Here is a 67155-nt window from a genome sequence, read left to right as displayed (position 1 = left end):
CTTTAAAAAGTTTTAAATTTAAAAGGTAAAGCAGTGTGAAATGTTTTTCCAATAAACACAAGCTCAGGGATCCCTGGGTGGCTCAGTGGTTTAGTGCCTGCCTTTGGCCCAGGGCATGATCTTGGAGTCCCAGGATCAAGTTCCACTTCAGGGTCCCTGCATGAGGGAGCTCTGCCTGTATCTCTGCTTCTGTCTCTCTCTGTGTCTCTCATGAATAAATAAATAAAAATCTTTAAAAAACAAAACACAAGCTCATTGCTTTGGTAGTACTACATTTTATTAACCTTTAAAAATTTAGCATCCAAATTGAGAAGAGCTATAAGTATAAAAACCAGATTTTGAAGACGTAGTATAAATAAAGTAGAATATTTCATTATTTTTTATTAATTACATGTTGAAATGATAATATTTTGCACATATTGGGTTAAGACATTAAAATTAGCTTTATCTGCTTTTTAGATTTTTTAATGTGGCTACTAGAAAAAATGTAATTATATATATGGTTCACATACTTATACAGGAAAGCTCAATCATTTCAAGATGGCTACGTTTAAACATGCAATGCTAAGTAAAATAAAGATTCGAGTATCTAAAGAAGCCAAAGATAACTTTGTAGATTTGTTTAGATTAAATGTACAAACTCAAGTCAGATTGCAAAAGGTTGAGGAGTCCATAAATTGTAAGGAAGTGGAGACAGCAATTCCATTCAGAAATCTGTCTATGAAGAAGAGTGGACCAAGAGAGAACAGGGGCATGTCATAGAAGGGCTTTTTGTTTAAGAGCAGAAAGACTTGGGGATCCCTGGGTGGCTCAGCAGTTTAGCGCCTGCCTTCAGGCCCAGGGCATGATCCTGGAGTCCCGGGATCGAGTCCCACATCGGGCTCCCTGCATGAAGCCTGCCTCTCTCTCTCTCTCTCAGTCTCTCTCTCTCTCTCTCTCTCTCATAAGTAAATAAATAAAATCTTTTTTTTTTAAAAAAGAGGAAAGACTTAAATCTATTTAATCATTGTTGTGAAGAGGCAAAAAGAGGGATAAGATATGCTTATCCTATTTAGCTATTTAAAGGGAACATTGATAGAAGGAGATCCCTGAGAATTTAAATCAGGATGGGCTTTGGAATGAAGATGAGCCTTGGATAGGTAGAGAGAGTACCTCCAGCCACAATGATAGTAAGAATGGAGAAAGGGATAGGTACAGATGTTAGGCTGCAGGAAGTAGAAGGCATTTCCATTTGAAAATGTCTACTTTCTCAGAAAGAGACCAGTTGTCAGCTGATGAGAGGGATGTAATGAGTAGGAAATATATAAAGAGAGCAGGAGAATTTTAAAAATTGTCATGGGACTTCTGGTGTCCTTTAAGGGATGCAGAAACCTGGACAAAGAGATGCTGCCAAACTTACCATGAGAAAACAAGCAAACAACAAATTCAAATTTTTCTTTAATCCATCCAAGTGTTGAAGTTGCAGGGTAACCAACAGAGAAACAAGGCATGGCACTGGCTTATCTAGACAAAGCTGAACAAGAAGAACAGAAGTTTAGATACATTGACTGATTAGAATAGGTGAAGCCTCTAGAGCTGCAAACACAGGGAGTCTCAACACAGTTAAGAGCTTTTCCTCCATGAACCACACTGGATGGTCATGCAAAAGATTTGGAGAATACTGGAAAAGTCTCCTTACTGTGCAAAACTTGAGAAAGGAAACAGCAGCCCTTGCTGGAGGACTTGTGGCAATAGCTTGCTAGGACTCTCTGCTCCTATCTTTGAGGGAACAAAAGCCTTAATTTGTGGCAGACAAAAACTGTCACTCTTAGGAAACTTGTGAAAACCCTAATGTAGCAGAGGGAAGAGAACAGGAGAAAAAAAATAAATCTATCCCAGGCATAGAGGCAGAACAATGTGCTGGGCTCAGAACTATGCTAATGGAGGCAGGAGCACTGAGAAAACCATACCCCCAAAACCCAGAGACATGGTCACTGCCTAAGTGTGAGTCTTAATTAGAATGGAGAACATCTCCACCCCAACTCCTAATCCCCACTGCCAGTTAACTTGCATTAAGCAGTAAGTAACTTGTAAGGCTTTCTCTGAAGTGCAACATAAATAGAAAATCTAAATGTGAGAATGGAGAAACATTAACAAGTTAACCTCTGGTAAACTATCTCTACCCAAAACACAAAGTATGGCTAGGGAAATTTTAAACCTGTGATACAATGACAATAATCTCAAACCCAGCCCCACTACTAACTGTACACTGAAGGTCTAGTAGAAAGACAGGTGTGCCTATTTCCAGACACACAAACTACTTATCTCAGTCTCTAGTCCTATAGAAGATACCTGGCTTTCAATTAAAAAATGACAAAGAATATAAAAAGTCCAGAAAGAAACAATACCTTCCTAAAACAATACCTTATTAAGAGACACAGAAATCATCAGAACTAGGATCAGATATGACATATATGTTGGAACTGATAGGGAATTAAAAATAAGTATGATTAATACATTAAATCCCCAATGTAAGAAATGGGCAACACATAAGATCAGATAGATAATTTCAACAGAGGGATGGAAACTATAGAAAAAAAAATTGAGGGGATCCTTGGGTGGCTCAGTGCTTTAACACCTCCCTTTGGCCCAGGGCATGATCCTTGAATCCCAGGATCGAGTCCTGCATCAGGCTCCCTGCATGGAGCCTGCTTCTCCCTCTGCCTGTGTATCTGCCTCTCTCTCTCTCTCTCTCTCTCTCTCTCCCTCTGTGTGTGTGTGTGTCTCATGAAAAAATAATAAAAGGAAATCTTTAAAAAAAATTGAATGAAAATACTAGAAAGGGGCACCTGAGTGGCACAGTTGGTTAAACATCTGACTCTTGATTTCAGCTCAGGTCATGATCTCAGGGTTGTGAGATTGAGGCAAGCATCGGCTTCGTGCTTAGCAGGGAGTCTGCTTGAGATTCTCCCTCCCTCTCCCTCTGCCCCCATGTGCACTCACGTACATGATTTCTCTCTCTAAAATAAATAAATAATCTTTAAAAAAGAAAATACTAAAAGTAAAAACTCAGATGAAGAATGCCTTCACCAGCTTATCAGATTTGATAAGCAAGGAAGAATTTCATGAACTTGAATATAGATTTGTTGAAAATATCCAAACTGAAACACAAAGAGAGAAAAATGTGAAAACAAACAAACAGAAAAGAGCTCCAGGCCCCTGGATCAAGCCCTGAGTTGTGCTCGCTGCTCGGCAGGGAGCCTGCTTCTCCCTCTCCCTCTGTCTGCAGTTCTCCTGCTTGTGCTCTCTTTCTCTCAAATAAATAAAATTTTTTTTAAAAAAGTAAAAAAAGAAAAGAGCTGTGAGACAATATCAGTGGCCTAACACACACGTAACTAGAATTAGAGAAAGGACAGAAAAAATTGGAAGACAATAATTACCAAGATTTTCCTAAAATTAACTACAGACATCAAATCACAGATCCAAGAAGCTCAGAAAACACTAAGCAGGATTAAAAAGCAAAATAAAAATGACTTAGGCAAATCATTTGCAAACTGTTGAAAACAAAAGACCAAGGGAAATTTTTAAAAGCAGCCAGAGGATAAAATAATGGTTGTGGTGAATGAGATAAAAGAGTTTATAAAATATATATATATGTTAGAAATTGTGGTTATAGGTTTTTCTCATGCAACACTCATTGGCCTTTTACCAAAAAAAAAAAAAAAAAAAAAAAAAAAGGCACATATATTGGACTTAGAATTCAGGTTGATAGGTGATAAGAAGATGATAGAAAAGGAATGGGAACAAGAGTACTGAGATACTGAATATGCCAAATAATCAGTTGAAGTAAAAAATGCCTGAGGACATCTAACTCTACAGGCTACAATGTAAAAAATATATCCCACTATATTTTCAAGAAACAGTGTTTTTAGTGACATTAATTATTTATTTCCTTCTAATGCTGAGCAAAAAAGGATGCAATCCATGGTAAGTTGTGAAGGAGGATAACATTCTGTGGTTTTCCCAAAGACTAATTAAAGAGATGAGACTGATTTCAATATTTAAATGATGAAAGGATCTCTTAAATCATACAAAAATTGGTAAGCAGCAGACACGACAATTCTGCCAACATTATGAGCCTCTTTAAACATAGCCACTATTGAATAATAGTCCTTCTCTCCATTTCCATTAATGCAGGCCGGAGATCAAGTAGAGAAGATAAAGTACATAAGCCCTACCAATTTCACATGCTTTTAGTCTAGATTTAATAACTGACGACTGTTATAATGATCATAGAAAACCCCTGAAATCAATGTGAACTAAACTTTGTGCTTCAAAAACAAAACCAACCCCAGTTAAGAAAAATAGAATCTATAAAGGGAAAAGTGCACATAATGAAACCAAAGGAAATATTCTCCAAATGTCACCAACAAAGGTTCATAATTCCATGACCTGATGCATTATTAAGATACAACTGTAAAACTAAACTAAGACTAAAGTAATAGCCAACAAAATATGCTAAAGACCATCACCCTAACTTATGCAGTGAATGTATTAGTTTACAAATGTTGTCTAAAAAGACAACAACAAACTATGGATATTTTCTTAGAGTACTGAGAATTCAAACAGAAACTCCAACTTGGAAAACATATATACATGATTCTCAAAAGAGATAAACTGTATCAGATCTTAACATGGCAAAACAAGCCTAAGCTCAGACAGACCTATATATTCCAAGGTAAAACCTCAAACAATCCAGTGTTAACATTAACCGTACCTGTGTTCTTGCGTCCTAAAGACCACTGACTTTTTTTTCCTCCATATTTGTATTTAAATTCCACTTAATTAACATATAGTATAATATTAGTTTCAAGTGTAGAATTTTGTGATTCATCACTTACATACAACACCCTTAAGACCACTGTTTCAACAATGTAACCCTGCCAAGATAATCCAAGACTAACTCCTGCTCCCAAAACCCCATCCCAATTCTTTCCATTTGAGATGTCCTAGTATTCCCTCAGTGTGCACTCTCCCGTGCTACAGCACCCTAATAATCCTGTTTGAATAAGAGTTTATGCCTAGTGGTCTTTGTATTAGAGACCTTAACAGGTTTAGGTTCCACTGAGACCCTTCATATCGTGGTATGGACCATCAATTGGATAGTAGTGTGCACGTCTGAACTCCCCTTAGCTTCTGCTTGCTCAGAGCCAATCCTGTGCTGGAATTGCATTCCAGTTATTTCAATGAGTTCTTCAGTGTTGGATTTTGGGTTTTGGGTTTTGTCCTGGGAAGAAATTCCCCTGCGACTCTTTAGCTAGCTAATTAGGTATTTAATTATTTTTCTTGGTGAAGATTTAACAAATCTTTGATTTACCATTAGCCATCTTGCCTGTCTATTGTATATACTGCTGCACATCCAAAAAAGTTCACAGAAGATAGTTAAAGAGCCATTAAATCTGTCTTCCAAACTTCCCTTCCAAGAACTGATGAATTCACAAGGTTGTAATAACCTGGCATCATTTAGACAAACTTTTTTTAAAATTCTAGTTTGAGATTTTTAAAAAATATCTTATTTATTTATTTGAGACAGATAGAGAGTGCAAAAGTGGGGTGGGGGCAGAGGGAGGAGGAGCAGGCTCCCTGCTGAGCAGTGCTGAATCCTGGCCCTCCAGGATCCTGATCTGAGCTGAAGGCAGATGCTTAACTGACTGAGCCACCCAGGCACCCATACCAAACTTTTTAAAATTTAATCTTTTTAAGACCATATAAGAATGCTCTCTAGACTTGTCTGTGTGTGAAAAATTGGTTTTAGGAAAGATACTCTTTTAATATTCCACCTGCCGGGAGGCTGTTGATCAATGACCCTAGAAACTCACAGAAGCAATACTTTCTATTTTAACCTAAGTCAGGCCAATTGTCTTATGGCTCATCTGCAAAACACTTGGGCTACCTCTTGGCAGAATTCTGACCTCTATTTTCTCATTTTTGCACATACCTTCTCAATGACAAATTCACCAAAGACAATTTGGAATTATAAGTGACCCATGTAGGGAAATTGCTGACATGAAAAAAATTGTTCATTTGAGAAGCACTCTAAATCAGAAGAGGAATGAATCAGATGATAAGGGATTTAAAAAAAAATCCCTGTGCTAATTCGCTTATGTTAAATACTCACATAAATTTAAAGAAATAATTCAAGAAACTCCAAAAGGAGGCGGGGAGGCAAGAGCAGAGGGAGAAAACTCCTCGTTGAGCAGGGAGCCCACCTTGGAGTTCCATCCCAAGACCCTAAGATCATGACCTCAACGTCTTAACCAACTAAGCCACCCAGGCACCCCCTTCACCAACCCCCCTCCAACTAGAATATTTTTACATTGTGGTAAAGTAAGGGAGAAAAGTGATATTATTAACTCAAATGTACAGAATCATCTATAAGAATATCAAATGAACTTTTTTCTAATGGAATTTATAAAACTGTGTTCATAAATCAAATTTAAAAGACTTTTAAAAAGTATACTTTCGGCTCTTCTAAGGGAAAACATTTCTGTTACAACTGTAGCTCTGAAAAAAAGTTTTTGACTGCCATCAGTTAAGCCAGATAGGTACGAGACAAAAATAAACGCAAAGCCGAGCTGTTAGCCATAATTTAAAGTCTATGCTCTCGTTTTCTCTCTCTCTCTCTCTCTCTCAAATAAATAAAACCTTAAAAAATAATATTCTAGTTAGTATAAAGTTAGAGGTTTTTCCCCATAGTTTATAGTGTCTATTATATTATATAGGTTTATTATTAAACACTTATTTTATTTATACATTTACTATACAGGTTATATGGGTTAACATTGTTTCCACAAGTCATTTAAATTACAAAAATAAAACTATGCCTAACAAAATGAAATTATAAAAATAAAACTCTTTTTTATGGTTTCTTTTTTTTTAATATTTTATTTATTTATTCATGACAGACACACAGAGAGAAACAGAGAGAGAGAGAGGCAGAGACACAGGCAGAGGGAGAAGCAGGCTCCATGCAGGGAGCCTGATGTGGGACCCGATCCCGGGTCTCCAGGATCAGGTCCTGGGCTGAAAGCAGCACTAAACTGCTGAGCCACCCGGGCTGCCCAAAACTCCTTTTAGAGATTTTAAATTTATAGAATCCTTATGCTTCAACCAAAAAGACTTCCTCCATCAGCTTAATTTGTTATTTCCAGGGTGTTAGTTAACTTTAAGAACATAAATATTTATTTAATCAATAAGTAATCTTGAGCAACTAGGCAATATAATTTTGCTATACATGTGCTATTTACAGATTTTATTTATTTATTTATTTATTTATTTGAGTATACAAGCAGTGGGGGTGGGGGGAAGAGCAAAGAGGGAGAAAGAGGAAAGGGGAAAGAATTTCAAGCAGACTTCACCAAGCATGGAGCCCAAAGCAGGGCTCGATCCCACAACCCTGAGACCATGACCTGAGCCAAAAACAAGAGTCAAGACACTCAACCACCTGAGCCACCCAGGTGCTCCATGTGTGCTCTTACTTAATAAATGGAGCAGATGCCTTTAGATTATGTTGGTATACATGTTCATTTTGAGGAATATAAAAGAATCTGTGTAAGAGGATGTACATATAGTTTAATAATGAATGCTTTTTCTACCTAGATAAAAAAAATATTTTGTCTTAAAAAGCGTCTGGTTGTGCAGGGTTATAAAAGAATACTTTTTTTGAAACACAAATTTAAGAAGGTACAGAAAGTGTAGAGACTTGAGGGGTAAACTTTATTAATCTGGGGTTTATAATAAGGTACAAGTTATAGTTTGGAAAGGATCAAAAGTTAAAACTTTTGACAAAATTGGTTAAATGTAATGAATGTATTCACAAGGACAACAGGCTTGTGAAGCCAATACAAGGTATTGTAACACACACCAAAAAAAATGAGTAAAACTATAATTTGGATTTTCTTTCTAGTAAAACAGCAAAACTATCACTGTACTGAAATCAGTGAAGTGTCTTTTACCACTAAGTATTTTATGAGCATTTTGATATACACTGTTAAATCATTTGTGAAAAAAGCTACCCACTTTTGAAAAGATTAAAGTTCCTGATAATACTAGTCATCTATTCTTTCATCTTTTATGCTTGTGCACCAAAATTAGCAAAAGTGGACAATGTTTCAACAAGTAGTGTTAGGACAGTTGGACATCCACCTGCAAAAGAAGTGAATTTAGGAACCCTACCCAACACCAGTCATAAATATTAACTCAAAGTGGATCAAAGACCTAAATAAACAGCAAAAACTATACAACTCTTAAAAGAAAGCATAGGAATAAATCATTAAAACCATGGGTAAGGCAATGGTTTCTTCAATATGAAACCAAAAGCGTAAGTGACAAAAAGACAGACACAAATTGATCTGTATCAAAACTAAAAACTTTTGTGTTGCAATAGTCTCATCAAGAAAATGAAGACAATCCATAGAATGGAAGGTGATATTTGCAAATCATCTATCTGATAAGGTGATATAGGACAGAATGTTAGGGTTCGAAGCCAATGGCCAAGAAAGAATTCTTGAGACGTCTTTGGTACAAAAAAGTGGTTTTATTAAAGCACAGGGACAGGACCTGTGGACATAAATAGCTGCATGGGGGTCATAAGGAGCGGCCCATTATATACTTTCAAGTTGGGAAAGGGTTAGGGAGAGTATAAGTCTTCAAAGAATTTTAAAAGCAAGGTTTCTGGGACCTTGAGGGGTCTAGCTATTGTTGGGAAAAGGTCATTTATTATCATCTAACAAAACCTTAGTCTTGAGACCCGTCAGATGTATATCAATGGGCCATGTCCTTGAGGGGATGATAGCCAACATATATCTTGTGGGGTTTAGAGATAAAGAAAATTTCTGAAGGAATTTTTATACATTAGACTTACAGGTTCCTGGAGGTCAGGCTAAGATTGCCTTCTGCCCCTTAGCAAAGTATTAACATCAAGACAGTTGAGTCCCTAGAGGAATGTCACTTTGCGTGTTTCAAGGATTTGTCAATGGGCTGTAGGTAGTAAGGAAATCTATTTTCTTCTGCCTTTGTTTCCCACATCAAAGGGACTTATGTCCAGCATATATAACTCAACAATAAGAAGACAAATAACCCGATTAAATGGGCAAAGAATTTGAATATTTTTTCAAAGAATATAAATGGCCAATAGTCTTATGAAAATACTCAACACCATTAACCATTAGAAAATTGCAGATCAAAACCAGAATGAGATACCACTTCACACCCACTAGAAGAGCCACAACCAAAAAGAGACAATAGCTAGTGTTGACAGGATGCAGAGACATCAAAACCCTCATACATTGCTGATGGGAATGTAAAATGGTGCAACTGCTCTGGAAAACAGTCCAGCAGCTCTTTAAAAAGTTAAACAGAGTTACCATATAATCCAGTAACTCTACTCTTCTATACTCAAGAGAAATGAAAGCATAAATCCACATAAGAATTTGTAGAGGGGGGCAGCTGTGGTGGCTCAGCAGTTTAGCGCTGCCTGATCCTGGAGACCCAGGATCGAGTCCCACGTCGGGCTCCCTGCATGGAGCTTGCTTCTCCCTCTGCCTCTGTCTCTGCCTCTCTCTCTGTCTCTCATGCATAAATAAATAAAATCTTTAAAAAAAAAAAAAAAGAATTTGTAGAGGGCTCCTGGATGACACAGCTGGTTAAGTGTCTGCCTTCAGCTCAGGTCCTGATCCCAGGGTCCTGGGATAGAGCCGCAAGTCAGGCTCTCTGCTCAGGCTAGGGGTGGGAGAGTTGCTTCTCCCTCTCCCTCTCCTTCTGTGGGCTCTCTCTCTCTAAAATAAATAAAATCTTAGAAAATAAAAAAAAAAAAACATAGATGAATGTTCACAGCAGTAGTGTTCATAGTAGCCAAAAAACGGGATAGGGGAGATGTCCATCAACTAACATATGGATTAAGTGTATATATTCATACAACGGAATAATATCAGCAATAAAAAAGAAAGAAGTGCTGATATACTATGACATGGATGAATCTTGAAAACATTATGCTGGGGCTGGGATTAACTACTGATGGGTATGGAATTTCTAGGAGGATGAAAATGTTCTAAAATCAGATGGATGGTGGCTGCACAAACATGTGAATATACTATAAAACAATAAATTGTACATACACTTTGAATCTGATGGTATGTGAATTATATGACAATAAAGCTCTTTTTTTAAGTAGGCAATGTTGAAAGCAGATGTGTACTAAAAGTTATGGAAAGAAATAGAAGACACAGAATGAAAAAATATTTGATCATTCTAACATGTAGTTATAAATCTAAAATCGAAAATATCTTACAAAAAAAAGAAAAAGAAAATATCTTACAACTATGGACCTAAGATGATAGCCATTCTCTTTTAAACAAAATAATCTGACGTCGGTTTTCAATTAATTCTTCAAGTATTTGCATTTTGCTGGTACAAGAACCAGAACGTAGCAATAAGGTAGATCCTATTATAGATGTATTTGAAATCTAAAATTAACATTTACAAGATGTACATGTCCAGATTCATACATGACAACTGATAGTTACATTTAGAAGACAATGCCTTTATTAGGCACATATATTGTCAAAATTATGAAAATATGAAACAAAGTTTGTTACTTTCTCATTACTTGAAATTCTAATAAAGTTGTTTACTATCCTTTTACTTTTTGTTCAAGTGATTTAAAAACATTTTTAAAAACAGATCTATGGGGCACAGATGGTAAATAGTGTTACTATATTTCCTACTATACTGAATATAGATATTGGCTGAGATTACTTCTTGCCTTTGGATATTTCTAACTCATGTTCATATCTTGTCTCCTCTGACATCTCCTTATGATTTTGCCTTTCCCAAATTCAGGCATAATAAAACTTGTAAGATGTCTTTTTTGCCTTAACTCTTTCATTTACTTTATAGAAGAAATTTTAATAGGAAAAATTAAGCTTATTTGACATTCTCCAAATTTTAATTAATTCACAAATATTGTTGTTTGCTTTTAAAAATCAAAAGAAAAAAACTTGGAAAATCAAGAATTCAGCCTTCCTAGATTAAATTATGCGTAAGTAAAATGTGTTAATAAAAATGTTTTAAGGGGATCCCTGGGTGGCGCAGCGGTTCGGCGCCTGCCTTTGGCCCAGGGCGCGATCCTGGAGACCCGGGATCGAATCCCACATCGGGCTCCCGGTGCATGGAGCCTGCTTCTCCCTCTGCCTGTGTCTCTGCCTCTCTCTCTCTCTGTGACTATCATAAATAAATAATAAAAAAAAAAAATTAAAATAAAAAAAAAAAAAATAATAAAAAAAAAAATGTTTTAAAAAAATGTTTGTGTGTCTTAGTCTGTTCAAGCTTCTGTAACAAAATGTCAGAGACTAGGTAGCTTATTGTGAACAAAAATTTGTTTCTCACAGTTCTGGAGGCTGGAAGCCTAAGATCAAGGTGCCTGCCCAGTGTGGTCAAGTGAAGGCTCTTTTGCAGATCACAGACTTTTCATATATCCTCACATAATGGATGGGCTAAAGGAGCTCTCTGGGGTCTCTTATAAGGGCATTAATCTCATGACCTAATCACTTCCCGAAGGCTCTACTACCATCACACTGGGCATTAGGATTTCAAAATATAAATTTTGTGGGAACATACACATTCAGACTATAGCAAATGACTGTGTACATTTCAAGTAAAAAGAAATATACTCATTTTTATGTAAAGACTGATACAATAACTGTCTCCAAAAAATATATACTTTATGGGATAAATTACAGGCCTAGAAAACTATCACTGTCCATAATACCTTTATCATCTCATCATTTTTTTTTAAGATTTTATTTATTTATTGAGAGAGAGAGCACAAGTATAGGGAGAGGCAGAGGGAGAGGGAGAAGCAGACTCTCTGCTGAGCAGGGAGCCAGACATGGGGCTCGATCCCAGGACCCCGGGATCACGACCTGAGCCAAAGGCAGACGCTCAACCAACTGAGCTACTCAGGCGCCCCTCATCATCATCATTTATCTTATAATTGTGCTATACCTCAATAGTGAATTCAACTCTCTTCCATTCTACAAAAACATCACTGTCCATAACATCCTCAATCCTCGGCAAATACAGTCTTCTGGAAGAGACATCAGAGAAAAACTGCCTTCAATGAAAAATAAGCTTATCAGATACTTTAACTAGCGTGGCAATGAAAGTTCAAGACAATGATTCCTGGATTCATGTTCCCAACTAAATGACAAATAGCTTCTCCTAACAGCTGGACAACCATTCCATCAGGAGACTTTCAACTAGGGATTCGCCAGAAGCCATTGTCTTTTTTTCTTCCAAATTTTTATTTAAATTCTAGTTAGTTAACATACAGTGTAACATTGGTTTCAGGAGCAGAACTCAGGGATTCATTATTTACATATAACACTCAGTGCTCATCACAAGTGCCCTCCTTACAGAAGCCATTATCTTTAAAGGAAGACTGCTAATCAAACCCTCACGTCAAGCAGATGACAACAGAAAATGAACCGCTTCTGCTCAAAGCAAAAAACATGGTTAATTTTCTAATACCCTGCCTCTTTTTTCCCTTTTGCTTATTATAGTTTGGCACCTCCTAGAGATAACCCTAAAGGTTTCTCAGTATGCTCTTACATATCTGTATCATTTAAGGATTTTATTCTTAATCCCCTAGGTCATTTTTGGGCACTTTAAGAAATGCAAAACTTTTTGGTTTCCACAGCTACTCTTTGAAACTGTCAAATTCCCCTGTAAAGGGGCACCTCGGTTAAGCATCTGCCTTCAGTTTAGGTCATGATCCTGGAGTCTGGGGATTGAGCCCAGAGCCTGGAGCACTTGGTTCTGCACTTGGCAGGGAGCCTGCTTCTTCCTCTCCCTCTGCCTCTCCCCACTCATGCTCTCTTTCTCTCAAATATTATTTTTTTAATTCCACTGTAAAAGATGTAATATCTATTCCTTTAAACTCCTAAGACCAATTTCTCCCAAAGGTCTCTTGATATTTGAGTTTTCCTCTTAATCATAGCCCCAGCCTTCATTTTTGTAAAAACTGAGACATTTACTCCAAGTCAACAAAATGCTTCTACTATAATCATAACAGCATTATCAGATTCACCAGAGAAGGGACCAACCAAATCCTGTAGCTATTCTCACTGCACTAGTCATTTTCTCTGAAGATTTTCCAGACTTCTATGCAAGAACTAAACCCAACTGACAATGTGCTCAGCTCAAGGAAACAATTACTGGCTCATTTCTGTTGTGATAAATTATCATTTATATTCCTAATATTATCTGTAACTCACCAGGAGTTTTTTAGGTCTACACCAGGCTTTTGCCTACCTCCTAAACCCAAATCTATCTTGTGTGTACAGAATAATTAAGAAGCTTTCAGATATTTAAAGCCCTTTTCTATTCAGAAGATGTTTCCTTGGGAAGGATAACCAGAGACTTTCAAAATGAAGCAGGAATTGGCTACTCAGGAGAGTTCTCAAAAGTGTTAACTAACTCCTGTGAACACAACTAGAAAAGGTGATTCAAATTTTGACTCATGCTGTGGAAGCCCAACAACCAGTTTGAGTTCACTCTCCAAGATTGTCATGGGCAATGACATAGTCTTCTATTTCCTCTTGGCAAACCAAAAGGCAATTTGCATTTATTATATTATATATAAAGCTCTATAAAAATCACTAGACAGGTACAATAGTCTTCAACTAAGCTAAAGAAAGAAGCTACCTGACTCTATAAAATAGACACAGCTGGGCAGCCCAGGTGGCTCAGCGGTTTAGCACCACCTTCAGTCCAGGGCCTGATCCTGGGGAGCCGGGATGGAATCCCATACTGGGCTCCCTGCATGAAGCCTGCTTCTCCCTCTGCCTATGTCTCTGCCTCTCTCTGTGTGTCTCTCACGAATAAATAAATTTAAAATTCTAAAAAATAATAATAAGACCCAGCTGGACTTTGGGCTACAAATTTTTGTAGTCTGGGTTTTGTAGCCTTGGCTCCTGGCTTTGCATTCTAACAGAATACTAATTTTGCTTCTGATATTTTATAGGTGGCAGATGCTTTCTGTTCTGAGACTTAAATGCTGTTATGTAGCCACTGCCAAATCACATGATTCAACAATCAACTATTATTAATATAAAGATCTGAGATTCAGTAAGGACTACCACTCAATACTTGATATACAATTATAACCTGGTAAAAAGCAGTATTAATCTGGCTTGATTACAATTGCAGAAGGTAATGGTCTGTCCTTCAACACAGGTTGAAGAAAAACCAGAAGAAAAGTGAGAATTGAAAGAGAAACTACAATTTGCAAAAATCTACAACCTGCAAAATGCCTAAGTCTACCAAACTTTGACAATACTCAAGAAATCGCCTGAACTCAAATTCTTACTGGTAGCTCATTGGATACATGTTTCAAGATAAAATCACAAAATAATCAAGTGATAATTCTGCATAGGCTCATGTGTTCTAATGACACTATACCAGAAACTAGAGAGCTGCTGGTACAATTTTCACCAATCCTTGCCAAAATGTTTCAAAACTAACCAGAGACCCCAAACTCCTATATGTACCCTTCCTTTGGAGACACACCTCTGGTGTTTGTACTTACTTGATGCAGCAAGCTAATAAACCTAGCTTTGATTACGTAGTGGGTTTTGGTCAATGGATGTCACCAGTATAAAATGAGCTAAGGTTCCTTTCTGAATGAGACACAATGGCTTTAACTTAATAGGCAAAGGTACTAAATCCTATATTCCACACATAAATGCCTCAAATCACCAGTATTAAATAAAACCTCATCAATATTAACCATGGGAATTTTATTAAATAAAAATGTATGAATCTGCAGATATAAAACTGATAACCAATCCATATTAATGGAAAAACTTGTAACCTTAAGAAATACTAAAAATAATTTCTCCATATGCAAAAATGTATATTTGATGTTTTTCAAAAATCCCGATTTTGATAGTTGATTTTTAAGTTAACTACTCTAGCAAAGCATCATAAAAATAAATGGAAGATTATAAATTCAATGGCATTTGGCACGCTATTGTTGTGAATATGCTTTATTTTTAAGTAAAAAATGAATCCTAGCCAAAACAAAGTGTTTGCCTCTGAATATTTTAAGCTTAAGGAAAAAAAAAAAACTAATAAGGAACATATTTTCATTTTTCCATGTTTTTAATTTTTTATAAAGAGTTTCATTAAGTTTCAGTCAATAAGTAGTTCTTAAACTTAGGCTTCATGATCCTTTTGACTTCGTACTTTTAAATGGAGGCATTTCTCTTCAAAACATGACAAATTTCGGAATCCATCAAAAATTATTTTATTCAAATTATGTTTTCCAAAAGAGAGGGTTCTGTGCTAGTCGTCTTTGAAAGTTTTCATACCTACAAAAGAAAAAATTTATTTACAAGAAAATTAAAATCTTTTGTAATCCACCAAATGACTTATCAAAAAGCAAACATTTTAGATGTCACTTCTAAAAAGCTAAGATAAAAAAACAAAAGAGCTAAAAATTTAATCTGAAAGTTTTATTATTCTTATAAAAGGATAGCAAGCATAGTGATTTAAGTATGACTAGCTTATATCAGAGCACAAATCATAATAAATTTTATTAACTTTTTATCTTCTGCCAAATTTGACAGCTAGACCCAAGGAGGAAAAAAAAATCAAATCTAACTCCCTAATTTCATAAATGAGTAGATGAGAGGAATTTGCTTAAGGTCAAATACTTATATTTTAACAAAGCTCAAACCTAGTATCTTCCAGATCAATCCATGCTACACCATGCTACCAGCTGTTCAACAAATTCTCTTGTATCCCCCACCCCCACACACTGGGATAATCAAAGTGAAAAGAACACCTATAAAACAGAATCATGAGGGGCACCTGGGTGGCTCAGTGAGTTAAGCATCTGCCCTGGCTCAGGCCATGATCTCAGGGTTCTGGGACTGAGCCCCCATGTCAGGCTCCCTGCTTCTCCTTCTCCCTCTGCCCCCCCCCCTGCTCATGCACGCTCTCTCTCTCTCTCTCCCTCTCTCTCTTAAAAATAAAATAAAATAAAATAAAATAATAAAATAAAATAAAATAAAATAAAATAAAATAAAATAAAATAAAATAAAATAAAATAAAATACAGAACCAGGGGAAAGCCAAGGAAATCAATTTTATTAATAATTTAAGTATAGGGTGCAGTATAAACCACCCTGATGCCTTACGTATATTCTACTTCAGATCAAGACTTTCTAAACTCACAAAAAAATTTTGCTTTGTATTTCAAGACTCAAATATGGTTACTTATAAATAAAAATATTGAAAAATTTACAACTTTAATTGTGGCCCCTAAAAATAAGCAATTGTATTTTCCTGTCTTTATAAATTCAAAATGGCTACTATATAACAGAATATTGAGGGTAAGAACATTCTTTTTTTTTTTTTTTAATTTTTTTTTATTTATTTATGATAGTCACAGAGAGAGAGAGAGAGAGGCAGAGACACAGGCAGAGGGAGAAGCAGGCTCCATGCACCGGGAGCCCGACGTGGGATTCGATCCTGGGTCTCCAGGATCGCGCCCTGAGCCAAAGGCAGGCGCCAAACCACTGCGCCACCCAGGGATCCCCGGTAAGAACATTCTTTGATGTGAACTCCACAGTATGCTTTTAAATGGCATGCCAATGTTAATTAATGTATGCTGATGTCCACAATAAAGGAACATGTTTAAATGTCAAAAAAGAAATACATTCACAGGCAAAACAATATATGGTTACTAAAAGCCTTAATATTAAAGATACAAGATGTCCCATACCATTTCAGAACCACATTTGCTGGAATGAACATTTCAGATGGACTTGGTGTCATCTGGGCCTGAGACACAGCAAATGATGAAGCAAAATTGTAGAAGTTGTCCAACATCTTTTGTGTGAACTGAAAAGTTAATAATGAACGGATTAATGAATTATACTAAATATTCCACTTAGACTTTAATATTTTTAATTAAAACTATTCCTCCAGTATACTTGGTTTTAAGGATCGTGAGTTCTAAGTCTAATGCTGTAAGGAAAGTTATAAAATGAAACTGTGGCACAAATCTTAATAACCTACCTTTTGTAATTCCTTTATATCTCAGAATTTCTGTGATTTTTAACTATTTTAATTTCCTAACATTAATTTTGGGTGGAAAAATGTTTTTCCTTCAAAATATCTTCTTTTATCTCTACCTCTACATCTACTATGACCCCTTCCCTCAAATCCCACCCTCCTCAAATCAAGCTACTTTCTCATATAAAATACTAAGAAGTCTTCTTGCCAGTAAGATAAAAGCTTAAATATAATGAGAGGAAATGCTTTACTAGCTTTTATCTTTCTGCCTAACAATATCAAGGTAGTTTAATACAGGAGGCTATCATTAAAAGTTACTTGAACTAATATCAAGAGTTCAATAAAATCACTATGAAAATATCAATATCAGGAGAAAAAAATCAACAGTAACCCTCAACACTAACAACAAAATTTTAAAATGTAACTTTTATTTAAAAGATCCAATTCAGAATAGAAACAAAGCCTGTAAATACCTAGGAAAATATTTCAAGACTGTCTTGAGAGACAGGAAAGAAAACAAATAAAAGGGCCTATATATACCACATTCAGTGGAAAGATAGAATATTTTTAAGATGGGAAGACATAATGTAACAGAAGCAATTCTCCTCAAATTAAACCTATAAATCCAATGTTATTTCCAACAAAATCCGGTAAGGTTTTTCATGAAACTTAATAAGCCGATACTAAAAGTATTATGGAGAATATCTAAGCTTATTTGATGAGTAAGGGGTTCGGGAGGGGGCAGGGGGGACTTAGTCTACCAGATATTAAGACTTTTACTGGCAAAGGGACAGGCAAATAAACTAATTGGAATAGAAGAGAGCCCAGAAACAAATCCAAGCATATAAGACAACATGATATATAACAAAGATGCAATTAGCTCAGAGTAAAAAAAAAGAAAAAGACTAGCTTTCAATAAAAGCTTTAATAACTATGAGAACACCTTCACACATTAGAATAGGATAAGAAAGATTTCTCCAATATAAAAAAAAAAAACAGAAAAGAAACAACTGTTAAGATTATCAACACAAAAATACAATGTGTGCATGAAAAAGATACCAAAAATAGTATTAAAAAACAAGCAACATACTAGAAGAAAATTACAACATATAGAAAACTTTTTTTTTTTTTAAAGATTCCATTCATTTATTCATTAGAGACAGAGAGAGGCAGAACATAGGCAGATTGAGGAGAAGCAGGCTCCATGCAAGGAGCCCGATGTGGGACTCTATCCCAGAACTTAGGGATCAAGCCCTGGGCCGAAGGCAGACGACCAACCACTGAGCCACTCAGGCATCCCATAACATATAGAAAATTACAAAGTATTATTACCCAGAATACAAAAAGGCCTTTGCCCAGAAATTAAATTACATTAAAAAGTGCCAAATAATACAACAGAAAATTGGGTAAAATACATAAATGGTCAATTCAAAAAAAAAAAAAACGAGGTCAAAATGAGAAAAGATGCTCAACTTTACCAGTCATCAAGAAATACAAACCAAAACAAAGTGATATTCAAATTTCACCCCAACAGTTTGTCAAAAATTTAAGGTCTTAAATATTAGAATACGTATCAATATTGAAATGAAAAAACTGTCTCATTCATACAATGGCATACTACACAATTAAAACAGACTAGATTTATTCCATGTACTAACACAGATAAGTCTTAAAAATCATGCTGAGTGAACAATAGCAAGTTGTAGAAATTTGTGGAGTATACCATTTATAATCATTTTTTTTTTTATAATCATTTTTAAACAAAGGGGTAAGTCAACAAGAATAGAAAATAGAGGAAACAAACAAACAACAAAAAAAGACTACAACACAGAAGAGAAATAAAAGGAACTTCTACAATAATAGTGAAAGAAAATAATACCTTGACTACAGTTATGCAACAGACCCAGAGAATAATCAGTCCACAGAAGAACAAAAAAGAGAGTTTCAAGAGGGATGTTTCAAAAACAAAGTTAAAATTGCTTTTTAAAAATATACTGAATAGGAATTTATACTTGGCAGAGTTTGGGCATAAATTAGACATGGAAATAGAAATCCATGCAAAACATAAAAATGAAGTATTTATTAACCAAGAAAAATAAAAGTCATACAAGAAAGGAAATGTAATCAAAGTACTACCTACACCTGGCTCAGTTCTGAAAAATATTTACCTGATCATAAAATTAAAACTCTGAATATTAATTTAGTGAAACCCTGTAATAAAAAGGCGGGGGGGAGGGAGGCCTTGGCTGGTTCAGTCAGTGGAACATATGACTCTGGGTTGTGAGTTCAAGCCTCATGATGGGTGCAGAGTTTACTTAAAAATAAAATATTTTAGTGGTGCCTGGGTGGTGCAGTCAGGCATCATCCGACTCTTGGTTTCAGCTCTGGTCTCGTAGGATTGAGCTCCGTATCAGGCTCTGCACTCACCGGGCTTGAGATTCTGTCTCTCTGCCCCTCTCCCTTTGCCCCTCCCCACCATAGGTGTGCTCTCTCCCTTATTCTCTTTCTAAAATGAATAAATAAATCTTTTTTTAAAAATAAAACTTTTTTTATAATTTAATCTTTTATAAAGGAGAGAAAAAACTATATGCTGGGGAGCAGAGGAGTGAGACAGCTAAATCATACTATGTATTGGTAAGTCAATGGAAAATACCTACAACAAATAAATTGATTAAGAACAGATGAAGCAAGTTTTTTTTCTGCCACAAGGAAGTAAATACAGGTAGAGTACAGGTAGAGTACCTGTAAATACAGGTAGAGGAAAAAAAATGAGGGAGTGGTTGAAAGTGACTGCTTTTGAGGAGAGTAAGAGCAGAGTATAAGAAGTACAACAGAGGACAACTGTTTGTTTTTGTTTTTAAGATTTTATTTATTTATTCATGACAGACAAAGAGAGAGAGGCAGAGACACAGGCAGAGGCAGAGGCTCCCTGCATGGAGCCTGACATGGGACTCGATCACCGGTCCCCAGGATCACACCCCAGGCTGAAGGTGGCGCTAAACCGCTGGGCCACCGGGGCTGTCTGACAACTGTTTTGCATATAAAACTATCTGATGTTTTAAGCCATGTATATGTACTATTAATAAAAATTAAATGAAACCTCGGTGTCCATCGAAAGATGAATGGATAAAGAAGATGTGGTTTATGTATACAATGGAATATTACTCAGCAATTAGAAACAACAAATACCCACCATTTGCTTCAACGTGGATGGAACTGGAGGGTATTATGCTGAGTGAAATAAGTCAATCGGAGAAGGACAGTGTATGTTCTCATTCATTTGGGGAATATGAATAATAGTGAAAGGGAATATAAAGGAAGGGAAAAGAAATGTTGGGAAATATCAGGAAGGGAGACAGAACATAAAGACTCCTAACTCGGGGAAACGAACTAGGGGTGGTGGAAGGGGAGGAGGGCGGGTGTTGGAGGGGAATGGGTGACGGGCACTGAGGTGGACACTTGACGGGATGAGCACTGGGTGTTTTTCTGTATGTTGGTAAATTGAACACCAATAAAAGTTAATTAAAAAAAAAATTAAATGAAATAAGAATAACTAAGTGTATTTTACAAACATGCTTAAACAAATAATGTTATATATATTTTGTGGATATATATATGAATGTTTCTCTTAAAGTACTAACATAGGATGGCAAAGATACATGAAGTTAGAAGAGCAGCTACCTGGAGAAGAATTGGAAGAAGAGAAACAGTGAGACCAGCAAGCTGTATCAGAAATATTTTTTTTAATTAGTAGCAAATATGGCAAATATCAGTTAATCTAGATGGAAGTCACTCAGAAGTCTTTGTATGTACTGCACTATAAAGAGAGCTCTATAAGAACAGCTATTATTTTGTCTACCTATTTTTATTTTTTGTGCTTAGAAAAGTCCTGGCACACAGTAGGTATATAATAAAATATTGGTGGAATGTATTTTCCTATATATTTAAAACACTTCACAATAATAAAGTGTTTGATAAAAAATATATATGCTTTATTTAAGAAGTTCAAATAATTTATAAATAGAGTAAAAAGTCTCCTTGCCCCTTTCCAAGGAGAACATCACTTTCGTATGTATTTTTCAGACATTTTTCTAATACATTTTTCTAATATTTTTCAGACATTTTAATAGGATACTATTAACTATTGCTTTACAACTTGCTTTTCTTTTTAGCACAGCAGTTGATTTTTTTTAATTACTGGGGGAAAAAAAATTAAGACCCAGACTCTGTCATTCTTAATTCAGCCTATTCTCAGATGTGACAAGTCGGCTTTAAATTCATGGCCACAAACCTCAAGAGTATGCTGCCCAGTAAACTCATAAGGGGTTCCCAGGGGTTTTCTAGTCCACTCACCCTCCTCCTCTCCTACTTTTTCTTTATATTTCCTATACTCCTTTCCCCTCAATCTTAGCTGATGACCTTGTTTCCTGTTTCACTGAGCAAAGAGAAGGTATCAAGAGAGAACATACCCAAGTTCTCATCACATTTATCAACCACCTACATCTGTATCCATATGACCATTACTCTGAATACGGTCCATTATCCTATCTAACGTCTCTCATTTCCTATTCAAATACTCTTCAGCAACTCTCCCCAACTCTTTTCCTGAATGCTTCATTCCTGTTAAACATGATGTAATATTTCCCATTAAAAATGGTTAAAAAAAAAAATTTCTTGTCCCCACTGCCCCCTCAAGCAACCAAAAGATTTATCTGCTATCCTCTATAACTATTCATCGAGACTCATCTATATTCAGTGTTTCCACTTCCTTCTCTCCAACTCACTCCAAACTCCAATTCTCTGAACTCTTAGCTAACTTTTTAATGACTTCTATCTTGTTGAATCCTGTGGATAATTCTTAGCCCTCATCTTGACCCATCAGCACTGTGATACTATTGATGCTTCTTCCTTCTTAAAAACCAGTCTTTGCTTAGCTTCCAAAACATTACTTTTTGGGTCTCCTTCTACTTCAGCCTGCTTTTTCTTTCTCTTTATCTCTTAAGCTTCTCAAATTTGAAATGGCCCCAAGCTCAGTCACTGGCCAACTTTTCCACTTAGTTACTTCTCTAGTAATCATATGCCCTTCAAAACTTTAAATACTATCTCTACACTGATAACTGCCACATTTTTATCCATATCCATATCCCTGTCTCTTGAACTCTAGACTTGTCATCGTCAGCTGGATGTCTAACAGGTATCCCAAACATAGTACAACCAAAATCCAACTCCTGATTCCACTCCACACTTCCTCTTTTCATAGTATTCCTGTGTTCAAGGTCCTCAAGCCAACATCCTTGGGCCATAGTTGATGTCTCTCTTTAATCTCAGACCCTAAATGTGATCCACATGCTGAAACACACTATTGGCTCTATTTTCAAATTATCTCCAGAAATCAACTACAGGCATACCTCAGACATATTGCAGTTCAGTTCCAGACCACTGCAATAAAGTTGAGTCAAATGAATTTTCTGGTTTCCCAGTGCACGTAAAAATTTTGTTTACACTATACCATAGTCTATTAAGTATGCAATAGCATTATGTCTTTAAAAAATGTACATACCTTCATTAAAAAATACTTTATTGCTAAAAAATGCTAAACATCATCTGAGCTTTCAGCGAGTCGTAATCTTTTTTGCTGGTGGAAGGTCTTGCCTTGATGTTGATGGCTGCTGACTGATCAGGGTGGTGGTTTCTGAAGGTTGGGGTGGCTGTGGCAATTTCTTAAAATAAGACAACAATGAAGTTTGCCTCATTGATTGACTCTCTTTCACTTGAACCCTTAGAGGCCACTGTAGGATTATTCATTGGCCTAATTTTAGTATTGTTGTGTCTCAGGAAATAGGGAGGCCCAAAGAGAGGGAGGAGGATGAGGAAATAGTTGGTAGGTGGAACAGTCAGAAAACACGACACTTATCAATTAAGTTCTTCATCTTACAAGGGCACAGTTTGTGGTGCCCCAAAACAATTATAATAGTAACATCAAAGATCATTGGTCACAGATCACTGTAACAAATAATGAAAAAGTTTGAAATGTTCTAATTACCAAAATGTGACATAGAGACACAAAGTGAGCAAATGCTGCTGGAAAATGTTACCAACAGATTTGCTCCATGCAGGGTTGCCACAAACCTTCAGTATGTAAAAAAAACATGATACCTGCGGAGCGCAATAAAGTGAAGCGCAATAAAACGAGGTATGCCAGTACTTTTAATCACCTTCATTTCCACCTCCCCCAACTACCCTGGTTCAAGTCATTATCATCTGTCATCTAGATGTTCAAAAGAGCCTTCTAAAATTGATCTTCCTTCTTACTAGAGTGTCTGTCCAAAAATGCAGAAGTGATCCTTTTAAAATATAAGTTAAATTCCATTACTCTTCTGCTCAAAACTCTTCTCTTCTCTTCCAAACAGAATTTGAGTCAAAGTCTTTATAAAAGCCAATGAGGTTACCATATGAATTTATACTGTGGCTCCCTCCCCAATTACCTCTCTTCTCATCTCCCATCTCTCACCCTTGTTCACACTACAGCAGCCACAAAGCCCTTCATATTTTTCTTCGAATAACAGATTTCTACCTCCAGGCCTTTGCATTAGCTATACCTCTGCCTGTATCATTCTCCCATTCAGGGCTTTGCTGTACAGTTTAAAAGTCAACCATCATGGAATTATGTCACTTAAAGCTCCATGAGGACAAGGATCTCACTTTTCAGGTTCACAACTGTATACCCACAGCCTAATTAACTGTGAGAGGAAAAAAGAAAATGCTAATATTTAATTCCATTTTTAAATCACTTTGAGCTATTTCATCACTATAAAAACAAGTCTCACTGAAGCATTTATAAATTTTAAAATACCTATAGAAGAAAGCAGGCAAGCTTAAATCATCCATGGAAGCCAATAATTTATGCCATTCATGTTTACCTCCATTTTTACATGTTTTCTACTTCCAGGCTAAATTTTAAAGTATAGAATTTGGTTTTAAAATTTTTTTAGAAAATGTGTACCGCATTACCTGAGTGAATGAGTCAACTGAGGATACAGCAGCATTGCCTACTGGAGTCTGTTGAGCCAAACTGTCCAATAATTCCACTGAAATTCCAATCTGAGCAACAGATGGAGTTCGGACAATATTCATGGCTCCAAAAGGATGTTGGCTTCCTTCTCCTGAAAAAATTAACATGTACCACAAATTTCAAGTTTAACTGTAGCCACACATATTCCTTTGTAAATATTTGTGAAAACCCTCCGATCTACATGCACTAAAAAGTTGTTACATAGTTTATCTCTTTTCAGAAAAATGTAAAAGGCTCGTTTTAACACACTAACAAAGAATAAGAAAACTAAAATTTTTCCCACCAGAAAAACAGCTGTGACTTCTCTAAAACTTATTAAAATTACTGTTAGATAGAAATGGAAAGTAACAGAATGAGAAAAATAAATGAATAAGCATTAATTACATTAAAAAATTATCAATGCTAACTCCAAAGGAAGGATATTTTCTAAGATTTTTTAAACTAGTTTTAGTATTTTCTCATTATTCCACTAAAGAAAGATCTTAAATTACCATTATAACTGATAAATGACATAGCATATTTTACTAAATGTCACGGATCACCCCATTTAACACTTGATGTTATCAAACAGGCAGTAAAGAAGCTTATTCATAGAAAATAACTTAATAACTTTTTCCCCTTAAAATTCAATGTATCATTAAGTATACACCTGAGCTTGTAAGTGCCATCTAACTTACATGTGGAGAATTTAGGCCAATTTTTTTAACCCACATAAGACAATTAAAAAGTCTGACAGACAAAAATCATACAATAGATTTTTGTTTATCTGCTGTTTTCATAAGACTTTAAGATATTTAATCAAATACTGAAGAACAAAAATCTGGAGCAACATATTATTCCTAATAACTAGAACACTGATTACAAATATTGAAACTCTCCTTGGGCAGCCCAGGTGGCTCAGCAGTTTAGTACTGCCTTCAGCCCAGGATGTGATCTGGAGACCCGGGTTTGAGTCCCACGTCGGGCTCCCTGTATGGAGCTTGCTTCTCCCTCTGCCTGTGTCTCTGCCTTTCTCTCTCTCTGTCTCTCTCATGAATAAATAAAATCTTAAAAAAAAAAAAAAGAAAAAAGAAAAAACCTCTCCTTAAATTTTTAAGCCATGAATAAAAACTTACAATGTATTCTGTGATTTAAAAATACATACACCTTTCACTAAATATGACTACTTTAAGATTGTTTTAGTATATTTAAATTGTTTTATTAAATTTCCATATATTTATGAATTTTCCAGATGTTATTTCTATCATTGTGGTCAGAGAACATATTTTGTATGACTTCTGTCTTTGAATATATTGAAACTTGTTTTACAGTAGCCTAATATATGGTCTATCCAAGAAAATGCTCTATTGTGCACTTGAGAAGAACTTGTTCTGCTGCTGTTGGGTAGAATGTTCTGTGTATTAGCTCTTGGTGGTTTACAGTGTTCAAGTCTTCTATTTTCTCAATGACCTTCTGTCTAGACATTCTATCCATTACTGAAAGTTGGGTATTAGAGTTTCCAGTTGTTGAACTACTTTCTCCCTTTGATTCTGCCACATTTTGCTTTGTGAATTTTGAGATTCTGTTGTTAGGTACAAACAAGTTTATAACTATTATCTTTCTGAATGGCCCTCTTAACATCTTATAATGTCTTTACCTCTAATATTTTTTGTCATACATCTATTTAGTCTGATTTTAGTCCATCCATTTAAGCTTAAGCTCTCTTTTACTGTTTGCATGTATCATTTTTCATCCTGTACTTTAAACCACTTTGTGTTTCAATCAATAGTTGGATCATGTTTTTTTTTTTTCCATTCCTCAAATCTCTGCCTTTGAACTGGAGAATTTAATTTTGTGTTAACTAGATGCTTGCTAGTGTACCATTTTAATTCTCTTACCATTTTTTTAACTCTATATTTTTTGTTACCTCCTTAGTGGTTGCACTAGGAAGGATTACCATAAACATCTTAATTTACAACAATCTAATTTGGATTCATGCCAATAATTTCAGTAGTACACAAAAACTTTGTTATGTACTTTCTCTCCCTATGTGTTGTCATAAATTCCTTCTTTATACATAGCATGCCCATAACATAGGTTAATAATTTCCATTTTATGAAGTTGTCTTTTATATCAAATGGTGAGGGGGCGGGGGGAAAGGAGTTACAAACAAAATGAATATTGATTTTTATGATTAACTACATAGGTTTTACTTGTGTTTTTTTCCTTCATGTGAATTCAAATTACTGTCTCATGCCCTCTCTTTTCAGCCTGGAGAGTGCTCTTAATTTCTTATGGCTGTCTTTGAGTAATGATCTCACAGTTTATATAAGGTCTTCATTTCTCCATTTTTTTTTTTAAATTTTGAGAGAGAGAACATGTATGCACGTTGGAGGGAGGGGCAGTGGGAAAGAGAATCTCAAGCAGACTCTACACTGAGTGTGGAGCTCAATGCAAGGCTGGATCTCACAACCCTGAGATCATGACCTGAGCTGAAATCAAGAGTTAGACGTTTAACTGACTGAGCCACCCAGGCACCCCTACCCTTCATTTCTGATTGATACTTTCAATAGAGAATTATTGACAGTTTTTCTTTGAGTGCTTTATACCATCCCACTGTCTTTGGACTCCATTGTTTCTGATAAGAAATCCACTGTTAATCATTTTAAGAATCCTGTTTGATGAGTTGCTTCTCTTACCAATTTCTCTTTGACAATTTGATTTTTTTTTTTTTTAATGTCACACAGAGAGAGAGAGAGGCAGAGACACAGGCAGAGTGAGAAGCAGGCTCCATGCACCGGGAGCCTGACGTGGGATTCGATCCCGGGTCTCCAGGATCGCGCCCTGGGCCAAAGGCAGGCACCAAACCGCTGCGCCACCCAGGGATCCTGACAGTTTGATTAGGATATGTCTTGGTATAGAGCTTATCCTACATGAAGTTTACTGAACTTAATTGTGTAATGTTTTTCATAAAATTTAGAACATTTTAGGGCATTATTTCTTCATATATTCCTTCCACCCCATCTCTGTTCTCCTTCCAGGACCCCTATTGTGCATATGTTGGTATACTTGATGGGATCTCAGAGACTGTTCGTTTTTCTTTTTTTTTTAAGATTTTATTTATTCATGAGAGACACACAGAGAAAGCCATTGACATAGGCAGAAGGAGAAGCAGGCTCCCTGGAGGGAGCCTGATGCAGGACTCAATCCCAGGATCCTGAGATCACTACCTGAGCAAAGGGCAGATGCTCAGCCACTGAGCCAGTCAGGCGCCCCTCTTTTTTCTTTCAGCTCTTCAAACTAGGTATTTCAATTGATCTCTCCTCAAGTTTGCAGATTCTTTCTTCAGAGTACTCAGATCTACTGAAACCCTCAAGTGAACTCCTTTGCTACTGTACTTTCAGCTCTATCGCTTATATTCAATTCCTTTTGATAATCACTCTATTAATATTTTCTATTTGATGGCACATCATTTTCCTGGTTTCCTTCAACGCTCAGTAAGTCCAATGTTGTTTCCTAGGGACAGTTTCTGTTCATTTATTCTCTGAAAGAGCCTTACATTCTTGTTTCTTTGCATGTTTCCTAACTTTTTGTTGAAAACTGGATGCTAAATATTATAATGCAGCAAATCCAGAAATTAGATGTCTCCCTCTCCTCAGAGTCTCTTGTTAATATTTGTTGTTTCCTAATGACTTTTCTGAACCAATACTTTAAAGTCTGTATTTTTTGTCCCATGTGACCACTGACATTTCTATTAGCTTAGTGATCAGCTAGTTTTTGAAAAGGCATTTCCTTAAAAGCCTGGAACCCAAAAATTCTCCCAGTCTTTGCAGATAGGTTCTGTGTGTTGAGACATCCCTTTAATACTAGCAAGGCAGTTTACAACTCTGCCTTACCTTTCACTTCCTGCTTATGGAGAGCCCCAAAGTCTGCCAGAGTGGGAACTTAGGACCTTCTTAATTCTTTCCTGAGCATGTGCACAGCCCTAACTGTATATTAACTATTAACTTTGAGGTTTCCAAAAATTCCCAGGTCCAAGAACTCAAAGCCTTTATTCCCCAAAGGATTTTACTTACAGCATTTTCTCCCAAGCTTTGTAGTCAGTCTATTTTTGCCTTGATTGTTGTCAGTGCCTCAGGCATCAGTGACAAATACATTTGCAGGTAAATATTTTTGACAAACACTCCCAAGGTTGTCACTTCAGTAAGATAAAAGAAAGTCTTTTCTTTTTTTAAAGATTTTATTTATTTATTCATGAGACAGAGAGAGAGAGAGAGAGGCAGAGACATGGGCAGAGGGAGAAGCAGGCTCCATGCAGGGAGCCCGATGTGGGACTCGATCCCAGGACTCCAGGATCATGCCCTGAGCTGAAGGCAGACGCTTAACCACTGAGCCACGCAGGTGTCCCAAGGAAAGTCTTTTCAATTAATCTCCAAGGGAGCCACCAGACAAACCAAAATAAATACAGGTGACCCTTGAGCAACACAAGTCTGAACTGAGTCCACTTATACACATATTTTTTTACAGCACAATATTGTAAATATATTTATGATTTTTGTAAAAGATTTTATTTATTAATGACACACAAAGAGAGAGAGAGGCAGAGACACAGGCAGAGGGAGAAGCAGGCTCCATGCAGGGAGCCCAACGTGGGACTCGATCCTGGGTCCCCAGGATCAGGCCCTCGGCTAAAGGTGGCACTAAACCGCTGAGCCACCTGGGCTGCCCTCCCCTTATGATTTTCTTAATAACATTTTTTTCTCAAGCTTATTTTGTCTTTAACTTATTACATATACAGTATATGTAATACACATAACATACAAAATACATGTTGCACATAACTTTTATGTTATCAGTAAGGTTTCCAATCAACTTGTAGGCTATTAGTAGTTCTGTTTTTGGAGAATCAAAAGCTACATGCAGACTTTCAACTGCACAGGAGATTGGTGCCTCTACCCCATGTTGTTTAAGTGTCAACTGTAATTACAATTTGTTGTGATTGAGGTCCATTCTGCTCCCTCTGGCACCAGTACCAAGAACATGAGCTATTATTGTCAAGGCTACCACTGAGCTGAGGAACAGGGGATGATGGGTCCACTGTAAGTTAAAATGCCACAAAGCTCACTGTTCTTATCAAGATTCAGTGGTTTTATTGATTAAATACTTCCCTGGTTACTACAAAGTTTTGGTTAGTTTCCAGAGTCCTGAAAAAGATTCTGACAGGCTATGGAGAGATGGACTTGTGAAGTTCCTTACTCTATCAAAATGTTAATTGTTTTAAACCTAGAATTACACTAAGTCCAGAAAATGTACTGCTATTTGTCTGCATAACAGGCTCCAATGACCTCAATCCAGGAAAAAGGTTCAATACAACCTTTAAGTGACTTAGTTTTAACTACTCCGGGAGTGACCTGCCCAAACAGAAAGACTTGTCATCTCTAGCTTCCTTTATCAAATGGAAGCTCTTAGCAAATTTTTTTTTTCTTAGCAAATTATTAAATAAAACTGGCTATGATCCATTCTAAGAGATGGGACTACAGAAATATTCTGACTTCATTTTAAAGGTCTCTGAGGCTAAGACAACTTGAGACCCAAAAATCTTCAGTAATCTTTATATTTTCAAAGAGAACCATTGTGCAATTAAAATCATTCTTTCACTCCTAACTCTGGGAAACGAGCTGGGGGTGGTGGAAGGGGAGGAGCGTGGGGGGGTGGGGGTAAATGGGTGACAGGCACTGAGGGGGGCACTTGATGGGATGAGCACTGGGTGTTATTCTGTATGTTGGTAAATTGAACACCAATAAAAAATATATTATAAAAAAAATAGAAAAAAAAAAAATAAAATAAAATAAAATAAAATAATTCTTTCAGTCACTCTTATTCCCAAAATGGGCTTGACAGAGTAGTTGATAACCTTCAAATACAAACGTTCTTGTGTGTAACCATAAAATACTGGGAAGAAACACTGGAACATAATATGCAAACTTAGTGTTTAATTTTGGATCTGAATTCATGACAGCAAAAGTTAAAAAAAAAATCAATTACACTGAGCCTTACTGTCAAAAACTTAAACAAAAACAAAGTAAAACATCTGACCTGGTCTTAAAAATTAGATAAGTTCTTCAATTAACATTCTAATAGTGTAAAAGCAGCTGAAAATCTTTCAAAGGTGTTCCTCAAAGGGCCCTTCCTCAATGCAACCCAAGAACCTAACACAAGGCACACCTCAGAGGAAGAAATCCTACAAGAAACTAGTCTTTTACTGCTGGTACACAAGAAAAAGCAGTCATCATCATTTACTGCTTGGGTCTAACAGACTCTTTAAAAATAAATATATTTTAAGTCATTTTACAAAAATTTCACAAGAAGAAAGACAGTGAAAAACAATTTTTTTGTTCAACCACTGAGCCACCCAGGTGTCTGTAAAACACTGTCATTTTTATATTTATAAAATTATTTAGAATAACCAATCCAATTAATGTTTCTTTTTTTTTTTAATTTTTATTTATTTATGATAGTCACAGAGAGAGAGAGGCAGAGACACAGGCGGAGGGAGAAGCAGGCTCCATGCACCAGGAGCCTGATGTGGGATTCGATCCCGGGTCTCCAGGATCACACCCTGGGCCAAAGGCAGGCGCCAAACCTCTGCGCCACCCAGGGATCCCTAATGTTTCATTTCTATACCTATTGCCATCTAATTGCCTTTGTTTACACACCCATTTTCAGCCATGTCCACTTACAAGCTGTATCCAGTCCATTTTAAAGTAAAAACATGGAATACCAGATACATTATCTTACTACATGTTCAAGATTTTGTCACTAAATATTGTGATTAATTCCTCTCTGTTAAATGACTAAATTGGTAAGAATACCATATTTTCTTTTGGTCCTCAGAAATACACTGTTCAATCATCAGTCTTTTAGAATGAGAAAATTCACCTAAGAGACCATCATCTGAAGATTCAGTCTGAGACTTTGCTTATATGATCAACTTCATCATCATCATGAGAGTCTAGCATGCTATTTGTCTCCTTGTATTCATTTTGATTCATACAATAATGGTGAAATTTGTTCCTGTCAGTTTTCTTCTCTTTGCAATTATGAACAAAATATAACAAATTATGAATTCCCAATTCTGTTCAATAAAAGCAAACAGCAGACCATAAAAATGGTGTCTGCAGTCTCCTTTCACATTTCTTAAAAGATGACATGATCTAAAAAAAAAAAAAAAAAAAAAAAAGATGACATGATCTTTTAAACAATGCAATATGAAGATTCTATGATAATGTAATGGTAAAACTAAGGGGCACAGGCCAAATTTGGCCCCACAACCTAATTTCATAAGACCTGTGAGCTAAGAATAGTTTTTACATTTTTAAAGGTTATTTAAAGAAGAATATGCTACAGAGACCATATGTAGCCCACAAAGCTTAAAATATATACTATCTTACCCTTTTCAGAAACATTTGCCAGAGGCAACTAGGTGGCTCAGCTGGGTAAGCATCTGCCCTTGGCTTAAATCATGATCCTGGGATTGAGCTCTGCATTCAGGATCCCTGCTCAGTGGAGAGTCTGCTTTTCTCTCTCCTCTGCCCCTCTCTCCCTGCTTATGCTCGCTCTCTCTCAAATTAATAAAGTCTTAAAAAGTTTGCCAACCTCAGCTCTAAGTAATTCCATCATTCTTCCACTTTCTTATTATTTCAGCCCTTTTTTTGGCATAGTTGAGCAACTGATGAGTAATGATGAAATAATTCCTTAGAGTAAATAGTAAAATATTTCATGATATAGGAAAAATAAGATTACCAGTATCACCAAATACATCTTAGATTTGTAAGATGGTCCGGTAGACCTATAATGGTAATTGCAAGACAGAATGACTTTTAAAAATATGTAAGAAAATGTTCTCTCTATTCTTTAGAAGACTTCTACAAAAGAATAAAACTCACAAAGTGTCAATCTTTCTAAGAGTTATAAATGCCCCTAAAAAGAAACTGAAAAACTAAAAGTCCACTGGTGAAGATACCGTATATGTACATGGCAACAGAGATGACTAAAGAAAACATTTATGCCCAGAATAAGTAATTCACTATGAAGTGGCATTTGAACATGACATATGCTAAAGAGCTACATAAAGCAGCTTAATTATGCCTGGGTAAAAGCCTTCTTGGTATTGAATATAATTAGAAATCAAATATATATTTCTAAAATATATATTTCTAAAACCTCATTTCTATTGATAGCCTGACAAGCCTGAAATTACATTTTTCACTCATGCATAGTTCAAGAGCAATGTGACTGACTAACAAAGGTTTATCAACAATAAATTTTTAAACTAGATAAAAATGATAATGTATCTGACATCATAAAACCTCTTGAATTTGAATGTCTAAATGTATTTAAGCAATATTTACCAAGTATCTGAAGTTCATTACTATACATCCTAAAGAACAGATAGTAAAAGATACAAATAGTCCCTACTCTCAAGGAGCTTACATTCTAATGAGGACAGTAACAGTTACCTTTCTGAATAGGCTTCATTTTCTTAAGATCTTTCCTAGATCTTTCTAAATTTTATAAAAACATACTAACTATTCCTTGAGTACCAACTATATGCCAGACACTTTTATACATTCTACATTTGTTATCTCTAATACTTGCAAAAACACTTGCACTGTAGGTATCATTAAGTCCATTTTACCTGAAATCCCCTCTAAGGTGAGATAATTTAGTCAACATAACACACTAGTATCTGGGATTCAAAATAGGTCTATCAAGCTCTAAAGCTGATCCTCATTGTAGTTCATTATCCTACCTGTTTATACCAGATTCCATGATATGAACTCTTCACTGATTTTGTGCTTCACAATAAGCCATTCAAGAAAGCAAGTCCAGAAATGTCAGGCAGTAAAAGGTTCCCTCCCATTCTGGCTCACTAGTTCTGTTTCACGTGAATAGACTTATGAGTAGTATCTTGAACTCTTTTGTCCTTCCTAATCCCCTTGACAAGCTCAACCCAGTTTTAAAACAAAAACTAGAATAAATTTAAAAGTTTCTCCTGGCAACTGAGTTAAATGAAATTAGAAGAAGACTATATATGTCATGTGCAGAGAAAGCCAAAGTGATGACATTAAAATATGGCAGCAAGCCCAAAAAGAAAAGAGCAGAATTATAAAGAAGAAATTCAAATGATGATTTATAATAAACTCTAATTTTAACATTTCTTAAAAATTCCTCTTGGGTGCTAAGCCTTTTTTCACGGTTATTTTTAATGTCACTCTCATAATAGACAAAGAAAGGCTGAGCAACTGTGCCAGATTAAAGACTAAAGACAATTAAATGTAATGTACAATCCTAAATGAATCCTAGGTGGAGGGAATAATGCCTGTTACTAAAGGCATTATTAAGAAAATTGGCAAAACTTTAATGTATACTGTATATGAGACAAGAATATTGTATTAATGCGGAGTTTGCTGAATTTGATAATTATACTATGATTATATAAAATATATATAATGTATATTTTTGTATTAGGAAACACATTCTGATGTATTTAGGAGTAAAGAAGCAATGTCTGCAACTCATTCTCAAAGTTTCAGGGGAAAAAATACATATATACACACACATATGCACATATATAGATTTCTAGAGAATGATAAATAAAATGTAGTAAAATTAAAGAATGTGGGACAATGTAAGAAATACTTCATACTATTTTTGTCATTTTTCTCTGATTTTAAAATTATTTCTAAATAAGCAAATAAAATTATTACAAAATAAAGTTGCTTTAAATCCCTGATGCAAAAAAGAATTTTAAATATCAGACTGGGGATACTTTTAGAATTTCATTCTAAACACTACCTCACAGTAGGGCCAGGATCAAAAAAGGAACGGTAAAACCCCACCATAAGTACCCAATTTACTCTGAAGGCCTAAAACCTTAAAATATTACCTTTTCTCATAACAAAAGTATTCTACAAAGCTCTACTATATTCAGTACTCTATTTTATTCAGATAAATATATGATCCCTCTTCTTTATACCACAGGTGAACAGAACTATTTCTTATTCTTCTATTAAGTACAATAACATGTTAAAGTACTACAAACACAGTAAAAAAATACTCGTAAAGTTCCACATAAGTTTTTATTACATCTGACCTAATGTCCTACTCCCCCACCTGCTCTTCCAATCTTGGCCTCTTCTGTTTCCCATTCTCCATATAATTCTCCACTGCAGATGTCACTGGAATTCTCCCTGACTGAGGCATTGAACCATTTCCTCATTGTCTCGTGAAACACTTTACAAATAGTTAACCTACAGAGAAAAGGAAGGTTTAAGTTGAACTCTGTGTGTATGAGAGTATGTGGATGTGGCTTAAACAAACTCTTCAAATAGTATAAGAACTCTATAAATATTTACCTTTGACAGACATGCATATAAGTATGCATAAATGTGCATAATATAAATTCTTTCAGTTACATATTTTTGGGAAGAGAAACTGCTTCCACCTTCTAAATTCAGAATCAAAATTTTAACCTTTATTTAAAAGATACTGTACTCATGTTCCTTATATATTTGAACCAAAACTTCTTAAAGTTAACATTATATGGCATCTCATTATTCACACTTGTAATAGGTTTTAATAGATGTTTAAGTTATTATCAATGGACACGAGCACTTAGTTACCTACTACAAGAATGCTGATTTTTCTTAATCATCTTACAGTTTAACGATCCTGCTGAGGCTAAATAATACTCTCAGAACTCAGGTTAAGACAATTTAAAAAATTTTTCAAAAAGCCCATGAAATCTGACAGTATTAATACAGAAAGGATGTGGAAAGTAGAATTTCCAATGAAATGGACACACATCAAAAAAATACAAATAGACTATCACCCAAAAGACCTCATTGAGAAAATTAAAGTTGCAGTCCACTGGAAAAAATTCTCAATATCATACTATATGTTAACTAACTCGAATTTAAATAAAATTTGGAAGGGGGGGAGGAAAAAATTCCCAATGCAACCAGACTTGATCATGAAATGCTTCTCTTAACTAGATTAAGTCAAGGCAAAGGTGAGTAAATAATCCTGTTTGCCTCTGCTATTCAACTCTCAAACATGTGAAAATTCTAAACTCTGGGGAAAATACACAGAGTATTTACAATAGACTTTTGGACTTCCAATTATCCAGATCTGACTCACATGCTATTAAGAGCTGCAATGTTGAACTGTGGTATGAAGATGATAAAAATGGGAGATAAACATCTTTAATTCAAAATAAATCACCAAGGGCCACCTGAGTATTCAGTCAGCGAAGCATCTGACTTGGGCTCAGGTCCTGATCTCGTGGGTCATGGGATCAAACTCCCAACTAGACTCTGCACTCAGTGAGAGTCTCCTTGGATATTCCCTCCCTCTGTCCCTGCCTACCCCACCCCCAACAAATAAATAAAATCATTAAAAAAAAAAATCACCAAAATGTGATTTTTGTCATTACATTCAGAAATTTCATTAATTAGACCAATATAACAAGGAAAACTGGAGGCCCTATAAAAATAGCAAGATTCAGTTTCTAATTGTCAAATTACAGATGTTTACTTTGTGGGATCCCTGGGTGGCGCAGTGGTTTGGCACCTGCCTTTGGCCCAGGACGCGATCCTGGGGACCCGGGATCGAATCCCATGTCGGGCTCCCAGTGCATGGAGCCTGCTTCTCCCTCTGCCTATGTCTCTGCCTCTCTCTCTCACTGTGTGCCTATCATAAAAAAAAAAAAAAAAAAAGATGTTTACTTTGTTACTATTAACTTATGATATACTATGAAAAGTTAACAATCCATATCATAATCCCTAGAGGAAGCACTAAGAAATTAATACACCTTAAAAAAAAAAAAAAAAAAAAACAAACAGATGCCTGGGTGGCTCAGCAGTTGAAGGGTTGCCTTTGGCTCAGGTCGTGATCCCAGATCCTAGGATACACTCCCACATCAGGCTCCCCACAGGGAACCTGTTTCCCCCTCTGTTTATGTCTCTGCCTCTTTCTCTGTGTCTCTCATGAATGAATAAAATCTTTAAAAAAAACAAAAAACTAATACATCTTTGCAAAAAAAAGGAGAGAAGAAACATGAATTAAAAAAAAAAGCCAAAAGAAGGTTTAAAAAAAAAAAACCCAAAGAGCAAGGTAAAAATTTAAATCTAACATATCGGGCAGCCCAGGTGGCTCAGTGGTTTAGTGCCACCTTCAGTCTAGGGCCTGATCCTGGAGACCCGGGATTGAGTCCCACGTCGGGCTCCCTGCATGGAGCCTGCTTCTCCCTCTGCCTGTGTCTCTGCCTCTCTCTCTCTCTGTGTCTCTCATGAATAAATAAATAAAACCTTTAAAAAAAAATAAATCTAACATATCTATAACATTAAATATTAATGGGATTAAGCATCTTATTTTAAAAACGGAAGATGTAAGAACACTTTTTAAAAAGCAGCACCTAACTATATATATAAACTCTTTACAACAAAGCACACAGATTTATGTCAAAAAGTAAAAATGTAGAAAAAAATATAGCATGTGAACGCTCACCATGAAAAAGCCAGAAAAGCTATATAAATTTTAAACAAAAAATAAATAAATTTTAAACAAAGTAGACTTCAAGACAGTAGCATTACCAGAGGTAAAGGGCGTTTTATATAGACAAAAAGGCCAATTCATCAATCTTATACACTAATAAAACAGAGAAAGAGAGAACAATTGTTATGTCTTTTATTTCTTTTCCAATCTCACTGCACTCCTTATTAGCTGTATTCACCATGGTGCTTGAAGGCCTGGGCAATGTAGTAAGGCAATAAAAGAAATATAAAATTGGAAGGAAAGAAATAGTCTTTTTCAAAGACATTATGATCACCTATTTAGGAAATCCCGGGCAGTTATTAGAATAATGGAGTTTAGTAAGACAGTCAATATGTTACCCTTTCCTTCATCCTTCAGGATACAAAGTAAAATACACAAAATTCAGTTGTGTGATAACCTGAAATGCTACTGAGTATGAAGAGCAACACAAACTCATTCCTTGTCGGTGGGAATACAAATACACACTGCGACTTTGGAACACAGTTGAGCAGTTTCTTACAAAACTAAACATATTCTTACCATAGGATCTAGCAATCACACTCCTTGGTATTTACACAAAAGAGATGGAAACTTCAGTGCACACAAAAGTCTACACATGGATGTTTAAAGTAGCTTTATCCATAACTGTCAGAAATTGAAAACACCAAGATGTCCCTCAGTAGGTAAATGGATAAGCTGTGGTATATCCAGACAATGGAACATCATTCAGCACTACAAAGAAACGAGCTATCAAGTCAAAGAAGCCATCTGAAAAGGCTTTCATACATATGATGCCAACTACATGACACCGAGGAAAAGGTAAAATCAGAGAAACAATAAAAATTCAGTGGCTGCTCAGACTGGAGGTTAGGGGGAGTGTGTATGTGGGGGGAGGGGTGAATAAATAGATTTTTAGGGCAGTGAAAATACTGTGCTATGGTACAACTATAGATATATCATTAAATACTTATCCAAACTCACAGAAAGTATAACACCAAGAGCGAACCCTAAAGTAAACTGCACCTTGATTGACTACGATGTGTCTGAGTGATTATAATGTAGGTTCATCCTTGGTTAAAAAACAAAACAAAACAAAACCATAACCATTCTGGTGAATGATGTTGATAATGAAGGGAGGCTATACCTGGTGTGGGGATAGGGGTATATGGGAAATCTGTGTACCTTCCTCTCAATTTTGTTGTAAACCTAAAACTCCCTCCAAAAAAATAAAGTCTTTTTAAAAATTCAGTTGTACTTCCATATACTAGCAATAAAACAACCGATAATTTACAGGATGTTCAGAGACTTGTGGAAAAAAAAAAAAGCCAAAATGTCCAACAAAGAGTAAGTAATCAAATCATAACTTATCATCAAAATGTAATACTATGCTATTATTTTAAACAAGTAAGGGGCACCTGGTGGCTCAGTGGTTGAGCATCTGCCTTTGGCTCAGGTCATGGTCCTGGGGTCCTGGGATCGAGTCCCACATCGGGATCCCCATGGGGAACCTGCTTCTCCCTCTGCCTATGTCTCTGCCTCTCTGTTTCTCATGAATAAATAAAATCTTAAAAAAAAATTAATTAAAATAAAACAAGTTTTAAAAAAAGAACCATACCTCTCTACATCCGTTTTTTTTTTTTTTTTTAAGATTTTATTTATTTATTTAAGAGAGAGTGTGCACATACAAGCAGGAGGGAGAGAGGAGCAGGGAGCCCAATGCGGGCCTTGATCCCAGGACACTGGGATCATGACCTGAGCCAAAGCCAGACATTTAACCAACTAGCCACCTAGGTGCCCCTATACGAGTATTTCTGAGAGCCTTTTTTAACTCATGTCACCTTATTGCTTTAAATAAACATAAAAAAATCTCATTTTCTATTACCAGTCCAGCCCATCTGAAGATCAGAATGTGTTTCTCACTTTACGGGAAGTTTCTAACTTTATGGGTTAATAGGGAAAAAAGGAGGGAAAAGAAGGAAAAACTAAACACTTGATACTTTTAGAACACATCAAAAATTCATAACCCCTATGAAGTATTACTAAGCAAAAATGGCAGAAAACAGTAGTTACAGGCATATGAACTATACGTATATATAAGACAATGGAAATTTGAATGTATTTTTCTCCTTAAGTTTACTTTAGGAGGAGAAAAGACTATGCTTAGAATAGTGAACTAAGAATCTGAGAATCTAGATACTAATTCCTGCTCTATTTTAGAAACACTGTAAAAATTTCTAAATCTGAAGACTCTCAACAGTAAGATTAAGGAGTAATATTTTATTTTTTAGGTAAAAGAAAAAATTGGGCATGGAGCCCAATGCAGGGCTTGAACTCATGACCCTGAGATCAAGATCTGAGCTGAGATCAAGAGTCAAATGTTTAACTGAGCCACCGAGATGCCCCAGATTAAATTATTTTTAGGGCCTTCCATTCTAACATCCCATGGCTTACTCTGTTATTATACTTGGCAAGGATATGTTCTACTAGTTGTTTTATGTAGTACCAAGTACACTGTACCTTTATTACGACTTTCTAAAAATTGCCATGAAAATCATGATCCATTATCCACATTCAGTACCCTTTCTCCAGGCCTCCTATACCATTTGTTTTAAAGGCCATTTTATTCCAGGAATTCAGTTCCACTTCTAGGAGTTTCTTCTACAGAAATACAGTGCTAGAAAATACGTACAAAGATATGTGTAAGAATTTTTATTGTAGCATTGGTAGTAAAACAATTTAAAACAATGGAAACAACCCAAATTTCCGTCAATGGGAATTAGTTAAACAAATGATGGTATTGCCATACAGCATTCAACGGTTTCAAAGAGGTTGATCTATACATAATAATACCTAAAAGTTAACAGACTCTCTTCTCTGAGAATTGTAAATTCTCTAAAATCCAGCCTCTTAAAAACCAGACATCATAACATCCCCTTCTAGGCTTTCATATGTATTAACTACTTATACACATGAAAGCCTAGTACAATGAACTGCACAAGGAGATATTCAATATATGTTATCCTTTTATTCACCCTTCAAACATTATAAAATCTTTCTAACTGGTTTCTCTGGCTCTAATCTCAACAGATTCTCCAAGCCATTCTGGACAATAAGTTTCCTAGAACATCAACTTCATACCATCATTCTTTTGCTCAAACACTTGCCTACTAGAAAAATTTAAACCCCATATAGCTTGACCATCACACAACAGCTTCACTTTACCTTTAAAACCTTACCCCCTCGTACCTCTCAAATAAGAGCTTACCATGCCATACTTAAAAGTCTGCCTCCTCAGTCATTTGGAGATGCAATCCATATTACTACCTTTATGACTGATCATTTCCAAGTGTAATTCTCATCCTCTCACTGCCATCCCATCCAAACCTACTCACATACTTCAAATATATATTGCACACTAATCATTCACAAAGCCATTTTAAATTAACTGTTTACTAATCTGTGTCCTTTGAATACCATCTTGGAGTGATTTTAATACTCACACATTCACACACACACACACACACACACACTGAACCTGAGAACAGTCATCAACTTGACACATATGTACTAAGAATGAAGTAGATTTTCAATAATTAATTAAGGAATGGAATATACAACAAAGTTTAAACTATACAAGCAGGTACTTTTCTGTAATTTATTTAATTGAAATGCCTAAAGCAATTCCTGGTATATTTCCCAAGCTTTCACAATGTAGAAAGACAACTTAAGAATCATGGTATAGAATTACTGACCATCGATTCCCTATCCTGTACTTTTCATCTCTGTAACCTATCTATTTTATAACTGGAAGTATGTATCTCTTAATACCCTTTATCCATTTTACACATCCCTCCATCCACCTCATCTCTTGTAACCACGTTTGTTCTCTATATTTAAGAATCCATTTTGTTCGTTCAGTTGTGCACTTTTTTTTAAGATTCCACATATTAGTGAAATCATGGTATTTGTCTTTCTCAATCTGACTTATTTCACTTAGCAGGATACCCTGTAGGTTCAACCATGTTGTCGTAAATGGCAAGATCTCATTCTTTTTTATAGCTATTATTCTATTGTGGGTGTGTACATACATATATCTTTATCTATTGATAGATACTTGGGTTAACTTCCATAAGAAGTTTCCAGATGAAAAATACATCATAGGGAATATAGTCACTACTGTTGTAGTAACTAACATTATGGTGACAGACGGTGACTGCACTTATCATGGTGAGTAGTGTGTAGAATTGTCAAATCAGTATGTTGTACACCAGGGCACCTGGGTGGCTCAGTGGTTGAGCATCTGCCTTTGGCTCGGGTCGTGATCCTGGGGTTCTGGGATTGAGTCCCACATCAGGTTCCCCACAGGAGCCTGCTTATGTCTCTGCCTATGTCTCTGCCTATGTCTCTGCCTGTCTCTCTCAAGAATAAAATCTTAAAAAAATATATGTTGTACACCTAAAACTGGTATAATATTCCATAAAAAGAAAAAAAAGAAGAGTGCAAGACAATCCCTAAAAAAGGAATTGAGAGCCACAGTGTGAAATGGGAAACAAAAGGAGTAGCACCTACCTTAAGCCTGGGTATCTATATAGTTTGAAGAGGAAAGGGGCAAATATTGAATCAACCCCTAACATGAGTGAACAATCTAGATTACTCAGGGTCTACTTCATTTGGTGTTCTGCTTTGATTTATAGTATTTGGTTTGTGTTCACCAAGAGGCTTCTGTTCACAATCTGAAATAATTTATTCAAGAGGGACGCCTTGGTGGCTCAGTGGTTGAGCCTCTGCCTTCAGCTCAGCATGTAATCCCTGGGTCCCCGTTGAATACCACAACCAGCACCCTGCGGGGAGCCTGCTTTTCCCTCTGCCTGTGTCTCTGCCTCTCTCTGTGTCTCTCATGAATAAATAAATAAAATCTTTTAAAATAAATTAAATAAATAAAAAGACTTGATCGTGAAAGATAATAATAATTTATTTAAGAGCTGCTGGTGGGGATGGGGAGCATGATTAGAGGTAGAAGGAAGTACCAAAGAGGAGTAATAGAAAAAGTAACACTGGGGAATGCTTTTAAGTCTATATCATACATATATAAACAATAGTTCACTGGACCCTCTAAGCAAAATACGGAGACAGGAAAAAAAAAAAACATGGTATAGTTAACAACTTAGTACCTATAGCTACCCACTTTTCATATAAGTTCCATAAAACAACTTTTAGTTTTGTTAATATTTCCTTGTTTGTGCTAAATTTGAGTTAGCATACATTTCCTACTACACTTGATCTTAGCGAAAAGTAACCATACACTTCCTACTAAAGAGAAGAATCTCTTTACATACAACTCCCAGTATTTCATAATTTTTACTAATTTTTTGGCTAAATATCTCTTCCACATTATGAAGACCAAGGACAGAGTCTAAAGACAAAATTGCAAAAGACTCATTTAAATAAACTTCCCAAATTCTCTAACCACCAAATCATATCTCCTAAGTTTGTGGATTTTTTGTTTTTTAGGATTTCTATATCCCATGTAGGTAGAAATGAAAGGAAGGAGAAAGAAAAAGATTATTTTTGTTTCTTAATCTCAAATCCTTCATTTTATATTTTCAAGTTTAGTCCTATTCTAGTTGTTAAACATCACCCCCATATTGTTCCAGTGCATCAGCTTAAAAATGTATTCACCATATAACTCCTTTCAGATTCCAAGAATCACAAAGAATCTTCTCTCAATCAAAATAAAACTTATAGTAACTGGCTTCAAGATTCCCTACTAACCACAATTCTCCCAATAGAGCTCTCTTAACTTTCCCCAATCAAAACTGTTCTATGCAAAGTAATCTTTCATCATCTAGCAGAGAACAGCTAGAATACTATCAAAGTTTTTTGAAATGAAATTTGTTTCACTCGAACTTTCTACCCTCCTTGCTTTCCTACAATTTTACTCATAACATCTCAATTCAATTACAACTGCCTAGAGTTGCTTCAACGAGTCTGTCTCACTCAGAGGTTCTACTTAGCTAGGTTTGCCCAATAAATAAAACTTAAACACTTAGGCTTGAAAGCAGCATCTTTAAGGTTCAAAAATATACATCTATTAAAAGTCAATCTATTCTTATACTTTAATAATACACTATTCTCTAATATGAATAACATTTATATATATAAATTAAGAATTCTGATACTCTTAAAAATTCCAAAAAGTGTTTTTCTAAACTTACTAGTGAAAGAACCAACCAAAACATTTAACAGCATATTATCATTTGCTTAATGTTTGATATGCACTAAGTCACTAAGCATGGTAAGCTGCTTTATTTTTCTTTAAAAGAACATCATGCTTTACCCATCACAAATACTGCCTTGAAAATGTTTTAATGGATAAAATTATCAATAGCCATGTTATAATGAAAATGATGACAAACCGTTCATTTTTAAAATGGCAGGAGAATAAAAGAACTAATCTTATTATCATAATGGAAATATATCCATTCTTGTACTGAATCAGGTATTACTCTGAGACTAAGTTTTAGACTATTTTACCTAGCCCCATAACAGAAAACATTTCTCACTGAATTATCACTGTTCCACTTACAGGAACTGGATTAACCCATTTTTGGCTGCTGAATATTCTCCAAATTCGTAAAATAACACAGTAAGGAAACATCTGGGTTCTTATGACCCCAAATGTCACCCTCACCCCAACCTTCAACTTGTTGGGTATCATAAGAGAAAAGAAAAGACGGCCAAAGACAATGCAAAAAAAGATAGAAGAAAGCACTCTTCACTATTCCCAAAGCCGTGTCCTGCAAGGAATACAGTGATGATCACAAATGAAAAACAGACATAAAATGTTGGCAAAGTTGGGGCAAAGAGAGAGAGAAAAAAGTGGGCATTAAATTGATAATAAAATTGCTATGTCTCCAAAAACAAAAAATGGGTCCTAGTCTCCTGGTTCGTTGCTAATATTTACTTTAATCGATGCATATACATTGATTAAAGTCTACATACAATATAAATCTGCAAAAAAAAAAAAAAAAAATATATATATATATATATATATATATATATATATAAATCTGCACTTTCCACCTATGCAAAAGGTGAACAGCTAGCTGGCTACTAGCCTACTGCTATACAAACAAAACCTGCCACTTTATATTTAAGGCATTGCTATCATGTCCCACGGGCTCCTCAAATCCAAACCAAAAACATCACCTCTCAAAAAAAAAAAAAACAAAAAAAAAAAAACAAAAAAACATCACCTCTCTTCCCCCTGTAATTAGCTGTTTCTCTTCCTATATTGCTAAATATTTAGCAGTATCTAACCTTCTAGCATGCCTTCACACTAGTGATTTACTGTTTAAAAAAAAGCTTAAGAATATCTATTTCCATTTGCCTTTTTAAATCAATATATAAATATTCATTTATGTATGTTTATATTTTACTTTCAAATAGAGGACTTTGGGAGTCCCCAAATGAATATCAAAGTGAACAAAGATGTAGAAAAATGTGCCATTACTTTGTCTTTTCAACAAATGGTTCTAGAATAATTGACTATCCATACGGAAAAAAAAAAAAAAAAGAATCTATACCTCGCACTAAATACAAAATTAATTCAAACTGGATCCCAGATATAAGTATAAAATCTCAAACTAAAAAACAAGGAGAAAACCTTGGTGACCTTGAATTAGATAAAGATTTCTTAGGCTCAATACCAAAAGCACAATGCATAAAACAACAACATGAAAAACTGGACTTTATCAAAATTAAAAAATTCTGCTCTATCAAAGACATTGTTAAGAGAAAAGACAAGTCAAAGACTGGGAAAAAAAATTTTTAAATCACATATCTTATAAAAAACTTATATGTATCAAGAATATATATAAAACTCTCAAAACTCAATAAAACAACCCAATAAAAAAAACTTTTTACTTAAGTAAAAAAAACAACCCAACTTAAGTAAAAAACCAAAGACTAAAGTAGACCTTTCAACAAGGAACATATATAGATATGCAAATAAGCACACACAAAAAAAATGTTCAACATCGTTAATCATTAAATTTAAAAGTGTAAAAAAAAAAAAAACTTAAAAGTGTATATATACCTCTATACACCTATTAGAACGCCTAAAACTGAACAAACCAAGTGTTGGCAAGGATGTAAAGCAACCAGAACTTTCATATACTGCTAGTTGAATATAAAATGGAAGAACCATGTTGGAAAATAGTTTGGCAATGTTTTAAAAAATTAAGTATAGAGGTACCATATGATCCAGCCATTTCAATCCTAGACATTTATCCAAGAGAAAGGAGGGCATGTGCCCATACAAAGACTTATATATAAATGTTTATATCAGTTTTATTTTTATAGATCAAAACCCCTACAATCCAAATATCCATCAACAGGTAAATGGACGAATAGTGGGACATTCATACAATGGAATACTACCCAGAAATAAAAAGGAATGAACTGATACTTACTACAACATGGATGATTCTAAAAATAACTCAGCTGAGTTAAGCTAAACAAAAAAGCATACTGTATGTGTTCATTTATAGAAAACTCTAGAAATTTGGGAACCCTGGGTGGCGCAGCGGTTTAGCGCCTGCCTTTGGCCCAGGGCGTGATCCTGGAGACCCGGGATTGAATCCCACGTCGGGCTCCCGGCATGGAGCCTGCTTCTCCCTCTGCCTGTGTCTCTGCCTCTCTCTCTCTCTGTGTGTGTGACTGCCATAAATAAATAAAAATTAAAAAAAAAAAAAAAAGAAAACTCTAGAAATTTAAACTTTTACAATGAAACAAACTAGATCAGTAGTTGCCTAAGGCAGGAGAGGAGATAAGAGAAAGGATTACAACGGAGCACTAGGAAACTTCTAGTGGTGATATGTTCATTATCTTCAGTGTAGTGTTTCACAGGTATATACATATATCAAAATTTATCAAACTGTATCCTTTAAATATGTGCAATTTATTATATGTTAATTATATCTCAATAAATTATTAAAATTGTTAATAAAAAGTAAATTTCCTCTGTTCTTTGGAAGATTTCTTAAGAAAGGATAAAAATTATGAAATAGTATCTACCTAAAAAAAAATGAAAAATTAAAATTAGGGGGCACCTGGCTGGCTCAGTAGGTGGAGCACGAGACTCTTGATGTCAAGGTTGTAAATTCAAGCCCCGCATTGGATATAGAGATAAAAAAAAAAAAAAAAAAAAAACTTGAAAAAAAATTTTTTAATTACGTCTAATGGATCCTGAGGGTATACTAATGGTTAGAACATATCAAATATAAATAAATATGTATACACATATCTCTATGATTTCATAATACTTTAAAAAAATACTTTTGGAGGATATTAGGGAATCAATTCATATTTTGAACACTGGTATACAAAGAGGATTAATCAAGCATTATCATGCCTTTCCTATGACTCTACCTCTGAGTAACCAAATAGTAGACATTTGAGAGTCTCTTTATCGCTAGTAAATGAAATCACTGAATTAGAATATGATCATTTGAACTCCTACTGAATCACCAAATGTAGGGATCCCTGGGTGGCGCAGTGGTTTGGCGCCTGCCGTTGGCCCAGGGCGCGATTTTGGAAACCCGGGATCAAATCCCACATTGGGCTCCCGGTGCATGGAGCCTGCTTCTCCCTCTGCCTGTGTCTACCTCTCTCTCTCTCTCTGTGACTATCATAAAAAAAAAAAAAAAAAAGAATTACCAAATGTAGGCATTGCATATATATGGCTAATTTCACAAAAAGAGAAAACCTCGTATGAACTTCTTAAACAACACACCATTACCTATAATAATCCCACCAAAAAAATTTTTTAAATAAATTCAAAGGAAGTCTGATCAATCTCTTAGTCCAAGTAATTTACTGGAAATAGAGGACAGAGAATATATTACACCTTTAATTTTTATGAAAGATACTTGAGACATCAACCAGTTGCAATGTACAATGTTGATCCAAAGTACAGCTTTAAAAAAAAAGTACTTATAACTTTAAAATATATAAACCAAAAACTTCTCAGATCACTGGAAATCTGAACACTAATTAGACATCCAATTCCCTATCAAGGAATTTTTTTGTTTTTAAATGTGATAAAAGCATTATGATTATGTTTTAAAAAGTAGAAAGAAAAAAAGACCTTGTCTTTTTTTTTTTTTTAAGATGTTATTTATTTATTCATGAGACACACACAGAGAGAGGCAGAGACATAGGCAGAGATCCCTGCAGGGAGCCCAATGCTGGACTCAATCTCAGGAACCCAGAATCACACTCTTAAGGACCTTGCCTTTTAAAGACACTTATTAATGCATTTATGGATTACATGTTATGATTCTGGGATCTGTTTCTAAATAATAAGATAAGGAAGAAGTGAGTGGGATTATAAAAGAAATAACACTGGGGGGATCCCCGGGTGGCTCAGCGGTTTGGCGCCTGCCTTTGGCCCAGGGCGCGATCCTGGAGTCCTGGGATCGAGTCCCACGTCGGGCTCCCGGCATGGAGCCTGCTTCTCCCTCCTGTGTCTCTGCCTCTTTCTCTCTCTCTGTGTCTATCATAAATAAAAATAAATAAATAAATCTTAAAAAAAAAAAAAAAAACCCACAAAACTCTGGGGCACCTGGATGGCTCAGTCGACTAAGTATCCAACTCTCAATTTCAGCTCAGGTCATGATCTCATGGTCATATGATCTAGCCCTGCCTTGGGCTCTGCACTGGCCAAAGTCTGCTTGGGATTCTCTTTCTCCCTCTGCCCCTCCCCCATGGGTTGTGCGTGCACGTTCTCTCAATCCCAAATAAATAAAATCTTTAAAAAAATATATTATTCATGAGTTAGTCATTTTTGAAATTGAGTAATGAGTAGAGAACGGTTCAATATTCTCTTTGGTCAGCTTCTGTATATACTTGAATTTTGTATAATGAAAAATAAAATAATAAAAAAGATCTTGTTGAATTCACTTTCTATTTTTATGTACATCAATATAAAAATCCTAAATAAATAAGACTGGTATAGGTCAAATTTCTTCTCCTATATTGTCCTCGTCCTTTTTTGGTATGAATATTCTATTAGCTTAGAAATATAAACTAAAAGTTTCTTTCTACTAAAAGTTTATATAGGGGATCCCTGGGTGGCTCAGCGGTTTGGCCCAGGGCGCGATCCTGGAGTCCCGGGATCGAGTCCCACGTCAGGCTCCCGGCATGGAGCCTGCTTCTCCCTCTGCTGTGTCTCTGCCTCTCTCTCTCTCTGTCTATGATAAATAAATAAATAAATCTTTAAAAAATAAAAAAATAAAAAAATAAAAGTTTATATAAGATACGAATAATTTGTTTCATAAAGGTTTAGGTGAACTTTGTAAAACCATCTGGGCCTGATAGCTACATGTGGAAGGGAGGATTTCCACAATGTTTTATCTTTTGACTTGCAATTATATAGCACCATAAGCTGCATACTGATTTATCTGCCATTTACTACAATTTGCTTCATGACTTGGTATATGGTCAAATTTCATAAATATTCTGTGTATTTATAAATGTATATGATCTAATAATTAGGTGTGGGGTTCTATAAATGTCCATTGGCTCAAACTTGTTAACTCTTTTATCCAAATCTTTCATTTTACTAACATTTTATTTACCTGATTATCAAGGTGAATAAAATATTAATAGCATTTCTCATTCTAAATGTCAGTTTTTTAAAATATATATTGAAGTTACATATACACACAAATTCATGATTTATATTTTCCTAGAAATACTTTGGCTTTCCTAATGAATTATTTCATTCCTACTGAATGAATGTCTTAAGCCCTGATGTTTTTGTCTTAGTCTACTTTTTCTTAAAATTAGTCTATTTATGACAGGTATTTTTTTGGTTCTTCGTGTTAAAATGTTTTAGACCTATTACTCATAAGCAGCAATATAATTATTTGTTTGCTCCCTTTAAAATAAATCCTATCCTGGAGTCTCCTTGTTTTTTTTTTTCCTCACAAGTGTACTGTTTACATTTCTTCTGATAATTCATATAGTTGAAATTATTTCCACCATCTTTTGTTTTTAATATACTATGCCTTTAGTTTGCTTTTCCTTTTTTTTTAACTTTTCCTTAAGCTTTTAACAAGATTACCTGAAAGTAGAATCAGTATGATTATTCTCTTAACAATAAGACCTCAGAAATCTTTTACTCCAATCACTACCTCTCCTTTCTTACTCATTATTTTCCAGTATATTTAATCCTTGTGTATTTATTGTGTTGTTTTATACAGTAAGGTTGCCAAATTAGGCTACATGTTTACCAATTCTTTAACTTTGCATCTTGCATGCTCTTCTACATCCTGAGTTCAATTTCCTCTTATAAAGTGTAACTACCTTCAGTAGTTCTTTCAGTAATGGTCTATGCGTAGTAAACTTTCCATCTCTATCAGCAAAATATATTTCTCCATCACTTTAGAATAATAGTTTTTAGGTATTTTATTCTTCTTTGGCACTTTGAAGATATTAATCTATTAGTTTTGGCCTCTATTCATGCACATATTAAGTCTGCTAAACTGCCATCCAGTTATGATTGACTTGTCTCTCTGGTTCCTTTATTACTTTCTCTTTATATTAAATGCCCAGAAATTTCACTATAATGTATCAAATTGCCCCGTTATATTCCTTCCACTTATAGACTGTTTGTTTTTAGGCACAGTCACAAAAAAGATAAAAAGTGATTTGAGAAGGACTATTTTCTTAATTCTCCCAAAGACTTCAAAACTAACTCAAACTCCATGCTAAAAGTATGAGGCATTAATTCATTACATACAGTGGATGCCCTAGGGTAGTGGTTCTCAAATTTTAGCATGCACAATACCTGGGGAACTGGATTCCACCCAAGGTTTCTTTTTTTTTTTTTTTTTTTTTTTTTTTTTATTATTATAGTCAGAGAGAGAGAGAGAGAGAGAGAGAGAGAGAGAGGCAGAGACACAGGCAGAGGGAGAAGCAGGCTCCATGTACTGGAAGCCCGACGTGGGATTCGATCCCGGGTCTCCAGGATCGCGCCCTGGGCCAAAGGCAGGCGCCAAACCGCTGCGCCACCCAGGGATCCCTCACCCAAGGTTTCTGATCCATAGGTCTGGGGTCCTGCCATGAATCTGCATTTCTAACAAATTCCCAGATGATGTTAATGTTAATGCTAATTCTAGTGGTCAGGTAATCATGATTTAAGAATCACTATCTTGGAGTGCCTGGGTGGCTCAGCTGGTTGAGCATCTACCCTCAGCTCAGGTCATGATCCTGAGGTCCTGGGATCAAGTACTGATTGCAGCTCTCTGCTCAGTGGGGAGTTTTGTTCTCTCTCTCCCCTCCCCCCACTTATGCTCACTCACTCTCACTCACTTTCTCTCTCTCAAATAAATAAAATCTTAAAAAAAAAAAAAATCACTGTCTTAGGGATTATGGATAATTATCTTATGGAATCCCAGTTGATAAGAACTACAGTGATTTGTCCTGCTTCTTAAATGTAAAGATTAGGGATCCCTGGGTGGCGCAGCGGTTTGGCGCCTGCCTTTGGCCCAGGGCGCGATCCTGGAGACCCGGGATCGAATCCCACGTCGGGCTCCCGGTGCATGGAGCCTGCTTCTCCCTCTGCCTATGTCTCTGCCTCTCTCTCTCTCTCACTGTGTGCCTATCATAAATAAATAAAATTAAAAAAAAAAAAAATGTAAAGATTAGTATTTATCATCAATTCTAAACAGAATTTAGCTCTAAATACTGCTCTCTCCCACTTCTTCTAGAATTCCAACTACATTAAATAACAGCATCTAACAGTCCATCATCCTGCCAGAACTGCTCCAATTTATTTTCACACAGCCCTCAGGCTAAAACCAAAATTTGTTCATATCATCTCCCCTACCCAAGATAGTTTACTCGCTCCCTTATACCTGTAGGAGCAGTTCTTTACGTGGAGAGATATATGGATGTGCTTCAGAGTACATGCATACTTTTGAGTATTTACATTAGGTTACACATATTTTTCATAATACTAGCAAATAGGCCTGTGATCTAAACACATTAAATATTGCTGACTTAAATTCAAATGAGTCGATATGACACATAAAGCTTTTCCTGATCCATGCCTGCCTAATCTATCCTGGAACCACCCTACACACGTCATGCTTCCAAAATTTCTTCATTCTATACATACTACCTCCACCTAGAAAAGAATGCCCAATAGGCCTCTCCTAGGTCTAATTAACTTCTTCTCTTCCCAAGAGGTCCAATACCACCTCCTCCAGGAAACCTTCTCAACCCACTTGAGAGTTAGTTGCTCCCCTTTCTATTCTCTCTCAGCATCTTATACAAACATAACACTATTACACTTCATCCTTCTAATTAGTGGTCCACAAACTATCTTCCTTTATAAGAATATGAGTTATCTCCAGCAAGAATTTAATCACCATTTTAAAATCCTCATAGTAGATATCTAAATGTTTGTTAAATATATAAACATGTTGCCAAATATAATTTTTCCTTGGACTCTACATTTTCTAGAAGAATGTACTAAGAATTTTCATGTCTGTTTTCACGTTGATTTTCAAGAGAACCAGAGATTCAATGAGAGTAAATGGCATCTAATCTAGTTTTGTTCTCACATTTCCCCACAAAATACTTCAAAGCATCAAAGCAAGGATTCCGCCCCTATAAGGTCTGATGCCTGCATTATCGTTACAACCAAGAGAAAAACATCAGAGGGATAATCAAATAAAAGAGTTCAAAACCATCATTTAAAGAAAAAAAGGACTCATTTTATTTTTCTATCCAAGTCTACTTGCTTTATCTACTTAAAACACAAATGTGCATATTACAAATTCTGAGAAGATTCCTTGACATTATTTATTAAAACACCCAATAAAATCCCTTTACAAAAGTATACAAAATCCCTATACAAAAGTGAGTGGCTCTCTCCAGGGACAGAGGGTGGAAATGTGAGGAGCCTGAGACGGTCTTTTGCTTATTACTTTTCAAATGTATCAGTTTATCATATGAATTTTTTAAAAATAATACATCACTCTAGCAACCAGTAAAACATAATGGAAAGTTAAAAAATAAGCGCCACATCCTATGTCATGCTACTAAGAAAACAGCTTAATTATGTAATTAATATTTTTCTTACCAGATTTAAGACCTGAAATTTTGAAGATGGCACTTGGTTTCCCATTTGTGACAAATCCTAGGAGTTGCCACACAGGCATTCCACTTGAATCAGGATAGGAAAAGTAGACAGATCCTCCCATTCCCTCAGGAAATGGGATTGTTCCCAGCATAAAAACCACAACATGGTTGATACTTTCATAATCAGGCAAGTCAAAAACAAATTTATCCTCTGCCACTTGCTGTGCAGCTGTTTGCACCTAGAAAATAAGAAACTCGTCTTAGTTCAAGAGTTTGATGAGTTTCTATAACCCTTAACATGTTCCTGTAAGCTGTTATCAGGTACAGTCAATTATAGTCGTCATACCCAGTATAACCTTGGGTTAATCTGTTAGTCTATATGGAATATCCAAATATACCAGTGTCAAATATAAAAAGAAAATCCAAATATATATATTCAGCCTTAAAATGATCGTTTAATAAATGTAACCTTTAAAAAATAGAACTAAATTATTTCAGAAGTGCCCTCAAAGGAATTTACTTACATAAGTAAATCACTACCGCTTCAGAATGCCAAAGAAATGAAAGGCTGTTCAAAATACCACACCACCAAAGCCTTATTCTCTAGTATGAAGAAGGTAGAGCACGGGGAATTAAAATGGGTAAGCAATCTAGAAGGAATTAATTAATCCTCATTATTTGCAAATTCCATATTTATTAATTTGCCTACTCACTAGAATTTATTTGTAAGCACAAAATCGATATTCATTGTACTTTGGTCATTCATGAACAGGTTCGTGTGCAGAGCAGCAAAAATTTTGAGTTGCCTAATGCACATTTTCCTAGGAGAGGTGGAAAAAAGTTAGCTGTGCCTTCTTTTTTTCTGCTCTCATACCATAAACAAATGTGCTTTTCACAATTTAGTGCCATGTTTGTATTTTGTGTTTTGTTGGTGATTCTGATGTTTAAAATGTCCAAGCTGAAATGCTGGCTAGTATTCCTAGGTCTGAAACAGCTGTTATGTGCCATGCTGAGAAAATGTTACATAAGTTGCATTCAGAAATGAGTTATGGTGTCTTGGCTGTTAAGTTCAACTAATGAATCAACAACACATTAAACAGAAACAGGTAGAAAACAAGGTTATGTAATGATAGGCTGATAAAAACTGTCATCAGAGGCCTGAAAAAATCTAACTCTGTATTTCCCCTAAAAGCAACAAATCAGTATTTACCAACTGAGGAAGTGAGTGTTCACACTGACTTCATAGAACTGAACTGCTGTGAATAATGAGAATCAACTATATAAAAAGCAAAAATCCTACCTTGAATATGCTGAGTAGGAACCTATAAAAGTTTCCTCTTGACTCATTTCATAATCTAATTTTCTGGTCTAGAATTGAATGTCAGTTTCTAGAATGAGATCTTATCTTATTTTGAAGTTTGAGAAATCTATTTCCACAAAGAAAACTCATTTTATCACTTTCAGAAAATGATGGATAATTGCTGTATCACATCCATTAGCAAAATGAAGTATTAATTCTGAGGGCACTCAGGTCAAAAGGCTGTCAGGAATTTACGTATACAAAATTTTTTGGTTTTCTTTTTAATTGCTTTTGACACTGCATTCACCGTAACACCAAATCTGAATTACTACCAGTATTTTAAGACTGTAAATGGTCAAATCTTATTACATAGAACGCAACCTTTTTGCGTCTGCGAATAGTTGCTGTTGTACTAAAATTTTGCTTTTTTCTTTTATAATATCCTTGCCACTACAAAGAAACTTAAAATCGTTATAGTTGTATTATCAATCAAGTAACAGTTGTCCTAAATTTATTCCCAAGAGACAAGAATGAATGCCCTTAAACTCAAGTTCTGATTCCCTCCTCTGAAGTTTTCCAACCCCATTAAAAACTGTCCAGTTTAACATAGAGAATAAAACAAAAGAAAAACATAAATATAAAACCAAACTGCCTGTATTAGTATCAAATCCGATTTCACCAGTTTTTGGCATGCACATAAACTTAAAAACATATAAAATGATGGTATTTACAAGCCATGAAATAACCATCAGGCAAAATAAATATCTGTTAAATGTCAACTCTGTACCAAGCACAAAACATTCTGTAAATCTGTATTATGACACACTAATCCTTAACCTTAGGGAAAAAGAAAACTTTAAGAAAAAATTTTCAAGGAATGAAACTGAGTTTATAAATTTAAATGAGTAGATTTTTCTAGTTAGATAATGAAGTTAAGTTTTGGATGTCTCCAGGTCTAGTTGCCCTTAATTTTGATTAACATGTTCTCCGATTAACAGAGTCAAACACCTCCTAAAAATCTCATCTTCTAGGAACTCCTACTGGATATCCATTACAGAGGTTAGGTGTTAGGTAAGTAGACACAGGTTCTGCTTTAACTAAATTTCCTTCCAAATTAGTTGACAACATGTGATACTTGGAATCCATGTGGCCTTTTCTTTATAAAAACACAAAGAGGGGCTCCTGGCTGGCTCAGTGGTAAAGCATGTGACTCTTCATCGCAGGGTGGTGAGTTCAATCCCCACGCTGGGTGTAGAGATTACTTAAAAATAAACAAAAATAAAACACACACACATTTTAAATGTCATTCATCAACAACACTCACTCATCAGAGTCCCCCACTCATCCCAGGCTGGTCCTTTCATTTTCCCTGCCAACAGCAGGAGACATCCAAAGTTATCTCACCAATATTACCAATTACCACCACCGCCAAAGTGGCCTCCCAGTTATTCGAGGGCCAAACTTTTTGAGGCTACTCGTTTCCAATTTATCTTTGTATTTTCTTGGCACTGTGTACTGAATACATTACCAAAAGTTGATGAAGACTGTAATTCAACAAATGGGCTGCAAAATTTACCAAAGCAGGGCGAAAAAAAATAAATAAATAAGGAACTCTGGATGTAAAGGAGTTAAGTTTGAAAAAGATTCCCGGGTGGTTTCCAAAGAGGCAAGCAAAATTCATCCCCTAGTTTACTCCTAAACAGTTCCAGGTGCTGATCTCATTTAACTCTCATTATCTGACAAGGCAGGTTATTATCTCTTTTGACCAATGAGGATTTTCGCAGTTCATACCCTTCTGGACTACTACGGCCACGACTCACACTTAAATTTAGGCGTCTTTATCAGCCACCTTCCAATTACTTTAAGCATATTTTTTTACTGGGGTCCTTCCACAAAGACCCCAAAGGTGTACACTGCCCCCAGCACCACCTTCTTTCAGAAACAGTTTGTTAGGGAGTAGATTCAAACGCCAGGTGTACCTCTAACTCACTCTGCGAGCTCAGACAAGAACTTAAACTGCCAACGGAGCTTACGTTCCTCAACTACAAAATAAGGATTTTAATAACCATCCCACGAGTTATGAGGGTTAACTCTGAAGTGCCCAGTAAGCGCCACCCGGAAGGCTGAAATTATGAGAAATGGACAAAAGCCGTGCACTGCTAGGCGCAGGGATGAGGCACACTCGACAACAGCCCCTCACGTGGCTACTCTTCAAATGACTGCGGAGCTGAGGGCGGAGGAGAACCCACACCCCAGCGCCCACTCGCCACCCGCACATTTAGCTGGAAAGTACACAGAGGGGCTTTCCCCGCGTCTCCGCACCAGCGCACCCTCCCCTTGGCGGCCTCGCCCTCCGGTGTCCTGCCCCCTTCCTGATACCACCCGGCCCCATCCTCACCAGCCTCCCTGCCACCAAGCAGCCAAACATGGCGGCGACTCCGCTCAGCCGGCAGGGACCCGAAGCCGGCGACTACGAGTCCTCGGGCTACTGCCCTAGTCGAGCCCAAGAACCTTCCAGAACATGCAGGAGGACGCCTGCCCCTCCACTACATAGCGACTAGGCCAGCGGCAGGAACGCCTTCTGCCCCCGCGACCTCTGACCCCACTTCCTAACCAGCACGCCCCTCAGGCGGCGAGTACTTCCGGAGCTTACGCCAGCCGCCCCCACCAAGGGAGAAAGACGGGCCAGAACCTGTATGAGACTACAAGTCCCAGAGGGCCATGCGCCGGGTTCCGGGAGGAGCGTCAGGAGGATCTGGCTTTCGGGATTGACGGTCCAGATCCCGGGTTTTCAAATTCAGCGCCAGTAGGTGTTTCTCGTATTTGTGTAACATTTTAGAGGTTACAGCGTGCCTTACAATAATCACTTCACTAGGTCCTGGCAAAAGCTTTATGAGGTAGGTACTGCTGTCTCCATTTAGGTATGTGAGTGACCAGCTCCCAGTCTTTCCACGGCGCTCAGTGTTGGAGCTTGAATCCAAGTCCGGTTTCCAATCCAGGCTCTCTCTGCTCCGCAGTATCGCAAAAGCACTAATTTTCAACCAGCTGTTTGGTACTTATTGACAACTTTATTGTTATTATATGTTACATATAAATATATACATATATAAATCTTATATATATTTATTATATGTTAACATATATATGTTGTTGTAATAAGTTATTATTCTTTTCAGCTTCACTTAACTCCCCCATTTATTTTCTGTAAAACTGTAAGCAAGGTATTATATGACTTTATAACTTTGTCTCCATTTGTAAAATAATAATTGTTCCTGTCTTATAGGGTTGCAGAGAGTGAATAAAGTGAATTGTGTATATAAAACACAATAGAGGGACACCTGGGCGGCCTCCGCGGTTTAGCGCCTGCCTTTGGCCCAGGGCCTGATCCTGGAGACCCCGGATCGAGTCCCACGTCGGGCTCCCTGCATGGAGCCTGCTTCTCCCTCTGCCTGTGTCTCTGCCTCTCTCTCTCTCTCTCTCTCTCTCTCTCTCTCTCCCTGTGTCTCTCATGAATAAATAAAATTTTAGAAGAAAAGAAAGAAACCAAAGTAAACAAATGAGGGGGAGGGGGAATTCAGTAAATACAAAAACAATACAAGAAGCAGAAAAAAAAATAATAAAACTCTATAGTATTATCCAGATATCCAGAGAGAGGGGAGGAGAGAGAGATTGTACCATTAAAATAAAAATAGAATACTATAGGAGTAGAAATCAAAGAACAAGAGAGAACCCATTTAACTTAAAAGTATGAGAACTGAAGAGACAGTCTTTAGCTTTGTTGTAAGGTAAGGTCAAAGAACTAGACGATAGTGCAAAAATAAAGAAATGGAAATCAAGAGAGAATAAAATTAGATCAATACAGGAGGTTCGATATGGGAATTCCTAGGAGGATAAAGAAAACACTGGATAGTAAATTGTCAAAGAAATACTATTTTAGAAAATTTTCTGGGGTGCTTGGCTGGCTTAGTTGAAAGAATATGCAGCTCTTGATCTCAGGGTCCTGAGTTTGAGCCCCAACTTGGATATCACAATTACTAAAAACATAAAGAAAGAAAGAAACTTTAAAGAAAACATTCCTGAATGGAAGGGCATGAGTCTCCAGAAAGAAGAGGCTCATTGAATGCCCAGCAATATGAATCAAGACCCACCAAGGCTCATCCTCATGAATTTTCACAAAATAGATTCCATAAAGCTGAAAGAGAGAGAAAGTTACAGACAGTGATTGGGAGCCAAAGTGAATTGACCTCTGTATAGCAATAATGAAAGCTAGAAGACAAAGGAAAAATGCCTTCAAAATTCTAAGCATAAATTATTTATCTCAAATTCAGTGTCCAGTCAAAATTCCACTGAAGTAAAGGATAGAATAGATATTTTCAGACCTGCAAAGCCTCAACAAAAATTTTACCTCCTTATTCTCAGGAAATTACTGGATGTGCTCCTTCCAATAAAAACCAATAAAGAGGGACTCCTAGGTGGCTCAGTGGTTGAGCCTCCACCTTCAGCTCAGGGCTTGATCCTGGAGTTCTGGGATCGAGTCCCACATCAGGCAGCCTGCATGGAGCCTGCTTCTCCCTCTGCCTGTGTCTCTGCCTGTCTCTGTGTCTCTCTTGAATAAAGAAATAAAAACTTAAAAACACACACACACAATAAAGAGGGCACCTGGGTGCCTCAATGGTTGAGCATCTCCCTTTGGCTCAGGTCATGATCCCAGGTCTGCAGGGAGCCTGCCTATGTCTCTACCTCTCTCTGTGTGTCTCTCATGAATAAATAAATAAAATCTTAAAAAATAAAGAGGGGCGCCTGGTGGCTCAGTTGGTTAAACATCCAACTCTTGATCTTAGTTCAGGTCCTGATTTCGGGGGTCATGAGTTCAAGGCCCATGTTGGGCTCCCCACTGGGCATAGAGCCTACTTAGTTAAAAAAATAAAGAAGACATGAGTTGAGATTCAGAGTACAGGATGGTCAACCAAGGGAAGTGATAAAGAGAATTTTAAAGGTGATGGCAAAAGGAAGTCCCAGGACATATGCAGAGAGCTATCAATCCTGGGACCATCTAGAGGGGTTTGTTTTTTCAGGGGGAAAAATAGAAAATATAACTATTTGATACTTTTGACATGAAAAATTATACAGAGAGGTGTTTTATGGATGGATGAAGATTTAGCGTCAATCAGATAATTGAAACTAAAACAGAAAGAGGCCATTTTTTAGGCCAATAGAAATAAAATTGTACAAAAAGAGTGACTTGGCACAAAATAATATATACATGAATGTTTTGATCCCTATGGCTGTTGTAAGAAATTGCCCCAAATTTGGTGGCTTAAAAGAACACATACTCTTTTACTGTTCTAGAGGTCAGAGGTTGGACAAACTCACGTCAGTAGAGCCACAGTTTTCCCAGAAGCTCTAAGATAAAATCCATTTTCTTGCCTTTTTCAGATTTTAGAGCTGTGTTCCTTAGCTTATAGCCTCATTCATCCATCTTTAAATTCAACAGTGTAACATCCTGCTTCATTCCTTACATTGCCTTCTTCTCTGTACCAAATTTCACTCTGTCTTCCTCTTACACCAATATTTGTAATTGCATTTAGGGTCTACCAGGATAATCCAGATCCCCAAGGATTAGGACCTGACCATTTTGGGAGGACATTATTCAGCCTTCTACATTATCTTAATAAAAACTTCAAATGTAGATTAAATTAAAATTGTTATTTAACTACGTTAAGAAGATAAGAGAAGAGGAAGAGGAGGTATGGACAACTAAAATCCTCCTCAAACATAGTCAATGTATATCAAAACAAATGAATCAAAAGAGAATAACAATTGCATATTAGAATGATCAGGTAAACACAGGAAGAAATAGCTAAAAACTTAGTGCTTGCTTCTGTGGAGTAGAACATGAGCAGAAAACTACTGTTTTTTGTGTAAAAGCCTTTTTATCCTGTTTCACTTTTTTTTTTTTTTTTTAAGATTTTATTTATTCATGAGAGACACACACAGAGAGAGAGGCAGAGACATAGGCAGAGGGAGAAGCAGGTTCCACGCAGGTAGCCCGACGCGGGACTCCATCCCGGGTCTCCAGGATCAGGCCCTGGGCTGAAGGTGGCACTAAACCAGGGCTGAGCCACCAGGGCTGCCCCTGTTTCACTTTTTAAACTATGTGCCTATATTATTTTATAATTACTATAAAATCTATAAAATCTAATTTTATAAAAGTGAAAAAAATGAATCAGACTAATCTCTAAAATTCCTTGCAATGCCATGATTTCATGCCTCTTTAACATTATTGTTGAAATCACCAGCATCACAGCCTCTGAAATTCTGATGCCTAAAACAAACACTATCAGGAAATCATCAATAAAAATCATTCTGCTATAAGAACCTCAGCTCAGAAAAAGACATACTGGTGATTTGAAACTTTCCAACTGACAGTCTCTCTTGAAGGGAGATCTGAGTGGCTTTCCCGTTGCTTATCTCATTGCCTATACCAGATTGCAAAAATATCACAAATTCTTCTTCTCCCTGTATCCATGACCTTGCAGTGTGACTTTGCAGCTTCTCATATCAAGAGGTGGAATCTATGTCTTCAGCCTCCTGGCCTTCTTACCTGATTTGATGGAAGGAATGCAGAAGTGATGTGCCAGTTCCAAGCCTAGGTCTCAAAAATATTTGCAAGTGTCTGCTGTAGTTCTTGGAACTTTGACAATCTACCACAGAAACAAACCAAGGATAGCTTGCTGGATAATGAAAGAAACCTGGTCCCCGTGCCTCAACCAACAACCAGTCAAACCCTAGTAGTCTGTTCTCTTCTAGGAACAGAGCTACTAAGCTGATTTGCAGCTGACCAGAGACGAGTGAACCCAGTCAAAACCAGAAGGACCACTCAGCCAAGCTCAGCCAAAATAGAATCATGAGTTAAATAAATTTGAAATGTTTAATGTTGGAGAGGATGTGGAGAAAGGGGAACCTTCCTGCACTGTTGGTGGGAATGTGAACTGGTGCAGCCACTCTGGAAAACTGTGTGGAGGTTCCTCAAAGAGTTAAAAATAGACCTGCCCTACGACCCAGCAATTGCACTGTTGGGGATTTACCCCAAAGATTCAGATGCAATGAAACGCCGAGACACCTGCACCCCGATGTTTCTAGCAGCAATGTCCACAATAGCTGTGGAAGGAGCCTCGGTGTCCATCGAAAGATGAATGGATAAAGAAGCTGTGGTCTATGTATACAATGGAATATTACTCAGCCATTAGAAACGACAAATACCCACCATTTGCTTCAACGTGGATGGAACTGGAGGATATTATGCTGAGTGAAGTAAGTCAATCAGAGAAGGAAAAACAGTGTATGTTCTCATTCATTTGGGGGATATAAATAATAGTCAAAGGGAATATAAAGGAAGGGAAAAGAAATGTGTGGGAAATATTAGGGAGACAGAACATAAAGACTCCTAACTGGGAAACGAACTAGGGGTGGTGGAAGGGGAGGAGGGCGGGGGGTGGGGGGGAATGGGTGACGGGCACTGAGGGGGACACTTGACGGGATGAGCACTGGGTGTTTTTCTGTATATTGGTAAATTGAACACCAATAAAAATTAATTTATATAAAAAAAATTTGAAATGTTTTGTTATCCAGCAAAAGCTAACTTCTGTGTGGTTCCTTCACAATTTGTGATTACTTTTTATTCATTAATTTTCTTTCCCTGTAACAATTACTGGTAGTTATTATCTATTTAACATCCACTTCCCTCTTCTTTCTTGTAAACAGGTATTCATCCATTTTTTTTAAGATTTTATTTATTTATTCATGAGAGACACAGAAAGAGAGAGAGAGAGAGAGAGAGAGAGAGAGAGAGAGAACGGGATCCCCAGTCTCCAGGATCCAGCCCTGGGCTGAAGGCGGCGCTAAACCGCTGAGCCACCGGGGCTGCCCTATCCATCTATTTTTGTTCAGGAATCCATCCCTCTTCCAGGAGGCTCAGAGCCCCAGAGGAAGACTCTGCTTAATCTAACCAACAATTTTCCTGTCCCTTTGCAGTGGTAGGTTTAGACTCAGTCCCACGACCCAATTCTGGTCAGTGAAACCTGAAAGAAATCTGCTGGGGGTTGCTGGAATAGGTTTCTCGCTCTAAAGAAAATCACATGACGAGATGATCACTTTTTCCTTCTGTACATTGACATAACTGAAAGTGACACCTGAAGTTGTAGCTAGCAACCATCTTGAAACTTCAGAGAAAACTATCTGACCAAAAAAAATGTATACAAAATTTTAGGAGTTTAAATTTTAAACATTTTTAGCAGTTTTAAATTTTGCATCAAATAAAAAAAATTAAACAATGGCCAATATTCAAAATCAATGACTTTCTGACCACCTACAATGTAATGGTTTTAGAATTGAACACAAAAACACTCCCTCAACTCATTGCACACAATATTTACAGAAATCACCCAACTTGCTAAATTTCACATCAGCCTGGGGTAACTGAAACGGAAAAAGTGAAATGAGTCTGCTTTCATTCACCTAAAGTTTTGTTCTGTCTCAGAAAATAACCACAAAATACCAAGAATTTTTTTAGAAACCCATCAATTAAAAAAAATTTTTTTAAAAACATCAATTCAATACCAAAATGATAGTCATTTTCTACATAGCAAGGGAAACCTACAGATGATAAATGAAATTAGGAGAAGTTACACATTTTATAGTGTTAAGAGCTATATTCTAAAGAAAAAAAGTTTAAAGGTTTTATTTATTTATTTATTCATGAGAGATGCAGAAAGAGAGGCAGAGACACAGGCAGAGGGAGAAGCAGTCTCTTCATAGGGAGCCCGATGTGGGACTCAAAACAGAACTCCAGGATCATGCCCTGAGCTGAAGGCACATGCTCAACTGCTGAGCCACCCAGGCATCCCTAGAGCTATATTCCATGGGTAGAGACCATCTAGCACCTTTTTTTTTTTTTTAAGTAAGCTCTACATCTCTACATCCAATATGGGGCTTGACCTCATGATCCTGAGATCAAGAGTTCATGCTTTACTGACTGAACTGCCAGGAGGCCCTAACGTGGGTCTTGTTTCCAATCTCTTAGACTCATTTTCCCTAGATCAGTGTGCCAGAGTGTAGGTTAAGATGATTACTAGGTTCTTGACGGGATGAGCACTGGGTGTTATACTATATGTTGGCAAATAGAACGCCAATAAAAAAATATACAAAAAAAAAAAAAGATGATTACCAGGTTGTGCAATCAACTTAGTCACAACCACATTATCAAAAGCAAAAAAGAAAGAAATAGAAATGTTAGAATACGTCATACAGGGGATCCCTGGGTGGCTCAGCAGTTTGGCGCCTGCCTTCAGCCCAGGGCATGATCCTGGAGTCCCGGGATCAAGTCCCATGTCGGGCTCCCTGCATGGAGCCTGCTTCTCCCTCTGCCTGTGTCTCTGCCTCTCTCTGTCTCTCATGAATAAATAAATAAATAATCTTAAAAAAAAAAATACATCATACATGATAAGTGTATTGTCTCATGGAACTTTTTGTTTTGGTTTTATATATATGTGTAGCTGGGATACTATAATCTATTTCTTACTGTAGGGTGTATTAAAAAAATGATTTTTAAACTACTCTCCTAGATGATGCAATTAAGCAGATGACTATCCCCTTTTGCCTCAAGTGAGTTTTTTTTTTCAAGTGAGAGTTTTAATGCTTTAAGCACTTCTGTACAATATGACCATCAGTTCTTTTTTTTTAATAAATTTATTTTTTATTGGTGTTCAATTTACCAACATACAGAATAACACCCAGTGCTCATCCCGTCAAGTGCCCCCCTCAGTGCCTGTCACCCATTCACCCCCACCCCCCTGACCATCAGTTCTTTAGGCCTCTACCCTTCTCAAGCATTTGCTTAAAAAAAAACTGTAAAATCATTTAATTTCTATCCAGCCTTTTCCCAGTATTCTGTAGGATGATACACCTAAAGTCATATTCCAGTCCTTTCTTAGCCAAATTGTTCTTTCCTTCTAAATGCCTCAAGACTTCATCGTACTTGCCATCTCTGCAGTAGCAACCATCTACTCTCCTTTGTAGATCTCTTCACACTTAGGTCCCTGCCTACAGAGCACAATACGGCTCTCAGCCTCTGCCCTATTTCCTATTGCTGAAATCAATGTGGGGAGAAGTGGAAAATCACTCTATTCATTTTACTTAAAAGGACTGAAGAAGACCAAGATAGAGCCAGAAAGAGACTGGTAAAAAGACTAAATAGTTTAGAAAATAAATGAGAACCCCTGTCAACAGAGTTGGTTCTGAGAAAAGGGAGGCACAGGACCTCATGTCGGCCCCAGGCAGGAGCAGCTTCATAGGTGTGTGACCACTGCAATAAGTACAGAGCACTGGGCTCAGAAAGAACTAAGTACAGACTTAGTAAAATGTCTCCACTGTTTCCATCTTGACATTCTTAGTAATTTTCTTTGAACTTGGATTTTGTAAGTAAGCTCCAATGGGACAAGGTAAGTGTGTTTTCCTCTACAATTGAGTAGGCAGGGGTCCTGACAACCCCCAGAGGCCATGTTTTCAGTTTGAACCAGAACTTGGTTTGAACAAAGACAAAAAGCATTTTAAGAAACTTGAACAACAACAACAAAAGAAACTTGAACAACTAAGGAACACTATTCCTGCTTGTTACTTCATTACTTCCTTGTATTAGTCAACCATTTAATACTGAAGATAACAGAACAAAATGGGGACGCCTGGGTGGCTCAGCGGTTGAGCGTCTGCCTTTGGCTCAAGGAGTGATCAGGGGGCCAGGATCGAGTCCCACATCGGGCTTCCCTGCAAGAAGCCTGCTTCTCCCTCAGCCAATGTCTCTGCCTATCTCATGAATAAATAAATAAAATCTTTAAAACAACACCACAGAACAAAAAGGAAAGATAGGACAATGGATAGTTGTTTTCCTTTGTCCTAAAATCAGTAAGACAAATGCAGAGAATGTTGGTAGAATATGTAATACTAGTAAGTGAAATAAAAGTTACTTTTGTGGGACACCTGGGTGGCTCAGCAACTGGGCACCTATCTTTGGCTCAGGGTGTGATCCCCCTAGTCCCAGGATCGAGTAATGCACCAGGCTCCCTGCTGGAGCCTGCTTCTCCTTCTGCCTGTGTCTCTGCCTCTCTCTGTGCCTCCTATGAATGAATAAATAAAATCCTTTTTTTTTGTTGTTGTTACTTTTGTGCTGCATTTTCACTGTACTGGTAAGAACTAAATACACATTTAAGTACAAGCTGCAAAATGCTAGTTGCATTATTTCAATTTGGAGTTCAATGCTTTTATGTTTGCAGTGAAAACTCATATGAAGATGAACGGCAAAATTCAAGCTAATATAAAAACTTAAAATGGTGTTTTTACTTAGAATGGCATTAAAAGCAAATTTTAAAATATTGTAAGTTGAGAAATCACGGAAAAAAATAAGATTCTGTATTTTTCAGTCCCCTTAATGGCACCTTTTTCCTGCTTTTTAAACAAGAGGCTTGCAATTTCCTTTTTCAGTGGGCCCTGCAAATGACCACTAGCATCCTATTCCTCTGGAATTATTCTATATTTCTTTCCCAAAGAACTGGGTGTGAGGTCCATTGAAGTACAGGGGGCTTCAGGAAGACGTCATCCTGAAATCCATAGACAAGAATTGTGTGTCACTCACCCACCCAAGCTCTGGAGCACATCATGACTTGGACTCTTGGAAGCAATGAGCATAGTCTTGGCCTACATGGACAGTTATACTGCTTATTAGTACCTCAACTGAGGTGGGGGTGCAGATTTTTCTCAGGACTTAACAGTTTGAGGCAATGTTCTGGCTTGGTAGTGGTGACTGAAACAGACTGGCACATTAGTGGCTAGGACTCCAATGCAAGTGGGAGACATGATGGTAAATTACATGCCAGAACCAGCATCTTTCTCCATATTGCTTTTCCTTTTTGTGGATATGCAGTTACCACTGGCTCTTTTCATTTTATGCTCTGTACTTCATAACTCCTCATATTCTTCATTTCCTTTTGACACATTCCAAGTAATTTCTTAGGATTTTTTCCAGGTCACTAACCTCTATTCAGTTGTATCTAACTAGACCCATTCACTTTTACTTCATTTTTCACTTCTGAAGGTTCTATTTGTTTCCTTTAATAAATTGTCCCAGTCAGTCTTCGTATTCTCCTACTGCTTGCTCATTTTTGAGATTGCAATTTTATTCTGTTTATTCATTTTAACAAATATTTGAGTACATATGTGCAAGGCACTCTTCTAGTGCTGGGGTTATACCAGCAAAATAGTGGGAAAAAAAATCACCCTTATAAAGACTACATATCCCAGTAGAAGGAGAAATACAGCCAACCAAAGTAAATTATGTAGTGTATTAGATGATCATTTAAATGTTCAGTAAGAAAGCCAGGAAAGGGTGGAGTACAGGGAAAGAGAAAATAATTTTACATGTGGCTCTTTTACATTTTCTGCTAATTACAGTATCTGATGTCTTTGGTGGTCTATTACATACTGTTTCAACTATCACTCATAGCACATTTCATTGCCTATCTGGTGATTTCATGAGTTATTTGGTTGATCTAAGTTTTCAGCATCTTAGAGGAGCCTCCTGAAGTGGTTAGTTTCAGCATCTGAATCCACAGCAAGAGTAGGCAAACTATGGTTTTGAACCAAATATGGCCCACTGCATGTTTCTGTTCATTTTATTGAACACAGCCAGGCCCATTCATCTATTGTCTAGTCACTTTCACATTACAGTAGCAATGTTGGATGGATGTGGCAGAAAATACAACCCACAAAGCCTAAAACATTTACTATCCAGCGGTTTACAAAAAACGTTTGCCAACTGCTTATCTACAGATACACACAGGAATTAGTGATAAAAGTAAAATGGGTACCAACATACACTGTTGGAGCAAGTGGTACAATATTACTTTCCCTCATGAACTAATTCTGACAGATGACGGTGCAAATCATCGAGAGATAATGAAGACTTGTACACTGAGCTGTAACTCAAAATTTTGTTCATCACAATAGCAAAAAACCCAGGAAAAATGAACACATCCAAAAAGGTGTTCAATACTAGTACATTCATGGAAATCTATGAGATTTATAAAAACAAGGCTCACGAGAATCTCAAAACTTGATATTCAGCCTTGCATTTTACCTGGCACCCTTCATTTTACTTCCTATCTTATGATTACTCAGGTTTTCTTTATACCCTCTGCTTTAGGTTAACTTCTCCATATGTCATGTTGGTGCTAATTCTTTGGGGGATTTTCTGGTCTATCAGGCTCATTCTTGCTGTTTCTTCTTGTTCATAAACAATGCACCTTATGTTTGGAACAAAAAGATCAACTACTCTGATGCCCTCAATCTACTTCTCTTAGCCAATATCTTTCTAGAAAAGCAGATGTAACACTATACACCCTCATTTCTTTCATTCTTCAACTGCATTCAAGCTTCCATGTCTCTCAATTGCTCTAATGGTAATATTTCCATTGGTTACTAATGGTCTAGCTGCAAACCAAATAGTATTTAACTGACTAGACAGCTCAGTTAATTCATTATGTATTCCAATTCTACAGATTTTTATTATTTATTTTTAAAAGATTTTATTTATTCATGAGAGACAGAGAGAGGCAGAGACAGGCAGAGGGAGAAGCAGGCCCCTGGCAGGGAGCCCGATGCAGGATTCCCGGCACTCCGGGGTCAGAACCTGAACGAAAGGTAGATATTCAAACACTGAGCCACCCAGGCTTCCCCAGATTTTTAAATATAATTACTATAAAGTTATTATAGAAGAAACACAAAGACTTAGGAAATACAATGTCCGATAAAAATATGTAACAAATGAGGTGCCTAAGTGGCTCAGTCAGTTCAGCGTCTGCCTTTGGCTCAGGTCATGATCC

At 36.5% G+C, this 67155-nt stretch overlaps 1 protein-coding gene across 1 annotated transcript; it reads right to left on the bottom strand.

The window, feature by feature from the left end:
* Nucleotides 1–15182: 15182 nt before the first annotated feature.
* Nucleotides 15183–55829, bottom strand: HIKESHI (heat shock protein nuclear import factor hikeshi). Its single transcript, XM_041730292.1, has 5 exons — nucleotides 55623–55829; nucleotides 51926–52163; nucleotides 24132–24283; nucleotides 16828–16946; nucleotides 15183–15410 (listed from the first exon to the last, which is right to left on the bottom strand). The coding sequence occupies exons 1-5, from the start codon at nucleotides 55650–55652 to the stop codon at nucleotides 15356–15358; spliced, it is 594 nt and encodes a 197-aa protein (XP_041586226.1). The 5' UTR covers nucleotides 55653–55829; the 3' UTR covers nucleotides 15183–15355.
* Between the last annotated feature and the right edge of the window lie 11326 nt (nucleotides 55830–67155).

This window comes from Vulpes lagopus, chromosome 15 (genome assembly GCF_018345385.1).
Source record: "Vulpes lagopus strain Blue_001 chromosome 15, ASM1834538v1, whole genome shotgun sequence".
Classification (NCBI taxonomy): Eukaryota; Metazoa; Chordata; class Mammalia; order Carnivora; family Canidae; genus Vulpes; species Vulpes lagopus.
The sequence above is the reverse complement of the archived record's forward strand: the minus strand, read 5'-3'. Positions and strand labels throughout refer to the sequence as shown.

Coding starts and splice junctions, on each gene's coding strand:
- HIKESHI (XM_041730292.1), bottom strand. CDS start 55,652: ATGTTTGGCTGCTTGGTGGCAGGGAGGCTG. Junction 52,164..55,622: donor GCTTGGTGGCAGGGAGGCTG/GTGAGGATGGGG, acceptor CTTATTTTCTAG/GTGCAAACAGCTGCACAGCA. Junction 24,284..51,925: donor AATTTCAGGTCTTAAATCTG/GTAAGAAAAATA, acceptor TAATTTTTTCAG/GAGAAGGAAGCCAACATCCT.